Source organism: Thalassophryne amazonica, chromosome 1 (assembly GCF_902500255.1).
Source record: "Thalassophryne amazonica chromosome 1, fThaAma1.1, whole genome shotgun sequence".
NCBI classification, from domain to species: Eukaryota; Metazoa; Chordata; class Actinopteri; order Batrachoidiformes; family Batrachoididae; genus Thalassophryne; species Thalassophryne amazonica.
In genome coordinates, this window is record NC_047103.1 from 19,506,701 (window position 1) to 19,570,615 (window position 63,915).

Below are 63,915 nucleotides of genomic sequence, written 5' to 3' on the forward strand. Positions count from 1 at the left end.
CAAGTACCATTACTGCTAAAGGAGGCAGAGGAATAACTAAACATTTCACACCCAGAGCAGAAAAGTGCGGGAGAGACAGGAGAAGCCGCCATGCTAAACCGGCTAAGAGCTAGTAGCTGCGCTAAGCTAGCGGATTCCTAAAAACACGCAAAGTGAATAATGTGTAAATAATTTAGAAGTGATTCAGCAGAGGGAGTGCTTTAGTTAAGGCACGTGAAGATTACACTGTGAAACAAATCGTTATCTAGTTAACTAGATCAATCTAACTGCGCAGATTAAACAGCTAACAGATACAGCAAAACACCACTGTGCTCCGGAACAGGAAGTGATACAATACCGCAGTGAGAGCCAACCACCAGTAGAGGTAAAGGCCCAAAGAGACCAAAAGACCTAAAGACCAAACAACCAAACATTCTTTATTTACTTTGTAAATATACAATAAACAAGCTTTGATTCATATTTAAGTGATGATATAAACAAGCATATCACGTGTTAGCTTGAAGAATTTTTTTTTTTTTTTGTGCAACAAAATCAAAAACACAATAATTCCATTTCTTTTTGTTCATAAACAGCTCCGGATGTTGTTTTGTTACTGGATATGATTGTGGTTGATTTAATTTCAGTACAATGTACAAATTAATGTCTGATTAATTCACTTCAATTAGTTAGTTTGTATTTGTACACGTTCATTCAAACCAGTATACGTGAATGTATAGTAGTGCTCAGAATAATAGTAGTGCTATGTGACTAAAAAGATTAATCCAAGTTTTGAGTATATTTGTTATTGTTACATGGGAAGGTACCAGTAGATTCAGTAGATTCTCACAAATCCAGCAAGACCAAGCATTCATGATATGCACACTCTTAAGGCTGTGAAATTGGGCTATTAGTAAAAAAAAAGTAGAAAAGGGGGTGTTCACAATAATAGTAGTGTGGCATTCAGTCAGTGAGTTCATCAATTTTGTGGAACAAACAGGTGTGAATCAGGTGTCCCCTATTTAAGGATGAAGCCAGCACCTGTTGAACATGCTTTTCTCTTTGAAAGCCTGAGGAAAATGGGACGTTCAAGACATTGTTCAGAAGAACAGCGTAGTTTGATTAAAAAGTTGATTGGAGAGGGGAAAACTTATACGCAGTTGCAAGTGCAAAACGTTATAGGCTGTTCATCTACAATGATCTCCAATGCTTTAAAATGGACAAAAAAACCAAAGACGCGTGGAAGAAAATGGAAAACAACCATCAAAATGGATAGAAGAATAACCAGAATGGCAAAGGCTCACCCATTGATCAGCTCCAGGATGATCAAAGACAGTCTGGAGTTATTGTAAGTGCTGTGACAGTTAGAAGATGCCTGTGTGAAGCTAATTTATTTGCAAGAATCCCCCGCAGTGCCTCTGTTAAATAAAGGATGTGCAGAAGAGGTTACAATTTGCCAAAGAACACATCAACTGGCCTAAAGAGAAATGGAGGAATATTTTGTGGACTGATGAGAGCAAAATTGTTCTTTTTGGGTCCAAGGGCCGCAGACAGTTTGTGAGACGACACCCAGACTCTGAATTCAAGCCACAGTTCACAGTGAAGACAGTGAAGCATTGTGGTGCAAGCATCATGATATGGGCATGTTTCTCCTACTATGGTGTTGGGCCTATATATCACATACCAGGTATCATGGATCAGTTTGGATATGTCAAATCTTGAAGAGGTCATGTTGCCTTATGCTGAAGAGGCATGCCCTTGAAATGGGTGTTTCAACAAGACAATGACCCCAAGCACACTAGTAAACAAGCAAAATCTTGGTTCCAAACCAACAAAATTAATGCCTCGCAGATGTGAAGAAATCATGAAAAACTGTGGTTATACAACTAAATACTAGTTTAGTGATTCACAGGATTGCTAAAAAAGCAGTTTGAACATAATAGTTTTGAGTTTGTAGTGTCAACGGCAGATGCTACTATTATTGTGAACACCCCCTTTTCTACTTTTTTTTACTAATAGCCCGATTTCATAGCCTTAACAGTGTGCATATCATGAATGCTTGGTGTTGTTGGATTTGTGAGAATCTACTGAATCTTCTGTTACCTTGTTTCCCATGTAACAATAACAAATATACTCAAAACCTGGATTAATCTTTTTTGTCACATAGCATTACTATTATTCTGAACACTACTGTATAACTGTGATGACGTCTTTAAGGGCCCCTTCACACATAGTGCGAATACGTACAACTCAGCGCGACTCACGGCGAAACAGCTCGCGTGAGCAAACCATGAAACATCGCGACGGTTGTGCATGCGACGGTGTTTTTCGAGCAGGAACACAGTGGGAGCTGCTGCAGCTACTCCCACTGTGTTCCACGGGATGAGGCGCACCTCACCGTGCCGCTGATGTGAAGGAAGATAAAACAAAAAACAGCTGTATAATTAGTGAATATCACTGGGTATAAATAAATAATAAATAAATAATAATTGTATTAATGTATAAATAATACATCAAAGGGGACACAATACAGAACCCATGGTTAAATGACCCTGGTTAAATAAAAAAAATGCCAATTACATGATCTGAACCCACACACTCTGACTACCAGACAGTAATGTTTCTGTGTAGGCTCTCAGTTGTCCAGGTGGTTTCCATAGTAGAGAAGCTTGAATCTTCGACTCGACTGGGTTGCTTGATGTGAGGACGTTTTGCTTCAAATCACAGAAGCTTCCTCAGCTAAAATTCTTGCTCTGGTAGTCTGACTTCTGTCTTGACTCTTGTAGAGAAGAATAAACCAGAAGCCAACAAAAGCTGGAGTTTTTAACCTAACCAGACCCCTCCTACCGGCCGACTGCTATAGGCTAGTGACTAAACAATAGCTCTAATTAGCACCTATTGTTCTCTAGTTAGCACTCTCCTAATGATGGGATGGAAGCCTCCCCCGATGGCTCCCTTGACAACTCTCCTGATGACGTGAATGACTCATTACCATGAACAAAAGACTGAAACTGCTTTGACCTGAGTACCCCATTGTAAACAGGGGACAAAGCGTGTCTGAGACCCGCCCCCCCGGTTAAGGCTGGGTCTCAAACCATTTCTTTTCTCTGGCTAAGATTTTAACTTCCTTGTCCTCAAACGTGTGGTTATTGTCTTTCAGCTGGAGATGAACTGCAGACTGAGGTCCACTGGTAACCTCTCTGCGGTGCTGGTATAGCCTCTTGTTTAAAGGTTGCTTAGTCTCACCTATGTAGTGTTCATTACAGTTTTCCTGACATCTGATATAATACACTACATTGCTCTGTTTGTAACTAGGGATCCTGTCCTTAGGGTGAACTAATTTCTGTCTCAAGGTGTTAACCGGTTTAAAGTAAACTGGGATTTTGTGCTGTCTGAAGATCCTCTGTAGTTTTTCCCATACTCCTGCTAAATAAGGGAGAGACACTCCTCTTGTCTCCGTCTCCTGTCTATCTGGTCTCTTTGATTTCTGGGACTTCTGCACTTTGTCCAAGGACCATCGTGGGTACCCACATACTGTGAGGGCTTTCTGTACAAGTTGTTGTTCTTTAGCCCTTCCCTCTGCAGTTGTGGGCACCTGTAGGGCTCTGTGTTGAAGAGTCCTGATCACCCCGAGCTTGTGTTCAAGGGGGTGGTTTCTCTCCAATCATAACATCACAGTCCAAGAAGGCTAAATGGTTGTTTCTGGCATCCTCACGTGTGAACTTGATATTGGAATCCACCGAATTGATGTGTTCTGTAAAGTCCTCAACCTCCTGTAGCTTGATTTTAACCCATGTGTCATCGACATATCTGAACCAGTGAATGGGAGAGATGCCCGTGAACGACATCAAGGCTGTCTTCTCCACTCGCTCCATGTACAGATTGGCCACAATGGGGGATACTGGAGACCCCATCGCACAACCATGGATCTGCCTGTAGTAATTCCCCCTAAACAGGAAATAAGTGGTGTTAAGACAGATCTCCAAGAGTTGGCAGATGTGGTCTGGTGTGAGTTTGGTCCTTTCAGGTAGAGACACATCCTCCAGCAGTCTCTGCCTCACAGCTGAGATGGCCTCAGCAGTGGGGATCCAGGTGAACAACAAAGTCACATCAAATGACACCATAGTTTCATCTGCCTCCAGCTGCAGGTCCTTGATCTTGTTCACAAAATCTTGTGTGTTCTCCACATGGTGGTCTGAGTTACCCACTAGAGGAGCCAAAATCCACTTGAGGTGCTTGGACAAATTGTATGTGATGGAATCTGTGCTACATACAATAGGCCTGAGTGGCACGTCCTGTTTGTGGATTTTGGGCAGTCCATAGATGCATGGAGTGATGTCCCCCGGGTACAGTCTGTAGTATGTCTGCCTGTCGATGAGTCCCTCTTTCTCCAGGTTTTGGAGGTAGCTAATGATTTTCTTCTTATAGCCACTTGTGGGGTCTCTCTTCAGACGTTCGTATGTACTGGAGTCACTGAGCAAGTTGTTGATCTTGGCCTCGTAGTCCGATGTGTTCAGGACCACTGTGCATCTGCCTTTATCTGCTGGCAGGATAAGGATGGTTTGGTCCTTCTGCAGTGCTGCCAAAGCTGTCTGTTCTTCTCCTGTGATGTTGGACGGAGGAGGCTTAGCACTGTTAAGCACTGCTGTGACTCTTAGTCGGAGGTCCCCAGCTTCTGACTATATGATCTTCCCCCACTAAGGTTTCTAACCTTTTGTAAAGACTATCAAGATTATTTTGGAGGTCTAATATTTTAAAATGAAGCCTTCTAATTCTAAGACCCAAAATCCTCCTAAGGTAACTGTGCTGGATCTTTTCTACTGTGTGGCCTTTTGCTTCATGCATTTGGGAATAACATTGTTTTGTTTGCATCTTAGGTTAAATCTTAAGTGGTTTCTAAAGTTAGCTATCTTTTTAGCAGTCCTTTCCAGCTTACGTACCAGTGCCAGGGCATCATGCCCACAGTTGGTCGCAATGTTTTTGTGTAGGCTCTCAGTTGTCCAGGTGGTTTCCATAGTAGAGAAGCTTGAATCTTTGACTGGACTGGGTTGCTTGACGTGAGGACATTTCGCTTCAAATCACAGAAGCTTCCTCTGCTAAAATTCTTGCTGTGGTAGTCTGTCTTCTGTCTTGACTCTTGTAGAGAAGAATAAAGCAGAAGCCAACAAAAGCTGGAGTTTTTAACCTAACCAGACCCCTCCTACCGAGAGGCCGACTGCTCTAGGCTAGTGAGAGGTGAGAGAGGTGTCAAGGAAGCATTCTTTGTAAAACAGTTGAAACCCAGCCTTAACCGGGGGCGGGTCTCAGACACGCTTTGTCCCCTGTTTACAATGGGGTACTCAGGTCAAAGCAGTTTCAGTCTTTTGTTCATGGTAATGAGTCATTCACGTCATCAGGAGAGTCATCAAGGGAGCCATCAGGGGAGGCTTCTATCCCATCATTAGGAGAGTGCTAACTAGAGCACAATAGGTGCTAATTAGAGCTATTGTTTAGTCACCTGCCTATAGCAGTCGGCCTCTCGGTAGGAGGGGTCTGGTTAGGTTAAAAACTCTAGCTTTTGTTGGCTTCTGGTTTATTCTTCTCTACAAGAGTCAAGACAGAAGTCAGACTACCAGAGCAAGAATTTTAGCTGAGGAACTTTTGTGATTGAAGATTGGTGGTTGGCTCTCACTGCGGTATTGTATCACTTCTTGTTCCGGAGCACAGCGGTGTTTTTCTGTATCTGTTAGCTGTTTAATCTGCGCAGTTAGATTGATCTAGTTATCTAGATTACGATTTGTTTCCCAGTGTAATCTTTACGTGCCTTAACTAAAGCACTCCTTCTGCTGAATCACCTCTAAATTATTTACACATTATTCACTTTGCGTGTTTTTAGGAATCCGCTAGCTTAGCGTAGCTACTAGCTCTTAGCCGATTTAGCATGGCGGCTTCTCCTGTCTCTCCCGCACTTTTCTGCTCTGGGTGTGAAATGTTTAGTTATTCCTCGGCCTCCTTTAGCAGTAATGGTACTTGTAATAAGTGTAGCTTATTCGTAGCTTTGGAGGCCAGGCTGGGCGAATTGGAGACTCGGCTCCGCACCGTGGAAAATTCTACAGCTAGCCAGGCCCCTGTAGTCGGTGCGGACCAAGGTAGCTTAGCCGCCGTTAGTTACCCCCTGGCAGATCCCGAGCAGCCGGGAAAGCAGGCTGACTGGGTGACTGTGAGGAGGAAGCGTAGCCCTAAACAGAAGCCCCGTGTACACCGCCAACCCGTTCACATCTCTAACCGTTTTTTCCCACTCGACGACACACCCGCCGAGGATCAAACTCTGGTTATTGGCGACTCTGTTTGAGAAATGTGAAGTTAGCGACACCAGCAACCATAGTCAATTGTCTTCCGGGGGCCAGAGCAGGCGACATTGAAGGAAATTTGAAACTGCTGGCTAAGGCTAAGCGTAAATTTGGTAAGATTGTAATTCACGTCGGCAGTAATGACACCCGGTTACGCCAATCGGAGGTCACTAAAATTAACATTAAATCGGTGTGTAACTTTGCAAAAACAATGTCGGACTCTGTAGTTTTCTCTGGGCCCCTCCCCAATCAGACCGGGAGTGACATGTTTAGCCGCATGTTCTCCTTGAATTGCTGGCTGTCTGAGTGGTGTCCAAAAAATGAGGTGGGCTTCATAGATAATTGGCAAAGCTTCTGGGGAAAACCTGGTCTTGTTAGGAGAGACGGCATCCATCCCACTTTGGATGGAGCAGCTCTCATTTCTAGAAATCTGGCCAATTTTCTTAAATCCTCCAAACCGTGACTATCCAGGGTTGGGACCAGGAAGCAGAGTTGTAGTCTTACACACCTCTCTGCAGCTTCTCTCCCCCTGCCATCCCCTCATTACCCCATCCCCGTAGAGACGGTGCCTGCTCCCAGACCACCAATAACCAGCAAAAATCTATTTAAGCATAAAAATTCAAAAAGAAAAAATAATATAGCACCTTCAACTGCACCACAGACTAAAACAGTTAAATGTGGTCTATTAAACATTAGGTCTCTCTCTTCTAAGTCCCTGTTGGTAAATGATATAATAATTGATCAACATATTGATTTATTCTGCCTAACAGAAACCTGGTTACAGCAGGATGAATATGTTAGTTTAAATGAGTCAACACCCCCGAGTCACACTAACTGTCAGAATGCTCGTAGCACGGGCCGGGGCGGAGGATTAGCAGCAATCTTCCATTCCACCTTATTAATTAATCCAAAACCCAGACAGAGCTTTAATTCATTTGAAAGCTTGTCTCTTAGTCTTGTCCATCCAAATTGGAAGTCCCAAAAACCAGTTTTATTTGTTATTATCTATCGTCCACCTGGTCGTTACTGTGAGTTTCTCTGTGAATTTTCAGACCTTTTGTCTGATTTAGTGCTTAGCTCAGATAAGATAATTATAGTGGGCGATTTTAACATCCACACAGATGCTGAGAATGACAGCCTCAACACTGCATTTAATCTATTATTAGACTCTATTGGCTTTGCTCAAAAAGTAAATGAGTCCACCCACCACTTTAATCATACCTTAGATCTTGTTCTGACTTATGGTATGGAAATAGAAGACTTAACAGTATTCCCTGAAAACTCCCTTCTGTCTGATCATTTCTTAATAACATTTACATTTACTCTGATGGACTACCCAGCAGTGGGGAATAAGTTTCATTACACTAGAAGTCTTTCAGAAAGCGCTGTAACTAGGTTTAAGGATATGATTCCTTCTTTATGTTCTCTAATGCCATATACCAACACAGTGCAGAGTAGCTACCTAAACTCTGTAAGGGAGATAGAGTATCTCGTCAATAGTTTTACATCCTCATTGAAGACAACTTTGGATGCTGTAGCTCCTCTGAAAAAGAGAGCTTTAAATCAGAAGTGTCTGACTCCGTGGTATAACTCACAAACTCGTAGCTTAAAGCAGATAACCCGTAAGTTGGAGAGGAAATGGCGTCTCACTAATTTAGAAGATCTTCACTTAGCCTGGAAAAAGAGTCTGTTGCTCTATAAAAAAGCCCTCCATAAAGCTAGGTCATCTTTCTACTCATCACTAATTGAAGAAAATAAGAACAACCCCAGGTTTCTTTTCAGCACTGTAGCCAGGCTGACAAAGAGTCAGAGCTCTATTGAGCTGAGTATTCCATTAACTTTAACTAGTAATGACTTCATGACTTTCTTTGCTAACAAAATTTTAACTATTAGAGAAAAAATTACTCATAACCATCCCAAAGACGTATCGTTATCTTTGGCTGCTTTCAGTGATGCCGGTATTTGGTTAGACTCTTTCTCTCCGATTGTTCTGTCTGAGTTATTCTCATTAGTTACTTCATCCAAACCATCAACATGTTTATTAGACCCCATTCCTACCAGGCTGCTCAAGGAAGCCCTACCATTATTTAATGCTTCGATCTTAAATATGATCAATCTATCTTTGTTAGTTGGCTATGTACCACAGGCTTTTAAGGTGGCAGTAATTAAACCATTACTTAAAAAGCCATCACTTGACCCAGCTATCTTAGCTAATTATAGGCCAATCTCCAACCTTCCTTTTCTCTCAAAAATTCTTGAAAGGGTAGTTGTAAAACAGCTAACTGATCATCTGCAGAGGAATGGTCTATTTGAAGAGTTTCAGTCAGGTTTTAGAATTCATCATAGTACAGAAACAGCATTAGTGAAGGTTACAAATGATCTTCTTATGGCCTCGGACAGTGGACTCATCTCTGTGCTTGTTCTGTTAGACCTCAGTGCTGCTTTTGATACTGTTGACCATAAAATTTTATTACAGAGATTAGAGCATGCCATAGGTATTAAAGGCACTGCACTGCGGTGGTTTGAATCATATTTGTCTAATAGATTACAATTTGTTCATGTAAATGGGGAATCTTCTTCACAGACTAAAGTTAATTATGGAGTTCCACAAGGTTCTGTGCTAGGACCAATTTTATTTACTTATACATGCTTCCCTTAGGCAGTATTATTAGACGGTATTGCTTAAATTTTCATTGTTACGCAGATGATACCCAGCTTTATCTATCCATGAAGCCAGAGGACACACACCAATTAGCTAAACTGCAGGATTGTCTTACAGACATAAAGACATGGATGACCTCTAATTTCCTGCTTTTAAACTCAGATAAAACTGAAGTTATTGTACTTGGCCCCACAAATCTTAGAAACATGGTGTCTAACCAGATCCTTACTCTGGATGGCATTACCCTGACCTCTAGTAATACTGTGAGAAATCTTGGAGTCATTTTTGATCAGGATATGTCATTCAAAGCGCATATTAAACAAATATGTAGGACTGCTTTTTTGCATTTACGCAATATCTCTAAAATCAGAAAGGTCTTGTCTCAGAGTGATGCTGAAAAACTAATTCATGCATTTATTTCCTCTAGGCTGGACTATTGTAATTCATTATTATCAGGTTGTCCTAAAAGTTCCCTAAAAAGCCTTCAGTTAATTCAAAATGCTGCAGCTAGAGTACTGACGGGGACTAGAAGGAGAGAGCATATCTCACCCATATTGGCCTCTCTTCATTGGCTTCCTGTTAATTCTAGAATAGAATTTAAAATTCTTCTTCTTACTTATAAGGTTTTGAATAATCAGGTCCCATCTTATCTTAGGGACCTCGTAGTACCATATCACCCCAATAGAGCGCTTCGCTCTCAGACTGCAGGCTTACTTGTGGTTCCTGGGGTTTGTAAGAGTAGAATGGGAGGCAGAGCCTTCAGCTTTCAGGCTCCTCTCCTGTGGAACCAGCTCCCAATTCAGATCAGGGAGACAGACACCCTCTCTACTTTTAAGATTAGGCTTAAAACTTTCCTTTTTGCTAAAGCTTATAGTTAGGGCTGGATCAGGTGACCCTGAACCATCCCTTAGTTATGCTGCTATAGACGTAGACTGCTGGGGGGTTCCCATGATGCACTGTTTCTTTCTCTTTTTGCTCTGTATGCACCACTCTGCATTTAATCATTAGTGATCGATCTCTGCTCCCCTCCACAGCATGTCTTTTTCTTGGTTCTCTCCCTCAGCCCCAACCAGTCCCAGCAGAAGACTGCCCCTCCCTGAGCCTGGTTCTGCTGGAGGTTTCTTCCTGTTAAAAGGGAGTTTTTCCTTCCCACTGTAGCCAAGTGCTTGCTCACAGGGGGTCGTTTTGACCGTTGGGGTTTTACATAATTATTGTATGGCCTTGCCTTACAATATAAAGCGCCTTGGGGCAACTGTTTGTTGTGATTTGGCGCTATATAAAAAAATTAATTGATTGATTGATTGATTTGAAGCGAAACGTCCTCACGTCAAGCAACCCAGTCCAGCTGAAGATTCAAGCTTCTCTACTACCAGACAGTAACTTTACCACTGCACTACAATCACTTTGTTGTAACAGAAGCGCAAAATGACAAAAATCAACAAGCAGATAAATGTATTTTCTAAAAAAGAAAAAAAGCACTGTGATAACTGACCAAACTGCATTTTGTATGGCGTATTTCTGCTAATACGTGACTGAAAGTGGTGTATTTGTCACACTGTTGGCTTGTCCTGGTCCTGCGGTGCGCTGCTCACAGCCCTCACAGTCGGACACTTGTGTCCTGTCAGACGAGACATTCAGATTGCCTGCTGCGTGTCCACATGAACTGATGGATCCGTTTTTATGTATTCCCACGCGAGCACACACACGCACATGTCCGTCAAAACACGGGACTATCAGATCTGGATAGCAGGAATGGCTGGACACAAATGCAGGACTCAGACAACAAGCTCTGTAAGTAAAAGCAGTTTACTGAAACAGTAAATGGTGTCCGGTACACAGTAAAGCAGTCCAACAAGAATAACAAAACCAAAAACTTCAGGCTAAGGCGTGGTCAACGATACAGGCAGGTAGTCGGAAAACACAAGAGACAAGCAGGTCAAGAATACAAACAGAGCTGGAGAGAAGGCACTAGGCGCATCAATCTGGCAAATTACAAGAGGATTAGAGGGGCTTAAATACACGCCTGTGATGAGGTGCTGCTGAGGAACAGGTGTGCGTGGAACGAACCAGAAGGAGGGCGTGGCCAGAGAGAGGGAGAAACGTCCACCACCAAGAGTCAGCAGAGACAGATAAGAGAATAAGGGACAGACAGACCCAACACAAAAACCCCAACAAGAGACTAAACATCGCAGAACCAACAAACCAAGACAAGAAGCACAGCAAACAAAGCCCAATCCTGACAGGGACATGTGCTGCAAATGTGATGTCCAGGACCGAAGACAAAGATGGGGACTATTTTAATGTCAAACGTTCTTACCTCTGGATAAACCAGCACTGTTCCAGGACTAAACAGAATTTGTCATCTGCAGTCAAACTTTAGTTCCTGAAGCTTCAATAGAAAGTTTCACTGACAGTAAACTATTAGTTTTCTTTTCCAAACTCAGTTTTTCCTCAATAATGTGCTTGGGATTCAGACAGTTTGTCTGAATTACTCCTTGGTGAAAGCTAAAACATGTGTACAACTTTGTTTTGTTTGTCTCAGCATGATTTAAATAATGCTGTAAATCACATATATTCTCATCAGATCTGCAAATAAGTAATTAAATAATAAATAAAATAAATCAATGTTTATCTTGTAATCAAAGTGACAGGAAGCACATTGGTTTCAAAAAGCAAAGCCATAAAAATATAAAAACAGTTTTCTGTGTGATGACTGAGGAAAGTGGTTCCATCTGTTCTGTGCTCTGAAATCAGATGGTTTCAGCACCACGGACAGCTCCGCTTCATGGTCATGGTTTCCGTTTGAAACAGTTGATCTCTGCTGGTTCTCAAAACGTCGTCTGCAGAGATTTTTTTTTTTTAATGACTTTTTTAAATCGGTGTTGCATAATTCAGGCAGAGGAGATGTGTTTAAATTTCGTGTCTGGATCTCAATAGTTTTTTTTTTCCTCTTTATTTCCTTGTTGACATGATGACAATGGTAAAATGTATTTTATCAGGATCAGTGTTTACCGTCTCCATTTCAGTCAACAATCTTAAAGTCACTGGTGGAAGTTCATTTCATATCAGTTGTTGGTGATAACTGCAGAGCTGCTCAAAGGTCACTGAAGCAGTCACGCATGATCCCATCTACATGTGGGAAATGCCACAAACCTGGCTGAGGTCTTCAGCTTGAAACCACACTGGTCACTAACACCAAGGAACTTTGCTACAAATAGATGACAAGTCCTTACTTCCAGTCCAATAACAGTTTGTAAAAAAAATGGAAGCCAAGATTACTTGCAATGTCAAGACAACATAACTTCTATCAGTCTGTAGGAGTTCAGCCCTGATATCAGATTGCTGTGGAATTACTCGCCCTCACTTTTGCCAACAATGGACTGGATGATCAGCTGCTAAAATCCTGTCAGATGTTCACCAGCCTTGTAAGAAAATCATACAGTATGAGGCCACATGTTTTGCTCCGTCATAATAATAATCCACAATAGCTGTGCAAGCTATAGGTTTAACATGACCAGCTTCATCAATTATGGAACATCGAGACACTATTCCAAAATCACAGTTCATAATGTTGTTACATTTTTTCATTAAAAATTACATTTATAATTCTTTCATGGTTGCAAGGCAGATAGTTTACCGTGCAGTGCACATATTAATCACAGACATTCAATATTAAGAAAAACATTCCCATTTTAAGGCACCATTGATTTTAAGAATAATCCAAAAGCTGTTAAAAATGTCAATTTGATTACAATTCAATCTGGATTTTAAAAATGTACTTTACAAAAAGACTGAAGAAGTCCCAGATTATTTCACAGGAACTTTTCTGATAAGTTCGGAGAGCGTATCGCGACACTTTCACCAGCAGGCGCCACAGGGTTTTTCTACATCAGCGCTGCACTCCTCAAGTTCAACGCTGCAGCAGGATTCAGAAAAAAAAAAAGGAAAATGTTAAAACAATCCATGTTAACGACAAATTCTGATGCATGAGGATTAAAAAAAAACGAGAAAATGTACAAACAAACCATGTTAACGACAAATTCTGATGCATGAGGATTAAAAAAAACGAGAAAATGTACAAACAAACCATGTTAACAACAAATTCTGATGCATCAGGATTAAAAAAAAGAGAAAATGTTAAAACAGTGTTAACGACGAATTCTGATTCTTGCGTCCTTTCACATACTTACTGAGTCACTTCATTGCAGTTATATTTTATTTCTTTATCCAGCACTTTCTGTAAGTCTTCAAAAGATGAACTGGTGCAGTTTGCTCTGAAAAGGGACCAAAATATATGATATAGAAGCATTTGAGCTGAAGTTATATTTCAAGTGTGCAAGACAAGTTAAAAACCCTAATGTGCCAAAAAATTATTATTATCCTGATTATCTTTTTTGACACAATAACTGACCAAGCCACAGCATCAACATATATCACAGTTCAAAGATGATGATGAAAAGAATTTCAGGAAACAAATCGCAGAAAGAGCAGTGGCGGGCACAGTTCAGCTAATAAGCTAACAGTTAATAAGCGACAGTACCCTTTTCGGGAACTTTCCACTAGTCCACTAGTCCTAGTATTAAGGAGAGCATGATGAAGTTATGTTTACATTTATGGTCGGCTATATGTTGCACTAAAATAGGTAAAATAATGTTACAAAAGTGTGATAATTAAAAAAAGCCATTTAATTATGGTGACTTACCATCATTTGTTGATGTTCAATTCAACAGATTTATACACAACAGTAAAATTAAAGGTGATTAGTGGTGTATGTCAACAGAATCATGTCTTATTTTTTTGTAAATTGAACAACACTGGATGTGGTTTGTTGTTACATTTATTGAATTTTAAAGTCAGTTTGGGGTTATAATATACACCATCAAATAATATAAAGAAGTTAGGACCAGTGGACCCCCCGCCTTTTTTTTTTTCATCTGTAGATTAGCTTTTCAGCTAACCTCGAAAACCATTAATGGACCACTAAACGTAATTCTGCAAATTTTCATTTTTAAAGTTTACATGGTCAAAAATGTTTGCAAACCATAAAATCAAGCATATTGGTTCTTATAGACCCCTTTCCATTTTGGGCATGGTTACCCATGATGCATCACACAACACCATTTACTCAGACAACCCGCTGCGCATAAAAACCAAAGCAGGAACGTTCAATACATCTTCCAAATGCTGGAAACGCCTCCGTTTTGATGCCCTGCAGATGCTATAGCAATTTTTTTGGACAAAGCAACATTTGTTCACTACAAGGAGAAGATAAAGTTAAAAGCAATGACGATGTAAGAGCTCATCTGGAGTTTGGACATTTTTTTTGTCATGACAAAAAAATTAAACATTTTGAAAAAGATGATTTTTGCAGAGACTGTTTAATTTTTTATTCTCTGGAAACATCACAAATAACCGAAATGACATCAACATTGAAAAGAGTAAAGCACACAAGCAACGCGCGCACAGTAAAGCACACAAGCAAAGGTCTATCCAGAGTAAATACATCGAGAGTTAAAATTATTTTAATGTGTAATGTTATTTGTTAATATTGATTATTTGTTTAATTCAGTCTCTAATGTGAATAAACTGTGTTGAATGTGAACTAATTTCATTGGTTAATTTAATTATTTATGTACAACTTCATGATCATCATCATCTGACCCTTTCTTATGGGAACCTCCATGTTTATGCATCAACATATTCAAATTTCAGCTCTTTAAGTGTTTTTTTCATGGTTTAGAGCCAAAATTTTAATTTTAGTGATTTTTTTCAACTTGGCGTCATCATAGTTAGTGGATAAGCAATTAACAAAGCTAACTTTTAGGTTAGCTGTGCCCATCAGTGAAGAGTGAAAACTTACACTTCTGTCCTGTCTGAGACCAGAACAACCTCCAGGCTCTTCACTCTGGTGGCGTTAAATCTTACCACCTCGATGCTCCCGAAAATACTGCAGTAAGAATAAAAACACAACTTACATTACAGCAATAAGAGCTTTGATACAACAACAACAACATACAGCACAGGGCCCTATCTTCTACACAGCACTAAAAAGTTGTCAGTGCGAGGTTCCAACTGACACCGTTGACATTTTTACGATGAGAGTCTGCGTCATTTACAGAAAATTACCGCTTGCACCACGTTGGTATACAACTGCGTTTTTGGTTCACATTGAGGTTTTTTTAGACTTCGAGAATAAAGTTGCAATATTACAAGAATTAAGTCATAATTTCATGAGAAAAAAAAACTTGTAACATTACGAGAATAAAGTCATAATATTATGAGAATAAAAGTTGTATTTATATGAGAAACAACAACTCTCAGTGTCGTACCAAAGTAGTTATCTCCACAACAACCCTACGACACCAGTTACAGCCATCTCCTCCATGAAAGAGGTGATTTCGAGAGCTACTAATCGCTGGAACTACAGGTGAAGTCTGTGTGGTTCCTCCTCCAGAATAGACACATTTTCTTTGACTTCATTCTCATAAAATTCCGACTTTATTCTTGTAAAATTGAGACTTAATTTCAATTTAATTAGCTTATAATGTGCCAAATCACAGCAAAGCTATCTCAAGGCGCCTTACATGAAATAATTCAACATAAAATTTAAATAAATAAAAATGAATTAAAAAAATTGAAATACATGATTAAAAACAGAAGTAAAAGAATAATAATAAAAAAAACTATTCATAAGAAAGAGAATAAAAATACGTTTTCAGTCTTGACTTAAAAATGTCCACAGACTCTGACTGCCACACGGTTGCAGGTTAACAGTCTCACGGCCCCAATTTTGCATATATCATCACAAATTTTCAGTTGATTTAACTACCCATAGAATAAAAATGATTAGATTTTCAAGGTCAAAAGTCATGATGATTCCTTCGCTGACTCTTAATCAGAATACCAATATTCAGTGGTGGGTACAGTTCCACTAATCTGCTAACCGCCAATTTGTGAAGCTAATGTTTTTGTTAGCAGATTAGCTTTTCAGCTAAGTTTCAAAACCATCAGCAGACCAGTTAGCTTCCGCTAAATTTAGTTCTGCTAACTTTCAGTCCGCTGACATTTTTTGACTGGTAAAGTGAGTAAATTTAATGGTCAAAAACATTTGTAAGCCCTAAAATCATACATGTTAGTTCCTGTTTATGAACGCAGAGAGCTAGCTAACACTTCCGGTCCACAGGTCAAACAAAGCACACAAGCATTGGTAAGAAGACAAGAAGTTACACTGGACAAAATGTACAGTATGTAAGCAGCTAAAAAGTCCGTATTTTTATTTATTTTTTGTGCATTTGTTTTGTGTTTGTGAATGCACTATGGGTGAGCCGTAGCTCTGTTAATGGTTTATAAATGTATAATATAAACTGTGACTTCGAATATTGCAATTTACTGCTAATACTGCAAATTAATGCTTTAAAAATGATGACAGTGTTTGGGGTTTCATGTTTTATTTATTTTTTGTGCGTTTGTTACCCAGAAGGCCCTGCAGCACTTAAACTTAAAGGAAGGATTCAGTTTTCATAGTTGTCCAGACTTTAAACATGGTTTGAAACAAATGTAGATGTGTGATAAAACATCTTTAACATGTGTAACACAATAATTGTGCTTACTGTATTTAAAATACAATTTGATGGTTGAATTATCAGTTCAGTAAATTGAAACATTTTGAGAAATATCACTGGCCTTAAAATGTCTCAGGTTTTATTGGGCGTAAAATATACATCATAAGGACGGACTTACTCAAAAGAAGAGGGACGTGGGGACGTGCTCACCTTGAGGGACTGAACGGTGTCCTTATGGATCCATTTAGCATCGCTGTGACATCACCACAGGCAACATCTGCAAACTAACAAAGAGATGAAGTCTCAGAGTAACACGAAGAAACTTCACAGCAATACAGGAAATGCTGTTATAATAATACTAACACAACTACAACTAATAATAATAATAATAATAATAACACCTTGAGTCTTACAAGTCTCACAATTATAACTATAAATTCCACACACAGAGCAAAGTGATCCAAGTCTCAACCAAGCTTTTAATTTGTTGCAGGTAAAAAATAAAAGCAGAAAAAAATTAATATGGTTTAAATAACAGCAGCTGTTATGTGTCGGACGCAGCTCGGAGAACCGACCAGCGTTTGAAGGACCCAGTATGAAATAAGCAGAGCACGGTACAAAGGATAACTGAATTTAATACATAACAGTGATAATATAACAAAGATAATATAACAAAAAGGTGCGGCCTGGCGTGGTGCGCTCCCAGCAGCGCTAACGGTCCGGAGCCAGAAGCTGTTTCGGACCCAAGGACCCCGCCGACACCCCCCAGGTGGCCGCAACAACCGAGTCTGTGAAAGAAGGAACCATTATGTGAGTCCACACTCTACACACAGAACACTTAAAGGTGTACAAACAGCAAACACTTCCTGGCTTGATTACTGATCAGCTTCCCAACCTGCAGGCATGGAACATCCCGTTCACAAAACTCCACCGCAGTGGAAGCTGATACATGACTAACAAACAGCTCAATACAATAAGGTGTGAGGGACACCACATTTACTGACTGTATAACTGTTAGTCACAAAATCTAACGTACCTCAGGAAGTGTGCTGACGAGCGTGAGACCTCACCCCCTCCTCTTTCACAGACTGTGCATCAAACCTGGACGTTCTCAGCATCCGCTGTTGATGAGATGGCTCCCAAGACGACGATCTCACCCGTCTGGTCACAAGGTCGAGTCTCTGGCAAATACACACTGTGCACTCCAGTCTTAAATGCCAACATGTTCCAATCCATCCAGATGCACTACAGCTGTGAGTCCTGACGAGTCGCAGGTGATCAGGGTGAGGTCCTGACAGCCTCAGCAACACAGCCACTCAGTCCCAAACGCACGCCACCTGGGAGGAAACCAAAAGACAAACCGGCAGCCAGGCCCCCCCAGCCATATAACAGCAGCAGCAGTGTTGAACTCTGTCGTCCACTAGTTATCATCATGGTTTTAACAAATCATTTTTCTGAGGAACCCGTGCTTTACCAGTTTATGAAGAAGTACATTTATTTGGTACAAAGTAAAAAAAAAGATGAATAAAAGATCATTTTTGCCATCACTATATAGAATATACTGGTTAGACTAGACAGTTTTATTTTAAAGGTTTCCATATTGTATGCAGAATTAAATTAATGTGGTAAATAATGTGAATGCATGAAGGGTTATGGCAATGCTGTGTTTTGTACAAAACTAAGACTTGAAATCTAAAACTAAATTGCAGTATAATAAAAAGGCTTGTCTGTAATCTCCTTGTAATATTTTTGTAGACTGTAGACAATTAACATATATATATATATATATATATATATATATATATATATATACACTCAACAAAAATATAAACGCAACACTTTTGGTTTTGCTCCCAAAAAACTTTTTCCACATACACAATATCACCATTTCTGTTGTGTGGGCCGCTGAAGAGGAGGTACTGCTGGCCCACTACCACCAGAGGGCGCCCTGCTTGGAGTGCGGGCTCCAAGCAAGAGAGGGCGCCAGATCCAGAGGAAGTGACAGCTGTCACTCATCACACCAGCTGTCACTCATCTACGCCACTACTTAAGCCGGACTGCAACTCCACCTCCCCGCCGAGAAATCGACTACCGTGAGGTAATTCTCTGCTGACTGACACATTGTGTTATTTGCAGCCCTATTCCTGTGGACGGAGCCTTATCTGGAGTGGCGGAGATTAACGACGACGACTGCGCCTTACTCTCTGGACAGATAAGTGGTTACACAGGCGTTGCACGAGTGTGTGATTCGGAGGTGGAGGTTCCCCCTCCTAACGGTGTACAGACCGAGAACCACTGAGTGTAAAGACTTACACTCATTCATCTTGTTTCTGCTTTTTGCCAGCAGTACCAGGGTCGACAGTCGAAGACAGAGGTCACCTGGGGATTCGGGACTTGGCGGCTCCAGTGTTCTTCAGGCCGTTGGTGGTGGAAGCCGTGTGGGACGCGGCCTCTCTCTCATCGGGGTCTCCTATCTTCGAGCCTGCCCACACGTCACCTGGTGTTAATTGACTTTGCAGATTTTGTGTATTTAGTTGTGTATTGTCACAACATTACATTGTTACCTTTTGGCTTACTCATTGTCCGTTCCTTTGCGCCCCCTGTTGTGGGTCCGTGCTACGACACCTTCCCAACAATTTCCCTCAAATATTGTTCACAAACCAGTGTAAATCTGTGATAGTGAGCACTTCTCCTTTGCTGAGATAATCCATCCCACCTCACAGGTGTGCCATATCAAGATGCTGATTAGACACCATGATTAGTGCACAGGTGTGCCTTAGACTGTCCACAATAAAAGGCCACTATCACAGATTTAGACTGGTTTGTGAACAATATTTGAGGGAAATGGTGATATTGTGTATGTGGAAAAAGTTTTAGATCTTTGAGTTCATCTCATACAAAATGGGAGCAAAACCAAAAGTGTTGCATTTATATTTTTGTTGTGTTTATATATATATATATATATATATATATATATATATATATATATATATATATATATATATATATATATATATATATATATATATATATATATATATATATATATATATATATATATATATATCGACAGGCTGGAATGACCAGATCATTTCCAAACTGAACGCTGTGTTGATCCAGGACATCGTGTGACTACCACAGAAATGCCAAGAGAACTGGACATAGCACTTTTGCGGCACATTCCAATGTTACAGGAGATTTTGTAATGAAAGACATGCGGAGGATCCAGAAGAATACAATGTCCCACTTTAAATGTCCCACTCTGTCAATATATATATATATATATATATATATTGACAGAATGTGCATGCAAAGTGCTTTGGAAAATTAAGCTTTAAACAGCTGTATTGTCCACAATGAAAACTGAAAGTTCCATTCATTTATTTTCTGTGCCTGCTTACTCCAATTAAACGTTACAGGGGAACTGCAGTCCATCCCATGTGAAACTGAAATGATGAATATTGCTTTTTTTAGTAAGTAAATGTTCTGTTTTGTAACTAAAGGGTGCTGATGTCCACCTCTTCCACAATTTCTCGGATAGTCACACAATGGTCCCACATCACCACAGCGTTCACTTTGGAAATGATCTGGTCATTTCAGCGTGTTGATGGCCACCCAGAGCGCGGCTCGCTCTCCTGTCTTTAAACCGGTTGTACCGCTCCTTAATCTGTGTGATGCCCATAGCATCGTCACCGAAAGCCGTCTGAATCATCCGAATGGTTTCCACCTGGCTGTCACCCAATTTCTGGCAAAATTTGATGCAGTCGTGTTGCTGCAGTCGTTCCGCCATTTCCTTGCAAAGAAAAAACAACGAGAGACTACATCCATCCTCACACAAAGGCTGCTTACAAGCAAATGACGCAATCGACAGGCGTGAAAAAACTCACGCATACGCACAAAGGTTCAAGCTTGGCTGATGCAATCACACGTAATTCAAATCCATCAGGTTTTTGAAAAAAATAAAAAGGTCGGATACTTTTCTAACAGACCTCGTATGTATGTATATACGAGGTCTGTCCAAAAAGTAACAGACCTTTTTATTTTTTTCAAAACCTATATGGATTTGAATCACGTGTGATTGCATCAGCCAAGCTTGAACCTTCGTGCGCATGCGTGAGTTTTTTCATGCCTGTCGGTTGCGTCATTCGCCTGTGGGCAGGCGTTGAGTGAGCACTGGTCCAGCCCCCTTGTCGGATTTTCATTGTCAGTGAAATGGCAGAGCGACTGCCGCTTTGCTCCATGAAATTTTTTTCAGAAACTGTTAGAGACAGCCAGTTGGAAACCATTCGAAAGATTCAGATGGCTTTTGGTGAAGATTCTGTCACCGTCACACGGATTAAGGAGTGTTAAAACCTTTTTAAAGACGGCCCACAGTGACGGAGGGCGTGCGGCGCACCGAGCGGCCATCGACAGGCTGGAACAACCAGATCATTTCTAAACTGAACGCTGTGTTGATCCAGGACATCGTGTGACTACCACAGAAATGGCAAGACAGCTGGACATAGCACTTTTGCGGCACATTCCACTGTTACAGGAGATTTTGTAATGAAAGACGTGTGGAGGATTTCGCGCGTCGGCACGGAGCCGCTCATGGCGCGCAACAAAAAAAAAAAAACACCTCCGTGTTGGAAGTCTCACAGGACATGTTGTGGCATGTCCAGCTGTTACACAATTTCTCGGATACTCACTCAACTGAAAAGCCATCGAAAGCCATCTGAATCTTCCGAATGGTTTCCAACACGGAGGTGTTTTTTTTGTTGCGCGCCATGAGCGGATCCGTGCCGACGCGCGAAATCCTCCGCACGTCTTACAAAATCTCCTGTAACAGTGGAATGTGCCGCAAAAGTGCTATGTCCAGCTCTCTTGCCATTTCTGTGGTAGTCACACGATGTCCTGGATCAACACAGCGTTCAGTTTGGAAATGATCTGGTCGTTCCAGCCTGTTGATGGCTGCTCAGTGCGCCGCGCCCTCTGCCGCTGTGGGCCGTCTTTAAAAAGGTTTTTAACACTCCTTAATCCATGTGACACTGTTACGTATATTGGTTTTGCCTTGCCTCCACGTCTCAGATCCGTCCAGCTGATCAGCAGCACCTGCCAGCTGATGCCCACCTGGGAGTATAAAAGTCCAGCGTGCCACATGCCTCGGAGCGTCTGGGTTTCTTTTGCTGCAACCTGTTTTTAATCTTTTGTCGTGTTTTCTTTTGTTATATTTCATTCATAGTAAAGTGTTATACCTTTTTTGGAGCATCTTCCACTCACGCCTTCTTTTCTTTTTTTTTTGTGTCTGTCAGCTGCGTTGCCAGTGCCCTAGACTGTGGAACGTAACAGATTTGGGGGCTCATCCGACATTGCCGTCAGGTTGGATCAGATCAGGGGCTGGTCTGTACGGCATTTTTCTGTGTGTGTGTGTGTGTGTGTGTGTGCGCTCCGGTGTGGGTGTTTTTGTGCTTTTGTGGCTTTGTTTTTTTTGTGAATCCCAGTTTAGATTAGGGGGGTGTCCAGCTTGGGGGATTTTTGTTCACCATTCCATCAGGCGCCCGTTTTTTGTTTTAGTTTGTTATTTTCGGGGCGAATCCTGGGCGGTGTGTATTCACTGGCGGGGGCTTCACAGTGGCCTCAAGCCCGGCAAGCTCCAGAAGATAGACTAGGTTTTTTTTCTTCTCCTTTTTTCTGCGATTCTTTTATAATTGTGTGGGCTGCTGAGTGGTTATAGTGTGCTGTTTTTGTTTTTTGTGGCCCTGTGTGAGTGGAGCGCGGGTGCGCGTAATTGGCATGATTGGAGGACTTCGTGGCTTTGCGCGCATCGTTTTGTGAGTAGGCTGTGTGCGTAATCGGCTGTGAGTGGGATTAGCTGTGTGGTGATTAGCTGTGGCTTGTTTGGAGACGGTTCGGTGAGTGATGGCTACGTTTAACTTGGAGGAGTTTGTGGCACAACCGTCAATTTCTGTGTTTAACTCCTGTAGAAAGTGTGATTTACTTAAAATCGCCCAGCATTATGATGTTCCCGTCTACTCTGGTTTGCGTGTGAGTGAGGTGAGGGAAGCTGTGCTGCCTGTGTTGGTGAGCAGAGGCGTTTTTGTTTTGTCAGAGGGTGATGAACCCGTGGGTGTTGAAGTGACTGAGAGGGGAGCAGTGGCGTCCTCGGTGCATCTCGGTCAAGAGAGCGCACCGCTGCCGTAGGTGAGCTCAGGTGCGGGTGTGTCTGAGGTGAAGGACAAGTTTAGCCCTTCTCCTGGGGTAGTTGGTGCGGACACTTCTGCTCATGATGTGCGGGTGGACGTGCACATGGCGCGTCTTAAAAATGAAAGAGAGGAAAAAGAACGAGAGTTTCAGCTCAGATGTGAACTGGAGTTAAAGTGCATTGAGGTAGAGGCTGCCACCACTAGAGAAGTGGAGTTGGGAAAGTTGGAAGCAGAGTTGGTTTTTAAAATGCGGCAGCTGGAGCTGCGGGTTCGGGGTTTGGTTATGGAACCTCCCATGGTCAGTCCGCATGATGCGTTTGATGTCACTAAAAACATTCCGCTTGTTCCAGTTTTCCGTGACGGTGAAGTGGAGTCGTATTTTGGGGCTTTTGAGCGCATTGCGGTCGCATTACACTGGCCGCGGGATGTGTGGGCTATTTTACTGCAATGTAAACTGAGCGGTAAAGCGGTAGAGGCATGTGCGTCATTGTCTCAGATAGCCTAAATTATGATAAACTGAAGGGCGCTATTCTTCGCGCATACGAGTTGGTCCCAGAGGTGTACCGACAGTGTTTTAAGGGGCTAAGGAAATCTTCTACCCAAAGTTTTTTGTGGATTTTGCCCGTGAAAAGAGCTTGTTATTTGACAGGTGGTGTTCCGCCAGTAAGGTGTCCACTTGCATCGGTCTATTTGCACGCCAGTTGTTACTCCTGATGAGTGTTTTAAGCCTTTTATTTTTGAGGCGTTTTGTTTTGGTACCAGGAGAGGCAAAGCGCCCTGTTAAGGTCTTGCGGGACACGGGTGGGTCTCAGTCTTTTATCCTTTCTGGGGTGTTGCCTCTCGGCTCAAATACTGACTGTCACTCAAGCATTGTTGTTAAGGGCATTGGTTTAACTTACGTCCCGGCTCCACTGCATAATGTCCGTCTTGAGTCTAAGTTGGTTAGTGGCGTATTTTCGGTGGCTGTTCATGACCAATTTCCCATGGGAAATGACATTGCAGGTGGAAAAGTCTACCCGGTTCCTGAAGTTGTCAGCCAGCCTATTCCAGGATCTGAAAACGATGAGTTGGCCACAAATCACCCTGGTGTGTTTCCAGCATGTGTCTTGACACGAGCCCAGGCAAAGAGAACACCGGAAGGTGATGTTGGTTTAGGTGACTCTGTGCTCACCCCTGTTTTGTATGGGGATGGTGCGCCATCTTCTGGCCGAGATGAGAAGGACACGAAGAGTAATGTGGACATTGGGGAGTTCTGGACAGGCTCGCTTATGTCTCCTCCACTAACACGGGAAGCTCTTATTGAAGCTCAAAAAGCTGATTCTACTTTAATGAAATGTTTTTCTGTTTTAGAGAGCCCAACGGATAACAACCACTACTTCCTGGACCAGGAAGTGTTGATGCGCAAGTGGGTTCCTTGGTTAGAGACCAGTGATGATTCCAATGGTTGGTGTGTGGTGTTCCAGATTGTGGTCCCTAAATGTTATCGACCTCATGTGCTATCTCTAGCCCATGAACACTGGTGGTCTGGTCATCTTGGTGTGACTAAAACTTATAATCGTGTTCTACAGCATTTCTTTTGGCCCAGTCTAAAAACTGATGTGGCTCATTTTTGTAAATCCTGTAGCACCTGCCAGATTGTGGGAAAACCAAACCAGGTGGTACCGCCAGCACCACTTCGTCCTGTGCCTGCTGTTGGTGAGCCTTTTGAGCATGTGATTGTGGATTGTGTTGGCCCCTTACCAAAAACCAAATCTGGTAACCAATTTCTGTTGACCATGATGTGTGTTACCACCCGTTTTCCTGAAGCTGTTCCTCTACGAAGAATCACTGCTTCCTCTATCATAAAAGCACTTATTACATTTTTTTACTACATTTGGCCTCTCAAAGATTGTTCAGACTGACCAAGGAACAAACTTTTTGTCTCGAGCATTTGGGGAGACATTACAGTCATTTGGTGTAACTCACTCCATGTCCAGTGCTTATCATCCTGTTGTGTGGGCCGCCAGAAGAGGAGGTACTGCTGGCCCACCACCAGAGGGCGCCCTGCCTGAAGTGCGGGCTTCAGGCACGAGAGGGCGCTGCCGCCACGGACACATCCGGGGGTGACAGCTGTCACTCATTATCTCTTGACAGCTGTCACCCATCTACTCTACAGCATCTCACTCCATAAAGACCAGACGTCATCTCCACCTCGTTGCCGAGATATCGTACTTCTATGGAGGTAACTGTCTCTGCCTGTATTATTTGATTCTAAGAGCTATTGTTTTTGCAGCTGTCAACCAGAGGACCGGCGTGGGTCGCGACTGTTTCGTCCTACGTCCGTCAGATAAGTGGTTAAACAGACGCTGCACGGGTGTGTTAGAGGTGGAGGTGGCATTCCCACCGTTGTTGTTACGGGGTGTACACACACCCACAGTTGACTGTCTTTGTTCTTCGCCAGCAGTACCAGATCCGACAGTCGGGGACGGTGATCACCTGGGAATTCGGGACTTGGCGGCTCCAGTATTCACCAGGTTCGGTGGCGGCGGAAATCATGTGGTTCCGGCTCTTCTCAGGACAGACGTCTTCTATCCTCGAGTCTGCCCACACGTCACCTTTGTGGATTGACTGTTATCAGATTCTGAGATTGTCTGTGTATTCGTTGTGCACCTTTCACAACATTAAATTGTTACTTTTTGGCTCATCTATTGACCGTTCATTTGCGCCCCCTGTTGTGGGTCCGTGTCACTACACTTTCACAACAGGATATCTCAGCCAGCGTCATGGATCCCGAGGGGCGTCATCCATCTGTTGGACAGCCAATGGAAGAGCAGGGTGCACAGGCTTCTGCAGGAGGTGTGCTCGGTGAGTTGCAGCAAATCCTCACCGCCTTACCGCTCGGCTGGATTTGATGTCCGAGCAAAACGTCATCCTTAATCGCAGGATGGAGGCTCTCACCGCACAGGTGGAAGCGCGCGATCAGAGCGCTGCTGCGGCTCCTCCTCCTGCCGACCCGGTGCCGGGTATTAACATTCCACTGGTCGTTCAACAAACCCCCCCACCATCCCCTGAAGCATACATAAGTCCCCCTGAGCCGTACGGGGGTTGTGTGGAGACGTGCGCGGACTTTTTGATGCAGTGTTCGCACGTCTTTGCACAACGACCCGTGATGTACGCGTCTGATGCCAGCAAGGTGGCTTATGTTATTAATTTGCTTCGGGGTAAGGCACGCACCTGGGCTACGGCGCTCTGGGAACAGAACTCACGGTTGTTATCAGCATACACTGGGTTTGTGGGGGAGTTCAGAACAGTGTTTGATCACCCTAACAGAGGAGAGACCGCTTCAACAATGCTGCTGTCAATGCGACAGGGGCGCCGGTGCGCAGCCGAATATGCAGTCGACTTCCGCATCACGGCTGCGAGGTCCGGCTGGAATAACGTTGCGCTCCGCGCCGCCTTCATAAACGGACTGTCATCGGTCCTGAAGGAGCATCTGGTAGCTAAGGAGGAACCGCGGGATTTAGATGGGCTTATCGATCTCGTTATACGGTTAGACAATCGGTTGGAGGAACGCCGTCGGGAGCGAGGCGAAGGACGTGGCCGGATACGCGCCGTCCCTCTCCCTTCCGGGTTCGAAAAGGGGCAGCCCTCCCCACGCTCCACAGCCGCAGCGCTCCGTGGGGCAACAGCTCCCCCTGCTGACGTTGTTAGGGAGACGCACAGGGCCAAAATGAGGAGGCTGGTCCGCGGGGAGTGTTTTCTCTGCAGCTCAAAGGAGCACATACAGAAAAACTGCCCCAAACGGCCACAACAACAACCGCCCTTAGAGACTGGGCTAAGGGGGGGTCAAAACATTCACGTGGGACACACACAGATTGCCACACGACTCCCAGTTACAATCCTGAGCGGGGATTTAACCTTTCAAGCCCCAGCACTGGTGGACACGGGGTCAGAAGGGAATTTGCTAGACAGCAGATGGGCAAGGGAGGTAGGGCTCCCTCTGGTGGCGCTTCCTTCGCCATTGCAGTTGCGGGCACTAGATGGCACCCTCCTCCCTTTAATCACACACAAGACACAACCAGTAACTCTGGTGGTGTCTGGAAACCATCGGGAGGAGATTGAGTTTTTTGTAACTCCTTCTACCTCCCGCGTGATTTTGGGCTTCCCATGGATGTTGAAGCAAATCCCCGGATTGATTGGCCGTCTGGGGTGGTGGTTCAGTGGAGCGAAACCTGCCATCGGGTGTGTTTAGGATCCTCGGTTCCTCCCGGTTTACATGCTAAGGAGGAGGTCAAAGTCCCTCCCAATCTGACGGCAGTGCCGGTTGAGTACCACGATCTTGCTGACATCTTCAGCAAGGATCTGGCACTCACCCTTCCCACGCACCGTCCGTACGATTGTGCCATTGATTTGGTTCCAGGCGCTGAGTTCCCGTCCAGCAGGCTGTACAACCTCTCACGACCTGAGCGCGAATCAATGGAGACCTACATCCGGGACTCATTAGCTGCCGGGCTGATCCGGAACTCCACCTCCCCGATGGGGGCAGGTTTCTTTTTTGTGGGCAAGAAAGATGGCGGACTCCGTCCATGCATTGATTACAGGGGGCTGAATGAGATTACGGTTCGCAACCGATACCCGTTGCCATTGTTGGATTCCGTGTTCACCCCCCTGCATGGAGCCAAAATCTTTACTAAGCTGGATCTTAGAAATGCGTATCACCTGGTTCGGATCCGGAAGGGAGACGAATGGAAGACGGCATTTAACACCCCGTTAGGTCACTTTGAGTACCTGGTCATGCCGTTCGGCCTCACCAACGCCCCCGCGACGTTCCAAGCCTTGGTTAATGATGTCTTGCGGGACTTCCTGCACCGATTCGTCTTCGTATATCTGGACGATATTCTCATCTTTTCTCCGGATCCTGAGACCCATGTCCAGCATGTACGTCAGGTCCTGCAGCAGTTGTTAGAGAACCGACTGTTTGTGAAGGGCGAGAAGTGCGAGTTTCACCGCACGTCTTTGTCCTTCCTGGGGTTTATCATCTCCTCTAACTCCGTCGCCCCTGATCCGGCCAAGGTTGCGACGGTGAGAGATTGGCCCCAACCAACAAGCCGTAGGAAGCTGCAACAGTTCCTCGGCTTCGCTAATTTCTATAGGAGGTTCATTAAGGGCTACAGTCAGGTAGTTAGCCCCCTGACAGCCCTGACCTCTCCAAAAGTCCCCTTCACCTGGTCGGATCGGTGCGACAGTTTTGGTGCAGCCCGACCCTAGCCGCCAGTTCATGGTTGAAGTGGACGCCTCTGACTCAGGGATAGGAGCCGTGCTATCCCAGAGCGGAGAGACTGATAAGGTTCTTCACCCGTGTGCCTACTTTTCACGCAGGTTGACCCCGGCTGAACGGAACTATGACGTCGGCAATCGAGAACTCCTTGCGGTGAAAGAGGCTCTTGAGGAGTGGAGACACCTGTTGGAGGGAGCGTCTGTGCCGTTCACGGTTTTCACTGACCATTGGAACCTGGAGTATATCAGGACCGCCAAGCGGCTGAACCCCAGGCAAGCCCGCTGGTCACTGTTCTTCGGGCGTTTTGACTTCCGGATCACCTATCGCCCCGGGACCAAGAACCAGAGGTCGGATGCCTTGTCCCGGGTACACGAAGAGGAGGTCAAAACTGCACTGTCGGATCCACCGGAGCCCATCCTGCCTGAGTCCACTATCGTGGCCACCCTCACCTGGGACGTGGAGAAGATCGTCCGGGAGGCCCTGGCACGGAGCCCGGACCCCGGAACTGGTCCGAAGAACCGTTTGTACATCCCACCAGAGGCCAGAGCTGCAGTCTTGGACTTCTGTCACGGTTCCAAGCTCTCCTGTCATCCAGGGGTGCGAAGGACCGTGGCAGTTGTCCGGCAGCGCTTCTGGTGGGCGTCTATGGAGGCCGACGTCCGGGAGTACATCCAGGCCTGCACCACCTGTGCCAGGTGCAAGGCAGACCATAAAAGGTCCCAAGGACTTCTCCAGCCGCTACCTGTGCCTCATCGCCCCTGGTCCCACATCGGCCTGGATTTCATCACAGGCCTCCCGCTGTCCCAGGGCAACACCACCATCTTCACGATAGTGGACCGATTCTCCAAGGCGGCCCACTTCGTGGCCCTCCCGAAGCTCCCAACAGCCCAGGAGACAGCAGACCTCCTGGTCCACCACGTCGTCCGTCTGCATGGGATACCCACCGACATCGTCTCTGATCGTGGTCCCCAGTTCTCCTCACACGTCTGGAGGAGCTTCTGCCGGGAACTGGGGGCTACTGTGAGCCTCTCGTCCGGGTATCACCCGCAGACCAATGGACAGGCAGAACGGGCCAATCAGGAATTGGAGCAAGCCCTGCGCTGTGTGACGTCCGCACACCCGACGGCCTGGAGTAAACATCTGGCCTGGATCAAGTATGCGCATAAATGCCAGTTGTCCTCTGCCACCGGCCTCTCCCCATTTGAGGTGTGTTTGGGGTATCAGCCCCCGTTGTTTCCCGTGGTGTGCCCTCGGTCCAGGTCCACCTGCGGAAGTGCCGTCGGGTGTGGCCCTCCGCCCGTTCTGCCTTGTTGAAGGCCCAAATGAGGGCAAAGACCCATGCAGACCGCCGGCGATCCCCGGCCCCTGCTTACCAGCCCGGGCAGGAGGTGTGGCTATCCACGAAGGACATCCCCCTCCAGGTGGACTCCCCGAAACTCAAGGACAGATATATTGGACCATACAAGATCCTCAAAGTCCTCAGTCCTGCCGCAGTGAAGCTCCAACTCCCGGCTTCACTGTGGATCCACCCGGTTTTTCATGTTTCAAGGATCAAACCTCACCACACCTCACCCTTCTGTGCTCCCGGACTGGCTCGGATCATCGACGGGGAGCCGGCTTGGACAGTGCGCCGGCTCCTGGACGTCCGTCGGATGGGCCGGGGGTTCCAGTATTTGGTGGACTGGGAGGGGTATGGACCCGAAGAACGCTCCTGGGTGAAGAGGAGCTTCATCCTGGATCCGGCCCTCCTGGCCGACTTCTACCACCGTCACCCGAACAAGCCTGGTCGGGCGCCAGGAGGCGCCCATTGAGGGGGGGTCCTGTTGTGTGGGCCGCCAGAAGAGGAGGTACTGCTGGCCCACCACCAGAGGGTGCCCTGCCTGAAGTGCGGGCTTCAGGCACGAGAGGGCGCTGCCGCCACGGACACATCCGGGGGTGACAGCTGTCACTCATTATCTCTTGACAGCTGTCACCCATCTACTCTACAGCATCTCACTCCATAAAGACCAGACGTCATCTCCACCTCGTTGCCGAGATATCGTACTTCTATGGAGGTAACTGTCTCTGCCTGTATTATTTGATTCTAAGAGCTATTGTTTTTGCAGCTGTCAACCAGAGGACCGGCGTGGGTCGCGACTGTTTCGTCCTACGTCCGTCAGATAAGTGGTTAAACAGACGCTGCACGAGTGTGTGTTAGAGGTGGAGGTGGCATTCCCACCGTTGTTGTTACGGGGTGTACACACACCCACACTTGACTGTCTTTGTTCTTCGCCAGCAGTACCAGATCCGACAGTCGGGGACGGTGATCACCTGGGAATTCGGGACTTGGCAGCTCCAGTATTCACCAGGTTCGGTGGCGGCGGAAATCATGTGGTTCCGGCTCTTCTCAGGACAGACGTCTTCTATCCTCGAGCCTGCCCACACGTCACCTTTGTGGATTGACTGTTATCAGATTCTGAGATTGTCTGTGTATTCGTTGTGCACCTTCACAACATTAAATTGTTACTTTTTGGCTCATCTATTGACCGTTCATTTGCGCCCCCTGTTGTGGGTCCGTGTCACTACACTTTCACAACACATCCAGAGTCACAAGGTGCATTAGAAAGATGGCACCAAACTCTCAAGTCTATGTTTTGTTTGTTTTGTCAAGTTTTGTTTTGAGACTGGCAAAGATTGGGATGATGGCCTTCCCTTTATGTTGTTCGCTATTAGGGATGCCACTCAAGAATCCACTGGTTTTAGTCCAGCTGAGCTTGTGTTCGGTCATAACCTTCGTGGCCCCTTGAAAACGCTCAAGGAAAAATTTTTGTCTGGGAAAATACCAAAGGGGGACGTGTCAGAATATGTCTTTAGGACTAAGGAATGGTTACAGTGGGCTGCTAAACTAGCTAAAGAAGCTCTTTCTTCTTCCCAAGCCGACATGAAGGAGCGTTTTGATAAAAAGGCTGTGGTTCAACATTTCCAGCCCGGTGATAAAGTGTTGATGCTGCTTCCTACGTCTGGTCCTGCTCTCTCAGTTCGTTTTGCAGGACCTTATGTCATTGACAGAAGGGTATCAGATACAAATTATTCCTGAGAGGAGGAGGAAAACCCGTCTATGTCATGTAAATATGTTAAAGCCTTTTTATGTGTGGGATGAGAAACCAGCACAGTCCTTACTGGCTGTGTCTTGTCTTTCTCCTATGTTCTCAGATGTGCCGCTCGAGGGAGACTTGGAAGAGCCTAGTGTGGCTCAGCAATGTGGTCAGCTGTCCAACTCTGAGTTTATGTCCAGTATAGGTGTCAATCTGTCATATCTCAGTGAGGATCAGTTTTGTGATATCTTGGCTCTGCTACAGTCTTACCCTTCTTTATTTGGTGACATTCCTTCTCGCACTACTGTACTTGAGCATGACATAGATGTTGGTTCCACTGCTCCTATCAAACAGCATGCATATCGTTGCCCTCTAATGAAACATGAGGCCATAAAGAAGGAGGTCCAATTTCTTTTGGACAATGGCCTTGCAAAGCCCAGTCGTAGCCCTTGGAGTTCCCCTTGCCTCCTTGCTCCAAAGTCTGATGGGACCCCACGCTTTTGTATGGATTTTCGGAAAGTTAATGCAGTCACGGTACCAGATTCTTTCCCCTACCCCGTATGGAGGACTGTATAGACAGTATTGGTCCGGCAGTACACATCACGAAGTTAGATCTGTTAAAGGGCTACTGGCAAGTTCCACTCACAGCTACAGTTTTGGAGATTTCTGCCTTTGTGACGCATGATCATTTCTTGCGGTATACAGTGATGGCGTTTGGCATGAGAAATGCACCAGCTACTTTCCAGCGGCTTATGCACTTAGTGTTAAGTAATGTAGCTCATTGTAATGTGTATTTGGACGATATTGTTGTCTATTCGGATACTTGGACCGAGCACATTCGTACCCTATATGAGGTTTTTGAGCGTTTGTCTCAAGCTAACTTGATGCTAAACCTGGCCTAATGTGATTTTGGCAGGGCTACCGTGTCTTATCTTGGGAAAATAGTTGGTCATGGACAGGTACAGCCTGTAAATGCGAAAGTTGAGGCTATACTTTCCTACACAACTCCTACTACTCGTCGAGAGCTGCGCCGATTTTTGGGCCTTGTCGGTTACTACCGGTGTTTTTGCAAAAATTTCTCTGTGCTAGTTGCCCCTCTCACTGCTCTTTGTAGCCTGTCCGTACCATTCGCTTGGACCGCAGAATGTGAAAAGGCTTTCCTGGCAGCTAAGTCACTTCTGTGTAGTGTCCCGATTCTTTTAGCCCCAGACTGCTCTAAACCTTTCAGTTTAGAAGTTGATGCTAGTGCCATTGATGCTGGTGCCGTGTTTGTACAGGAGGATGAGGCTGGAGTTGCCTATCCAGTCTCATACTTGTCTACCAAATTTAAAAAGCATCAACTCCATTATTCAACAATTGAAAAGGAGACACTGACTATGCTCCTAGCCCTTCAGCATTTTAATGTGTATGTTGGTTCTACTAATGTTCCGGTTTCTGTGTCAACAGACCACAACCCTCTTGTTTTTTTAGCCCAGATGTACAATCAGAACCAATGGCTGATGCGGTGGGCCCTCCTGGCTCAGAGCTACAACCTGCGCATCGTACACAAGAAGGGGAAGGATAACATCGTAGCTGATGCTCTATCGCAAGACTGAAGACCACCATCACCACTTTGTTGTGAGTGGTGGTGGGCATCTATATCCTTTTGGCATGGTTGAGGCCTTAAGACCGGGTGTTATGGTAACTTTTACTTTGGAGAGTGTAAGCTCAGCTTTTATGGGGGGGAGGCTGAGACCCTGATCCATGCATTCATCTCTTTTAGATTGGACTACTGCAATGTTCTATTTTCTGGTTTACCGCAGTCTAGCATTAGGGGTCTCCAATTGGTTCAGAATGCTGCAGCCAGACTTTTGACACGAAGCAGAAAGTTTGACCACATTACACCCACTTTGGCGTCTCTTCACTGGCTTCCTGTCCCAGTGAGATCAGATTTTAAGGTTCTGCTACTAACCTATAAAATTATTCATGGACTGGCACCTCCCTACCTAGCTGACCTAATTAAACCTTACGTACCGGCCCGGGCTTTAAGTTCTCAGGGTGCAGGACTACTTTGTGTCCCTAAGGTGAATAAGAAGTCTGCGGGTCACAGAGCTTTCTCTTATCGTGCCCCTGTTCTGTGGAATGATCTCCCTGCATCAATAAAACAATCAGATTCTGTGGAGACTTTCAAGTCCAGACTTAAGACGCAATTATTTTCCCTTTCATATGTCTAGCATACTGGTGCAGTTTTGTTTTACACTTTTACTCTTTTAATTCATGTTATTAGTAATTGAAGTGGGTCACGGCCTCAACTTCACCTAAATTCTGGGTCTTTTAGTGAAGCTTAGGGCAAGCTGGCGGTGATCACCTTAGTATTTCTTCTGTTTTTCTTGTTGATTAATGCTGGCAAATTATACAGTATTTTTTGTCTTTCTGATGCCTGATTCTGTTTATTCTCTGTTTAAGGTGCAGCTCCATCCAGAGATGGGAGTTGTGTTTGTGTTGGCGATCCTCCTGTCCTGTGCAGCAACAGCAATTCTTGTATATTCGTCCGTGAATTGTTCTGTGAATTATTTCTGTAATTTATGTTTGTAGCATGGCCCAAGCAGAGGGTCACCCCTTTGAGTCTGGTCTGCTTGAGGTTTCTTCCTCAGAGGGAGTTTTTCCTTACCACTGTTGCTCTGGGGGTTGGTAAGGTTAGACCTTACCTGTATGAAGCGCCTTGAGGCAACTCTGTTGTGATTTGGCGTTATATAAAGGAAATAAATTGAAATTGAATTGAAATTGGAGGTGTTACATATGTTGGTTTTGCCTTGCCTCCATGTCTCAGATCCGCCCAGATGATCAGCAGCACCTGCCAGCTGATGCCCACCTGGGAGTATAAACGTCCAGCGTGCCACATGCCTCAGAGCGTCTGGGTTTCTTTTGCTGCAGCCTGTTTTTAATCTTTTGTCGTGTTTTCTTTTCTTTTGTTATATTTCATTCATAATAAAGTGTTATACCTTTTTTGGAGCACCTTCAACTCGCGCCTTCTTTTCTTTTTTTTTGTGTCTGTCAGCTGCGTTGCCAGTGCCCTAGACTGTGGCACATAACAGACGCCGACAGAATCTTCACCGAAAGCCATCTGAATCTTTCGAATGGTTTCCAACTGGCTGTCTCTAACAGTTTCTGAAAAAAAATTCATGGAGCAAAGCGGCAGTCGCTCTGCCATTTCCCTGACAATGAAAATCCAACGAGGGTGCTGGACCAGTGCTCACTCAAAGTCTGCCCACAGGCAACCGACAGGCGTGAAAAAACTCACGCATGTGCACGAAGGTTCAAGCTTGGCTGATGCAATCACACGTGATTCAAATCCATATAGTCTTTGGAGAAAATATAAAGGTCTGTTACTTTTCTAACAGACCTCGTATATACATACATACGAGGTCTGTTAGAAAAGTATCCAACCTTTTTATTTTTTTCAAAAACCTGATGGATTTGAATCACGTATGCTTGTGTGAGCCAACCTTGAACCTTCGTGCGTATGCGTGAGTTTTTTCATGCCTGTTGATTGCATCATTTGCTTGTAAGCAGCCTTTGTGTGAGGATGGGTGGAGTCTCTCGTCGTTTTTTCTTTGCAAGGAAATGGCGGAACGACTGGAGCAGCGCGACTGCATCAAATTTTGCCAGAAACTGGGCGACAGCCAGGTGGAAACCATTTGGATGATTCATACGGCTTTCGGTGACGATGCTATGGGCATCACACAGATTAAGGAGCGGTACAACCAGTTTAAAGACGTCTACACAACAGTGGAGAGCGAGCCGCGCTCCGGTCGGCCATCAACATGCTGAAATGACCAGATCATTTCCAAAGTGAACGCTGTGATGATGTGGGACCGTCGTGTGACTATCCAAGAAATTGTGGAAGAGGTGGACATCAGCACTTTTTCAGCACATTCCACTGTGACAGAAGATTTGGCCATGAAAAGAGTTGCAGCAAAATTCATGCCGATGGCTTCGGCACGAAGCTGATGGCGCAGCAAAAGCGCCACCATGTTGAAGTCTCACAGGACATGTTGTGACATGCTCACCTCTTCCACTATTCGGAAGATTCAGACGGCTTTCGGTGACTTTTCAGTCGTGTGACTATCCGAGAAATTGTGGACGAGCTGGGCATGTCACAACATGTCCTGTGAGGCTTCATCACGGTGGCGCTTCTGCTCCACCATCAGCTTCGTGCCGACGAATTTCGCTGCAACTCTTTTCATGGCCAAATCTTCTGTCACAGTGGAATGTGCCGAAAAAGTGCTGATGTCCACCTCTTCCACAATTTCTCAGATAGTCACACGACAGTCCCACATCACCACAGCGTTCACTTTGGAAATGATCTGGTCATTTCAGCATGTTGATGGCCACCCGGAGCGTGGCTCGCTCGCCACCGCTGTGTAGATGTCTTTAAACCGGTTGTACCCCTCCTTAATCTGCGTGATGCTCATAGCATCGTCACCGAAAGCCATCTGAATAATCCGAATGGTTTCCACATGGCTGTCGCCCAGTTTCTGGCTAAATTTGATGCAGTCGCGTTGCTCCAGTCGTTCCGCCATTTCCTTGCAAAGAAAAAACGACAAGAGACTCCACCCATCCTCACACAAAGGCTGCTTACAAGCAAATGACGCAATCGACAGGCATGAAAAAACTCACGCATGCGCACGAAGGTTCAAGCTTGGCTGATGCAATCACACGTGATTCAAATCCATATAGTCTTTGGAAAAAATATAAAGGTCTGTTACTTTTCTAACAGACCTCGTATATACATACATACGAGGTCTGTTAGAAAAGTATCCGACCTTTTTATTTTTTTCAAAAACCTGATGGATTTGAATCACGTATGCTTGTGTGAGCCAACCTTGAACCTTCGTGCGTATGCGTGAGTTTTTTCACGCCTGTTGATTGCATCATTTGCTTGTAAGCAGCCTTTGTGTGAGGATGGGTGGAGTCTCTCGTCGTTTTTTCTTTGCAAGGAAATGGCGGAACGACTGGAGCAGCGCGACTGCATCAAATTTTGCCAGAAACTGGGCGACAGCCAGGTGGAAACCATTTGGATGATTCAGACGGCTTTCGGTGACGATGCTATGGGCATCACACAGATTAAGGAGCGGTACAACCAGTTTAAAGACGTCTACACAACAGTGGAGAGCGAGCCGCGCTCCGGTCGGCCATCAACATGCTGAAATGACCAGATCATTTCCAAAGTGAACGCTGTGGTGATGTGGGACCGTCGTGTGACTATCCAAGAAATTGTGGAAGAGGTGGACATCAGCACTTTTTCAGCACATTCCACTGTGACAGAAGATTTGGCTGGCTTGCAGCTTGCAGGACCCCAGAGGTAGAAGGTGTTTGTTGAAAAATGGCGTCTGGTACCTTCAAAAATTGTTGTTTTGAACCAGATTAAAAATCTTTGTGAATTTAGAAGAAATATAAACTTTAAGAGCTTTGGAACTTACTCAACAAAAAATATAAACGCAACACTTTTGGTTTTGCTCCCATTTTGTATGAGATGAATTCAAAGATCGAAAACTTTTTCCACATACACAATATCACCATTTCCCTCAAATATTGTTCACAAACCAGTCTAAATCTGTGATAGTGAGCACTTCTCCTTTGCTGATATAATCCATCCCACCTCACAGGTGTGCCAAATCAAGATGCTGATTAGACACCATGATTAGTGCACAGGTGTGCCTTAGACTGCCCACAATAAAAGGCCACTCTGAAAGGTGCAGTTTTATCACACAGCACAATGCCACAGATGTCGCAAGATTTGAGGGAGCATGCAATTGGCATGCTGACAGCAGGAATGTCAACCAGAGCTGTTGCTCGTGTTTTGAATGTTCATTTCTCTACCATAAGCCGTCTCCAAAGGCGTTTCAGAGAATTTGGCAGTACATCCAACCAACCTCACAACCACAGACCACGTGTAACCACACCAGCCCAGGACCTCCACATCCAGCATGTTCACCTCCAAGATCGTCTGAGACCAGCCACTCGGACAGCTGCTGAAACAATTGGTTTGCATAACCAAAGAATTTCTGCACAAACTGTCAGAAACCGTCTCAGGGAAGCTCATCTGCATGCTCGTCGTCCTCATCGGGGTCTCGACCTGACTCCAGTTCGTCGTCATAACCGACTTGAGTGGGCAAATGCTCACATTCGCTGGCGTTTGGCACGTTGGAGAGGTGTTCTCTTCATGGATGAATCCCAGTTCACACTGTCCAGGGCAGATGGCAGACAGCGTGTGTGGCGCCGTGTGGGTGAGCGGTTTTCTGATGTCAATGTTGTGGATCGAGTGGCCCATGGTGGCGGTGGGGTTATGGTATGGGCAGGCGTCTGTTATGGACGAAGAACACAGGTGCATTTTATTGATGGCATTTTGAATGCACAGAGATACCGTGACGAGATCCTGAGGCCCATTGTTGTGCCATACATCCAAGAACATCACCTCATGTTGCAGCAGGATAATGCACGGCCCCATGTTGCAAGGATCTGTACACAATTCTTGGAAGATGAAAATGTCCCAGTTCTTGCATGGCCGGCATACTCACCGGACATGTCACCCATTGAGCATGTTTGGGATGCTCCGGACCGGCGTATACGACAGCGTGTACCAGTTCCTGCCAATATCCAGCAACTTCGCACAGCCATTGAAAAGGAGTGGACCAACATTCCACAGGCCACAATTGATCAACTCTATGCGAAGGAGATGTGTTGCACTGCATGAGGCAAATGGTGGTCACACCAGATACTGACTGGTATCCCCCCCCCCCCCCCAATAAAACAAAACTGCACCTTTCAGAGTGGGCTTTTATTGTGGACAGTCTAAGGCACACCTGTGCACTAATCATGGTGTCTAATCAGCATCTTGATATGGCACACCTGTGAGGTGGGATGGATTATCTCAGCAAAGGAGAAGTGCTCACTATCACAGATTTAGACTGGTTTGTGAACAATATTTGAGGGAAATGGTGATATTGTGTATGTGGAAAAAGTTTTAGATCTTTGAGTTCATCTCATACAAAATGGGAGCAAAACCAAAAGTTGAGTGTGTGTATATATACATATATATATATACACTCAACAAAAATATAAACGCAACACTTTTGGTTTTGCTCCCATTTTGTATAAGATGAACTCAAAGATCTAAAACTTTTTCCACATACACAATATCACCATTTCCCTCAAATATTGTTCACAAACCAGTCTAAATCTGTGATAGTGAGCACTTCTCCTTTGCTGAGATAATCCATCCCACCTCACAGGTGTGCCATATCAAGATGCTGATTAGACACCATGATTAGTGCACTGGTGTGCCTTAGACTGTCCACAATAAAAGGCCACTCTGAAAGGTGCAGTTTTATCACACAGCACAAAGACACAGATGTCGCAAGATTTGAGGGAGCGTGCAACTGGCATGCTGACAGCAGGAATGTCAACCAGAGCTGTTGCTCGTGTATTGAATGTTCATTTCTCTACCATAAGCTGTCTCCAAAGGCCTTTCAGAGAATTTGGCAGTACATCCAACCAGCCTCACAACCGCAAACCACGTGTAACCACACCAGCCCAGGACCTTCACATCCAGCATGTTCACCTCCAAGATCGTCTGAGACCAGCCACTCGGGCAGCTGTTGAAACAATCGGTTTGCATAACCAAAGAATTTCTGCACAAACTGTCAGAAACCGTCTCAGGGAAGCTCATCTGCATGCTCGTCATCCTCATCGGGGTCTCGACCTGACTCCAGTTCGTCGTCGTAACCGACTTGAGTAGGCAAATGCTCACATTCGCTGGCGTTTGGCACATTGGAGAGGTGTTCTCTTCACGGATGAATCCTGGTTCACACTGTCCAGGGCAGATGGCGTGTGTGGCGTCGTGTGGGTGAGCGTTTTTCTGATGTCAATGTTGTGGATCGAGTGGCCCATGGTGGCGGTGGGGTTATGGTATGGGCAGGCGTCTGTTATGGACGAAGAACACAGGTGCATTTTATTGATGGCATTTTGAATGCACAGAGATACCGTGACGAGATCCTGAGGCCCATTGTTGTGCCATACATCCAAGAACATCACCTCATGTTGCAGCAGGATAATGCACGGCCCCATGTTGCAAGGATCTGTACACAATTCTTGGAAGCTGAAAATGTCCCAGTTCTTGCATGGCCGGCATACTCACCGGTCACCCATTGAGCATGTTTGGGATGCTCTGGACCGGCGTATACGACAGCGTGTACCAGTTCCTGCCAATATCCAGCAACTTCGCACAGCCATTGAAGAGGAGTGGACCAACATTCCACAGGCCACAACTGACAACCTGATCAACTCTATGCGAAGGAGATGTGTTGCGCTGCATGAGGCAAATGGTGGTCACACCAGATCCTGACTGGTATCCCCCCCAATAAAACAAAACTGCACCTTTCAGAGTGGCCTTTTATTGTGGACAGTCTAAGGCACACCTGTGCACTAATCATGGTGTCTAATCAGCATCTTGATATGGCACACCTGTGAGGTGGGATGGATTATATCAGCAAAGGAGAAGTGCTCACTATCACAGATTTAGACTGGTTTGTGAACAATATTTGAGGGAAATGGTGATATTGTGTATGTGGAAAAAGTTTTAGATCTTTGAGTTCATCTCATACAAAATGGGAGCAAAACCAAAAGTTGAGTGTGTGTATATATACATATATATATATATATATATATATAAAGCACCATCCTGACAGAATGTGCGTGCAAAGTGCTTTGGAAAATTAAGCTTTAAACAGCTGTATTGTCCACAATGAAAACTGAAAGTTCCATTCATTTATTTTCTGTGCCTGCTTACTCCAATTAAACGTTACAGGGGAACTGCAGTCCATCCCATGTGAAACTGAAATGATGAATATTGCTTTTTTAGTGAGTAAATGTTCTAGGGGTGGTGGCCAAGTGGTTAATGCGCTTGGTTTCAGTTCAGAAGGTTCCGGGTTCAAATCCCACCCCTGCCACATTTCTCCATGTAATGTGGAGTTGCGTCAGGAAGGGAATCCGGCGTAAAACTTGTGCCAATTCAACATGCAGATCCACCTTGGATTTGCTGTGGCGACCCCAAGTGCAAAACAAGGGAGCAGCTGAAGGGACTTACTACTTACTTAGTGAGTAAATGTTCTGTTTTGTAACTAAATGTTTACAGTTCTGTTTTGACCAGCTGTAACCTTTCTGTTAGATAAATGTCAAGACATGCTTTGACCTGATAACCAGCCTTGTTGTGGTACATCTGATAAAACCCATCCCTTGAGGCTGCCTTGCTTATCACACAGGTGGCCCCTCAGAGACACTACAGAACTGATCAATGGCTTACAGTGGGACATCGTATCAAGACCTCCAAGTGACCCCTGACTCTTCTGGATGAAAGAGACGCTTTGATCATCACAGGCCTGTCATTATTGTAGATAGAATGACAATCATTCAGTCCAGACTTTATTTTGACATCCTGTTCCATATTCCTTAGTAATTAACTCTGAACAGTGTTATGCTTGAACAGATGCATTTTAACACTGTATGTGTAACTGTGCCCTGCCCTGATGTGGATAAAAGTTGGGCTCAGAAAGCCACACTTGACACTGTTCCAATCAGGACATCCTGGTTTGCACAGCGTCTGAAGTACTTTAGCCGCTGTTATTTGACAAACGGTCAATGTCTTGACTCTTTTCTTTCACAGACAAACCTGAAAATCCTTCGGCCTCCACACCCAGCAGCCAAAGGGCGAGAGGCAGGGTACACCCGGGACAAAATGCCTGTGTGTCACACGGCCACACTAACACAACCACACCTAGTGTCAATTTTAAAGTTCCCAAATCACCTAATCTGGCATGTCTTTGGACCCAGAGGGACCCGACATACAAACTCCACACAGACAGGACCATGTGGGAAGCGATCCCACAACATTCTTGCTGTTAAGCAACAGTTCTAACCACTAAGCCACTGAAAGACTGCCGTTGGTGCCGAATAAAAAAAAATAATTAAAAAAAAGATGAAAGATGAAAAGATTAAATATCTTTCTGAGGTGGTCTCCAATAATGTTAATAATCCACGTGTTCTTTTTAAAACTATTGAGACAGTGCTTAACCCCCCTCAGCCCACAGGGTTAGAATCAACACCTGACACTTGTAATGCATTTTTGCACTTTTTACTGAGAAAGTGGAAAGAATTAGAGCCAATATTCAGACTTTTTCATGTAACCCTTTTCCAGACATGCCATGCTCATCTGTCATTTGTCATTTTGAGCCACTGTCTCTTGCATGTCTGTCTAAAGTTGTCTGTGAACTTAAGCCTGTTCCTCCTCGACTGTTCAAAGAAGTCTGGACAACTATTGGCCCTAATGTCCTTGACATTATAAATAGCAGTCTGCTGCCTGGTGTTGTTCCTCTGTTTTGTAAGGAGGCAGTTATTGAGCCCCTTCTGAAAAAACCTAGCCTTGATTCTGCAAATGTCTGCAATTTTAGGCCAATTTCTAAACTGCCTTTTTTGGCTAAAATTTTAGAGAAATGTGTTCTTATGCAGCTGCAGTTTTTCTTAGAGGCACATGGCATTTTTGATATTTTTCAGCCGGGTTATAAAGCCCTTCATAGTACAGAGTCGGCACTTTTAAAGGTTTTTAATGATTTGTTTTTAGTGACTGATTCTGGTGATTCTTCCATTTTAGTCCTTTTAGACTTGTCAGCTGCATTTGACACAGCTGACCACACAACTCTTTTAAATCGCTTAGAAAACTGTGTGGGGGTTAGGGGGACTGCCCTGGAGAGGTTCAGGTCTTATCTCAGTGGGAGGAGCTGCTCTGTCAAATTGGGGGATTTCACCTCTTCCTCTGCGTCTCTAAATTATGGAGTACCGCAGGGGTCAATTCTAATGCCTGTTCTTTTTGCCCTCTACCTCCTCCCACTGAGTAAAATCTTTAAAAATCATGGCTTACAATATCATTTTTACGCAGATGACTGCCAGATTTACCTGCCACTCAAAAAACTTGCTTCTGCCCCTTTGGCACCTCTTTTGAATTGTTTGAGTGACATCAAGGCTTGGTTGGCCAACAACGTTTTAAGTCTAAATGAGGATAAAACAGAGGTCATTTTATTTGGAAAGATTGACCCCCTCTTGGACCTGGGCCCTCTTAAACAGTACGTGAAACAGTCTGTCACCAACCTTGGCATCATTATTGACAAAGATTTTAAATTTGACAAGCAGGAAAACGCCGTTGTCAAATCTGGATTTTATCATTTGCGTCTTTTATCCAAAGTTAAACCTTTTTTTATCTTTCAATGCCTTTGAACAAGTCATGCACGCTTTTGTGTCCTCTCGTTTAGACTACTGTAATGCACTTTTTATCGGCATCAGCCAAAATGCACTTTCTCGCTTACAGTTGGTCCAGAATTCTGCTGCGCGTCTCTTAACTGGGAGCAGAAGGCGAGAGCACATTACTCCAGTTCTGGTGTCTTTGCACTGGCTTCCAGTTCGTTTTAGAGTTGATTTTAAGATTTTATTGTTTGTTTTTAAAGCTTTGAATGGACTGGCCCCAACGTACATTTTGGACCTCATCCGAATTTATCAGCCTCCCCGTGTTTTGTGGTCTGAGGGCCAGTTCCAGCTTGTGGTGCCTGTGACGAGACTTAAAACCAGGGGAGACAGGGCTTTTTCTGTGGTGGGCCCTCAGTTGTGGAATGGTTTGTCCCTTAATATCCGAACAGCCCCCACTGTAGAGTGTTTTAAGTCTCGTCTGAAGACCCATTTTTATGCTTTGGCTTTTAGCACGGCGTGAGTGTGTGGTCCTCTGTGTGTGTTTTTTTTTGTGTGTGTGTGTGTGTGTACAGCACTTTGGAAACTGTGTTTGTGAAATGTGCTATATAAATAAAGGGTATGGTATGGTATGGAATACCTCTTTGGCCGCAAACATCATGCTGGGCAACGTGATGGGTGAAATCAAAAAGGGAGTACGGACCAAAAGTGGCCCATGGGACCCAAATTGGGCAGCCCTGATCTACATCTGTTATGTTACATAGTTTAAGGTATTTCTTCCTTTGAATTACTGTCCTTGGTTAACAGAAAACATCCAAATGTCACTTAATATTGTTAAAAGGTGTAGTTATTACTTTCACCTGCCTGTCTGTGTTTTTAGGGAGAGCTTGTAGTTAGTCGGAGAAGCTGAGAACACACTTCAACCTGAAAACATTGAGTGAGAAACACACACTGCAATGTTTGTTACAAATAAAGACTTAAATTAATCATTCATAGCTGAAATATTTTTAGTCATAACCCAGTCTCAGGGCAGTTTGTGAAAAAAAAAAAAAAAATCAATTAATCTATGAGTTTGTGCCCCATTTTTGTGACAGGGGCATGAATTAATTTCATGACGACGGGGGCACCAAGTACAAAGTGATGGGGGGGGCATGGTTAAGGTTAGGATTATTGATAGTAAAATAAAAAAAAGTATTAAAAAGTGCCCCATTTTTGCAGTGCCACTAAAACTTCTATCCATGAATAAAAAGTACATATTTAAAACTGTTTCAGGTAGTTTTCACAGTATTTATTTCTGATTTCCAGTTGGGGTGGGGGCTGGCTGAATCTCCTACCCCCGTGCCACCCCATTTAAAAAAATAAAATAACTAAATCCTAGACCCGCCCCTGCATCATAACCACTTTGTGCTCAGCATCGTCACGTTGCGTCTGGCATTCTGTTCTCTGGGTGTCATAGCGAGATCTTGACTGCAGGTGGCTCTTAATTCAGTCACATAAAAGCTCATGACTTTTCATGATCAAGCTCTTACTGCAGCAGAGACTCTGGTCCAGAAGGAGCGGACGGGGTTGTTCACACACTCGTCCCAACCGGGGCAGCCAGTCGTGAAAGTTTCTATGACAACACACAGACACACAAAAACCTCCATGTCATTCTCTGAACAACACTGTCTTTTCTTTGCAGTTGTTTTGGCAGGAATCAAAAAGAAATGAAAGCCAGGTGTGTTTCGTTGTCACATACACACACAAAACATTATGGACTTTGACTCACTTGTTCATACGAAAAAAAGGAGTTGTTCAACATGAGCGGGCAAAATGAAGTCTTATCTAATCTTAGATATCCAGGAATGATTACAGTAGGTTTGCAGTTACATGTCCACAGACACTGTGTTGTGTGGCAAATGTGAATCTGCTGCAAATCCTGAATTATCCACAAACCATTAATGAAAATTAACCCAAACCGTGAATATCTGCAAACCGTTAATAATTTTGCAGCAAACCCTGAATAAAATATCCCACAAAACATGAATGCAGGTCTCACAAAATGTGAATGTCAGAAAACAGCTTGGGCAGCACGGTGACTTAGTGGTTAGCACTGTCGCCTCACCGCAAGAAAGTCATGGGATCGATTCCCACCTGTGGCCTTTCTGTGTGGAGTTTGCACGTTCTCTCCAAGTTTGCATGGGTTTCCTCTGTGTGCTTGGGCTTCCTCCCACATTTAAAGGCATGCAGGTTAAGTGAATTGGAAACTTCCCAACTGTCCAGGTCTCCCTTGATAAAGAGATCTCAATCTCAATGGGACTAACATGGTTATATAAAAGGTTAAATTAAAATTAAGTAGTTCACGGATTTCAGTGCAGATCAATTACTTTAGGAAAACGTGATCACAAACCCGATCTCCGTAAAAATATTTTTTCTTTGGGGGGATCACTACACCCGTTGAGGCAGGGAGGCGAGCCCCAATCGGGCTCTTGCTTCTGGTGTCAAGCGCTTGGTCCTGCTGGCTGTGACCTGCTGTGGGGACAGTGGCACGTGGGGAATTTGTCTGGGGTCGTACACTTGTCAAACAGTAACAGAGGTGTCCTAAGGCAAACTCAGGGAGGACAAAAACCTCCTGTGGAGCAGAATGGCAAAAGCTTGCTTGATCTTGATTTTCAGTATGAATACAGACCGTGAATGCGGGGCCTCACGATCCTTCTGACTTTTTGGACTTTAAGTTGTAGGTGTTAGAAAAGTTACCACAGGTGTAACTGGCTTGTGGCTGCCAAGCGTTCATTGCGACGTCACTTTTTGATCCTTTGATGTCGACTCTTCCTATCATCATGAAGCAGAATTCACCAAGTGTTGGATTGTTCAACCACTAATAGGGAACATGAAAGAGTCTGACGCACTGAGGAAGACCTAGTCGAAACGTGTCTGTGCTCCTGATCCTTTTGCCTTGCGTGAGTCATTAAAACCTTTATTAAGAAGGACACTTGAGTGTTGCTGGCTTTATTTTTATATTAACATGAAAGAGTCTAACACGCACGCGCAAAGCCCCATGGTGTAATGAAAGTGAGAGCTGCACAGTCATAATCCCACAGATCGTAACTTTGCACGTTTGGCTCCTCAGCCAAGCACATACACCAAATCCTGAAGGAATTCATGTTTTGCAAGCTGTACGTTCATATTTCGGGGGATATTTTTTCAGCATTCACGTTTTGCAATACACGGTTTGTGGATAATTCACAATTTGCAACTGATTCACATTTTGGGGCTTAACAGGCCTCCAGCTTGAAATATAGTAGTCTTCTCGACACAAGTTGACCAGTACACGTCAGGAGTCTCTAATGAGCTGTTAAATTAGGCTCGAAGTAAAAAAGCTTTTGGTGATGCAATTGGCTGGAAGGCTCGACATCTTAAGGCTGTGTTAGGTTCTTTTATCACAGTGAGTGATCTTCAAAGAATTGGACAGTGGTAGGCACACTTCCAATAATTATCAAAGATAAAGTTTCTATTATCAGATTATCTTTTCAGATAACTTTGAAAACAATTATCAGACTAATTATCTTGCAATGAATTTTTGTCTGATAATTTTTAGACTGTTAATGTGATAAACAAAAGTGAACACGTGCAGTTCTACCCTCTACAGACAGAGGACAGGTGTTTCTATAAGAAACCACTCTATCCTCTGTAGGCAAAGGAGAACTGGTCACCAGAAAAAAAAAAAAAAAAAAGAAACATTTCTTTTAACACCATACTGATATGCGGCCAATATCACCCAAGTCATCCAGAGGCATACATTTTTAACTTATGGTTCAAATTTTAACCAAGCTTATTTCAGACAAGTTATTTAAATTAACGTCACTTCTGAAGTTTTATAAAGTGAAAATATCAGATATATGTTTTAGTTTAAAAAAAATGCGTTAATTTTTTAAGGTTTTAGTGTGGGCATGCTGTGCCCAGCAGTGTATTATGGGTGATAGCGTAATCTCAGTACGTTCACGACAGGAGAAATGCATTTGAGACACTCTGATCAGGACAACAGCATTAAACTCTGGTGCCTAAAACTCTTGTGAATATATTCTCTGGGTTTATAGACGTTGTTTTTGTGTTTGCTTTTATTACATTCCATGTATCTTAAACATAGTAAGTAGCAACACAGATTATCTGGAATTTTGTTTTGGCAAGTTTTCAAGGTCTCTCCTGCCATCTACTGGCCAGTAGTGTTCATGGCAGTGCTCAGACTGAAGCTGGGCAGACACTGTACCAGAGAACTGCACGGTGTAAAAGTTCAGAGCGCCCGATTTGTTCTCACACACATTGTACGTTCAAAAACCACACGCTGGACTCGTGTTTCCAGAAGCAAAATGTAATCAGAAAGTTTTTTTTCAAACTTAATTTACAAAAACTCTCGATGGGAGACATCAAAGTTTAAAAACAAAAAACAAAACAAAAACAAAACAAACAAAAAAAACATTACAAGACAGGTCTGCGGTGTTTGCACAGGCAGAAGAATATCAAACAGGTTTGATTTTCATCTGACCATACAATCGGCGATCAGGAGGTGGTTGAGAGATGTTGAACGCAGCTCGTTACTCCATGTATACTAAACGATGCAGGACGCGCGATTAACCTGAAACTCTGTGCGATCCAAAAAATTCTCACACCAATGAAAAATCAGCTGGAAAAGGGCCAAAACTTGCACTAGCACCAGTAGTTGGCAGTGTCCTATTTATTTTGACACCGGTTATATCAGATGGTTATCTAATTACAACTTGGCTTTTCTTTTTTTTTTTTTGAAAATGCCTTTTTTTTTTTTTTACAAATAAAAATTGGCATATTTTACAAAAGCACATTTATCTGTAAACACCAATACATGACACACCTCACATTAACGTGTTGGTTTACATAGAATTAATCAACCAATCAGTGTAGTGGAGGCACATTTTACCCAGAATGCCATCTGTCTGTGTTTGTTACAAAACTTCAGAATTAGTGCATTATTCAACATTAAAAAGATATATGTTATATCTTAACTTTGCACAAATGACAGAATTGACATTAATTGAGTTATTCTATCAGCATTCATTTTATTTATACACCAAACCATAACTCAGGATGGCTTTATTTTCCAAGACCTTGGCCTGATGGCAGCACTGTGATTGGTTAGAGTTGAGCTTTCTGGCTTTTTTCTCTTGCATCTGTGCTGGAAGCTATGTATTAAACTGGTGCTTCCAACAGGGGGCAGGATGCTGAAAGACAGAAGCGCTGACTCGTTTGGGTCTGTTGTCGCTTTTGATGCTTCCAGAAGCGATTGTGGTGTTAAAGCTCAAAATCAGCTTGTTAGTAGTTGCAGCTATACCAGAGACAATGCTGGAATTTATTGGTTATCTGTAACTTCCGATACATTTTTGGGTGCTGGGATCTTGGCCAGGTCACATGCAACCTCGACTTTCTTTGTTCTCTAACTTTTATTCCTGTGCCTAAGCCACTCCCATGTGGGTGGTCTTTAGCCTGTCTTGAATCAGTGTCTATGTGGGTTGGCTGCAAAGTGAGGTGAAGTAGGTGGGCGTCTGTTCGCGTTGCATTCAAGGTTATTATGTAAAAATCTTATACTGTGTGTATGTCTGTAACATAGTGTAGTGTCACGCAATAAAAACAGAGTGTTCCATCATGCTGATTCTTTTTCCAAATAGACATGAATACTTTAGTTTTATCAATTAAACATATATAAAAAGATCAGATGTTTTTTATCAATTAGACAGCTGTAAAAGGACATTTTGGATGTGCATCAGCCGTTTTGTGTTATGCATCATGGAACACTGTGAATCTGTGTGTTTTTAACTCTTATATCCTTGGAATTAATTTCTGCTCATTTAAATTAACATTTTGTTTTGATTTTGGGTGTGTAGATGTCGGGGGGGTATTTTCTACCACCATCTTGTTCAATAATTCACCAGCTGTGCAGTGGCATGAAAAACCTGAGCTAATGTTCATCTGCCATGTTTGTGTTGCATTTATTTGTGTGCAGACATCAGTAGCTAATGACACACAACTGTGTGAAACGTGGTGAACTTGTTCATCACTATCTCCAGGTGTCATCAGCAGTCAGAGGTGATTAGTGTCTCTTCTGTGTCAGTGTTTGACCACATTACATGTGCACAAACCAAAGCAAAAATCAATAAATGGATCACAAGCATGAAAAACCTGCTGAACTTGCCTGCCAATATTTTCATGTAACATCAGCAGATTGGGCTGCAAATGACCAGCCCCAAAATTAACCAAGAAAGTTCACAAAACCTGTCACGTTTGTGTCGTGTCGCTCACCACGACTGCCCTCCTTTCCACACCAGGTCAGTCCATCCAGGACAGATCCCAGCAAAGTGTCCTCCAGTGTGACAAAACAATCTTTCTTCTCAGTGAAGTCGTGGACCACATCTTTAGTTCTGCTCCAGAACATCATCTAACAGACGACCAACACAACCCAGAATGTTAAAACACACTTATTCAAAATGATCCACCTCCAGAAACTCCGTTCTTACAAGACAGTTACTCTGTTGCAAGCAGGTTCAAAGGGGGCAGAGGCAACCAGAGGGTCGTAGGCGTCCATTGAAACACGACAAGGATCCTGCTCGATGTAGGCTTGCGCAAAAGCACTATACACTTTTTGACAGTCATTTCTGCAAAACAAGTAAAAATAAATAAATATATATGTATGTACAGTCAAATTTTTGAAACTGACGTCTATCATCCGCTCCTTTGAATGTTGCAGAATGCTCTGAAAATGGGCATTTTGGTGATAGAGAAGAACTGTGTATTACAGCAGTTACAGTTTGTGCACCCTCAAGCTTTTACACTGAAATTTTTATGATGACCACCCCCCCGAAAAAAATCTGGCTTTTTAGATTAAAATTTCAAAAATAATTTCCTTTAAACTCTGCGAAAACTGCACCTTTTAGCATAACATCTGTATACATCACTTTCACGGCCATGTTTTCTTGAGAAAAGTCAGGGGATGGATACACGAACATTTCCAAGACACTGATTATATCTTGGACTTTGTTTACCTCAGTTATTAAGATATACAAACAATCTAGCACTGCATGGTAAATCTGTCCCGAGGAGGCAGTGAGTGAGGTGACAAGTGAGGAAAGCCACCAAAACAACAAGAAAACCCTGCAGATGTTGCAGGCTTCTCTGCCTGTGATGTGAGAAATCATGCAAGCTTTGCATTTTGCATCACCGCTCACAGCTTGATAGAGGAGTTGAAGCAGAGAAGGATTTGAATAGAACAAAATAGATCAAATCTAGGTTTGCATCTCATGTGCCTTCTGGAAAAGTACAGATGAACTTTAACTTGTTCTTATTAAGAAAATCCTTCTCTATACTATTTCATGATTAAGCAAAATGCAAAGTTTTCACTGTGCACAATTTCTCCAGTCGCAGCCACAGACGTTTTTGGGGACTGCCACCTCCAGACAGATTTACCACAGAGCACCATACTGTTTGTGTTTCTTCATCATTGGTGTAAATAAAGTCCAATCAGTGTCTTGGAAATGTTCATGTGTCCATCCCCTGACTTGTCTGAAGAAAACTGTATGTAAAAGTGATGATTTACATGATTCACACCATCATTTTGACTTCTAGATGTTTATTTCTTTTAATTCATGCTACTCCTTTAAGCAATCTTCAGGGATGACGTGTTTAAAAGGCAGCATTTGAGAAATTTTAACAGAAAAGCAATGATTTTTTTTTTTATAAATGTAAAAAAAAAAATCAAACATAAAAGCTCAAGGGTACACAAACCTTTTTCACGTTACTGTCCATGTAGCTTTGAACTGATCAGCCAACATCAAACTGAGGCAGATTGTTGAATTCTCAACACAGAATGCAAGTGATGTCAACTCTGACACACAAGATGCGAATATAACCAAATATCACATTTTGACATTTAATGTGAAATAGTTTTATTTGAATTTGAACTTTTTTGTTAAATACTATAAAAGTAAAAACAGACACACATACGTATATATACACACACATATACAGTGGGGAAGTAAGATCCACTGTCAGTTTTGCAGGTTTTTCCACTTACAAAGAATGGAGAGGTCTGTAATTTTTATTGTAGGTACACTTCAACTGTGAGAGACAGAATCTATAAAAAAAAAAAATAATAATAAAAAATCTAGAAAATCACATTGTATGATTTTTAAATAATTTGCTTTTTTATTGCATGAAATAAGTATTTGATCCACTAGAAAAACAGACCATAACAATTGGTACAGAAACACATGGAAATATAGACTGGAATGGACGTACGCGCCTCAATCTATTAGCGTCGCTCAGGACAGGAAGACACCATTACTTAGGGTAGAGATGTGCAGATCAACAATAATAAACTGACCGCTTTTTTTGCACTAGCGTCACTATTTCTTAATGGATTTTAATAAATGTAGGCTTGTTTTAAAGCCCTTTGAAAGCTCTTTCCAATGAACCTATGCATGTGTGAGTGAAAAAAAAACTTTTATGTAAAATGCAGAAATTTGGGGAAATTATGACAAACTATGCTGCTTTTCTCGCTCTATTGTCGCTATTTGTTAACAGATTTTAATACAAGTAGGCTTGTTTTAAAGCCCTTTAATTGCACTTTCTAATGAACCCATACATGCCTGGGTAGAAAAAACTGTTTTATGTAAAGTGTGGAAATTTGGGGAATGTACTTTGGGGTTTTTTCCCTGTCATCATAATTCTCGATGGATTTTTATAAATGAAGCCTTGTAAGTTGTATTCAAGCTGATTAAAAGCTCTAATGAACCCATACATACCTGGATAAAAAAAAATCCTTATGTATTAAAATATAAATCTGAAGTATGCCTTGCCACTGTGGTCATTTATCTTGCTGCTTTTTCCACTGTAATATTACTGCTAGTCTTTTAATGACAACAACATATATATGATTTTTACTAGCATTTTATTACAAGTAGATATAAAGCCATTCACCATCCCTGGTTTTCAAGACCAGGAACATAAGTGGCTCTACTCTACTCTTTTTTACTCTCCTATTTTACTCTTCCTTTTTAGATATTTAGATATATGTACCTTTATATACTAGCATAGTTCCACCTTACAATTGGAATATAATATATAAGACATACCTTACTGAATTTTCATATTATATTAAACAACAACTGCAAGTGTATATATATATATATATATATATACACACACATACTGCAGCAGTGATTTTGGTCCACTCCTCCATACAGATCTTCTCCAGATCATTTCAGATTTGGAGTTTCAGCTCCCTCCAAAGATTTTCTATTGAGTTCAGGTCTGGAGACTGGCCAGGCCACTCCAGGACCTTGAAATGCTTCTTACGGAACCCCTCCTTAGTTGCCCTGGCTGTGTGTTTGGGGTCATTGTCATGCTGGAAGACCCAGCCATGATCCATCTTCAATGCTCTTACTGAGGGAAGGAGGTTGTTTGCCAAAATCTCACAATACATGACCCCATCCATCCTCCCTTCAATACGGTGCAGTCGTCCTGTCCCCTTTGCAGAAGAGCACCCCCAGAGTATGATGTTTCCACCCCCATGCTTCATGGTTGGGATGGTTTTCTTGGGGTTGTTCTCATCCTCTAAACATGGTACGTGGAGTTGATTCCAAAAAGCTCTATTCTGGTCTCATCTGACCACATGACCTTCTCCCATGCCTCCTCTGGATCATCCAGATGGTCACTGATGAACTTCAAACGGGCCTGGACTTGTGCAGGCTTGAGCAGGGGGACCTTGCTGCCCTGCAGGATTTTAAACCATGACAGCATCATGTGTTACTAATGTAATCTTTGACTGTGGTCCCAGCTCTCTTCAGGTCATTGACCAGGACTTCCTGTGTAGTTCTGAGCTTTCTCAGAATCATCCTTACCCCACAAAGTTGTTGTGTGGGCCGCTGAAGAGGAGGTACTGCTGGCCCACCACCACCAGAGGGCGCCGCCGCCCCACAGGAGCAGCCTCGGTAACAGCTGTCACCCATCACCTGAGACAGCTGACGGCAATTATCACTGGGGTATATCAGCAGGACGGCATCTCCACCTCATCGCCGAGATATCGTTCTACCTGGAAGGTAATAATCTCAGCTGACTGCTTGACAGTAACCTTTGTGATTTTTGTGAGTGATTGCAGACTTTTTTCTCCAACGAGAGGTGGAGGTAGCTTCCCTGCCGTACAGGTTGCTGGGTGCAAACGCGCCCACGTTAATTGTGTTCTTGTTCCTCGCCAGCAGTACCAGGTCCAACACGCGGAGGCAGTGGCCACCTGGGAGTTCGGAACTTGGCGGCTCCAGTATTCCCGGGGTCCTGTGGCGGAGGAAACCGTGTGGTTCCGGTTCTACTTTGGAGAGGCATCTCCTATCTTCGAGCCTGCCCACACGACACCTTTGTGAATTGAACTTTGTCCATTGTTGTAATTTGTTGTGTTTGTTGTGCACGTTCGCAACAGTAAAGTGTTGTTATTTGACCTATTCCATTGTCCGTTCATTTGCGCCCCCTGTTGTGGGTCCGTGTTCCTACACTTTCCCAACAGGATATCTCGGCCAGCGTCATGGATCCCGAGGGGCGTCAACCGGCTGTTGAACGGCCAATGGAAGAACAAGGCGCACAGGCGTCCGCAGGAGGGGTAATCGGTGAGTTGCAGCGGATCCTCACCGCTTTCACGACTCGGTTAGACTTGATGGCCGAGCAGAACGCCCTCCTGAACCGCAGGGTGGAGGCTCTCGCCGCGCAGGTGGAAGCGCGCCCTCCGGGCGCCGCTGCGGCTCTCCCTCCCGTAGACCCTGTGCGTGACAGCGACGTTCCACTGGTTGTCCAACGACCCCCCCCCACCATCCCCTGAAGCATACATAAGCCCCCCAGAGCCGTACGGAGGCTGTGTGGAGACGTGCGCGGATTTCCTTATGCAGTGTTCGCTCGTCTTCGCACAGCGTCCCGTCATGTACGCGACCGACGCTAGCAAAGTAGCTTATGTGATAAATCTGCTTCGTGGTGAGGCACGCGCTTGGGCTACAGCGCTCTGGGAGCAAAGTTCACGGCTCCTTCTGACATATGATGGGTTTGTGAGGGAGCTCAGAACAGTGTTCGATCACCCTAATAGAGGAGAGACCGCTTCAGCCGTGCTGCTGTCAATGAGACAGGGGCGACGGAGCGCAGCTGCCTATGCAGTCGACTTCCGCATTGCGGCTGCGAGGTCCGGCTGGAATAGCACTGCCCTCCGCGCCGCCTTCGTAAACGGACTGTCATTGGTCCTCAAGGAGCACCTGGTGGCTAAGGACGAACCGCGGGATTTGGATGGGCTTATCGATCTTGTCATACGATTAGACAATCGGTTAAATGAGCGCCGTCGGGAACGAGACGAAGGGCGTGGCCAGGCACGCGTCGTTCCTCTCCCTTCCGGTTCCGACCGCGTTCCGCCCTCCCCACGCTCCACGGCCCCTGCGCTCTGTGCGATCACAGCTCCCCCTGCTGACGAAGCTATGGACACGAGTAGGGCACCGGTCACACAAAGGAGGCTGGCCCGCGGAGCGTGTTTTGTTTGTGCCTCGATTGAGCATCAGGTACGAGACTGCCCCGAACGGTTAAACACCAACGCCCGCCCCTAGACACTGGGCTAGGGGGGGGCCGAGACGTTCACGTGGGACACACCCACATCGCCACACGACTCCCAGTTACAATCCTTTATGAGGATTTAACCCTGAAGGCCCCAGCACTGGTGGACACGGGCTCAGAAGGGAATTTGCTTGATAGCAAATGGGCCAGGAAGATAGGGTTCCCTCTGGTGGCGCTTACCTCGCCTGTGCAGGTACGGGCACTAGATGGCTCCCTACTCCCTCCAATCACCCACAAGACACCACCAGTAACTCTGGTGGTGTCGGGGAATCACCGGGAGGAGATCGAGTTTTTTGTAACTCCGGCCACCTCCCGTGTGATTTTAGGTTTTCCCTGGATGTTGAAGCACAATCCCCGGATCGATTGGCCGTCCGGGGTAGTGGTCCAGTGGAGCGAGACCTGCCATCGGGTATGTTTAGGTTCCTCGGTTCCTCCCGGTTCCCAGGCCAGGGAGGAGGTCAGAGCCCCGCCCAATCTAGGGACGGTGCCGGTGCAGTACCATGACCTTGCGGAGGTGTTCAGCAAGGATCTGGCACTCACCCTTCCCCCGCACCGCCCGTATGATTGTGCCATTGATTTGGTTCCAGGCGTTGAGTTCCCGTCCAGCAGGCTGTACAACCTCTCACGACCTGAACGCGAATCAATGGAGACCTACATCCGGGACTCTTTGGCTGCCGGGTTGATCCGGAATTCCACCTCCCCGATGGGTGCGGGTTTCTTTTTTGTGGGGAAAAAGGATGGCGGATTACGTCCATGCATTGATTACAGGGGGCTGAACGAAATCACGGTTCGTAACCGATACCCCTTACCCTTGTTGGATTCGGTGTTCACGCCCCTGCATGGAGCCAAGATATTCACCAAGCTTGATCTTAGGAATGCGTATCACCTGGTTCGGATCCGGAAGGGAGACGAGTGGAAGACGGCATTTAACACCCCGTTAGGTCATTTTGAGTACCTGGTCATGCCGTTCGGTCTTACAAATGCTCCCGCGACGTTCCAAGCATTGGTTAATGATGTCATGCGGGACTTCCTGCACCGATTCGTCTTCGTATATTTAGACGACATACTCATCTTTTCTCCGGATCCTGAGACCCATGTCCGACATGTACGTCAGGTCCTGCAGCGGTTATTGGAGAACTGGCTGTTTGTTAAGGGCGAGAAGTGTGAGTTTCACCGCACTTCTTTGTCCTTCCTGGGGTTCATCATCTCCCCCAACTCCGTCGCTCCTGATCCGGCCAAGGTTGCAGCGGTGAGAGACTGGCCCCAACCCACAAGCCGTAGGAAGCTGCAACAGTTCCTCGGCTTTGCGAATTTCTACAGGAGGTTCATTAAGGGCTACAGCCAGGTTGCTAGCCCCCTGACAGCCCTGACCTCACCAAAAGTCCCCTTCACCTGGTCGGATCGTCGCGATGCCGCGTTCAAGGAGTTGAAACGGCGCTTCTCGTCTGCACCCGTTCTGGTGCAGCCCGATCCTAGTCGCCAGTTAGTGGTTGAAGTGGATGCCTCGGACTCAGGGATAGGAGCTGTGCTGTCCCAGAGTGGGAAGACCGATAAGGTCCTTCATCCGTGTGCCTATTTTTCCCGCAGGTTGACCCCGGCTGAACGGAACTATGACGTCGGCAACCGAGAACTCCTTGCGGTGAAAGAGGCTCTTGAAGAGTGGAGACACCTGTTGGAGGGAACGTCCGTGCCATTCACGGTTTTCACTGACCACCGGAAGCTGGAATATATCAGGACCGCCAAGCGGCTGAATCCCAGGCAAGCCCGCTGGTCACTGTTCTTCGGCCGTTTTGACTTCCGCATCACCTACCGGCCCGGGACCAAGAACCAGAAGTCGGATGCCTTGTCCCGGGTACACGAAGACGAGGTCAAAGCGGAGTTGTCGGATCCACCGGAACCCATCATCCCGGAGTCCACTATCGTGGCCACCCTCACCTGGGACGTAGAGAGAACCGTCCGGGAGGCCCTGGCACGAAGCCCGGACCCCGGGACTGGACCAAAGAACAGACTTTACGTCCCACCAGAGGCAAGGGCTGCAGTCCTGGACTTCTGTCACGGCTCTAAGCTCTCCTGTCACCCAGGGGTGTGAAGAACCGTGGCAGTTGTCCGGCAGCGCTTCTGGTGGGCGTCCCTGGAGGCCGACGTCCGGGACTATATCCAGGCCTGTACCACCTGTGCCAGGGGCAAGGCCGACCATCGCAAGGCTCCGGGACTGCTACAGCCGCTGCCCGTGCCTCATCGCCCCTGGTCCCACATCGGCCTGGATTTTGTCACGGGCCTCCCGCCGTCCCAGGGAAACACCGTGATCCTCACGATAGTGGACCGATTCTCCAAGGCGGCCCACTTCGTGGCCCTCCCGAAGCTCCCTACGGCCCAGGAGATGGCGGACCTCCTGGTCCACCACGTCGTCCGCCTGCATGGGATACCATCAGACATCGTCTCCGATCGCGGTCCCCAGTTCTCCTCGCATGTCTGGAGGAGCTTTTGCCGGGAACTGGGGGCCACGGTCAGTCTCTCGTCCGGGTATCACCCCCAGACCAACGGGCAAGCAGAGCGGGCCAATCAAGAAATGGAGCAAACACTGCGTTGTGTGACAGCCGCGCACCCGGCGGCCTGGAGTACTCATCTGGCCTGGATCGAGTACGCCCACAACAGTCAAGTGTCATCAGCCACCGGCCTCTCCCCCTTTGAGGTGTGTTTGGGGTATCAGCCCCCGTTGTTCCCGGTGGTTGAGGGGGAGGTCGGTGTGCCCTCGGTCCAGGCCCACCTGCGGAAGTGCCGTCGGGTGTGGCGCGCCGCCCGTTCTGCTTTGTTGAAGGCCCGGATGAGGGCGAAGACCCATGCAGACCGGCGGCGGACCCCGGCCCCTACGTATCGCCCCGGGCAGGAAGTGTGGTTGTCCACAAAGGACATCCCACTACAAGTGGCCTCCCCTAAACTACAGGACAGGTACATAGGACCGTTTAAAATCCTCAAGGTCATCAATCCCGCCGCAGTGAGGCTTCAGCTTCCAGCCTCACTGCGGATCCATCCTGTGTTTCATGTGTCGAAGCTCAAGCCCCATCACACCTCGCCCCTCTGTACACCCGGTCCGGCACCACCTCCTGCCCGGATCATCGATGGCGAGCCGGCTTGGACAGTGCGCCGGTTGTTGGACGTCCGTCGGATGGGCCGGGGCTTTCAATATCTGGTGGACTGGGAGGGGTATGGTCCCGAAGAACGCTCCTGGGTGAAGAAGAGCTTCATCCTGGACCCGGCCCTCCTGGCCGACTTCTACCGTCGCCACCCGGACAAGCCCGGTCGGGCGCCAGGAGGCGCCCGTTGAGGGGGGGGTCCTGTTGTGTGGGCCGCTGAAGAGGAGGTACTGCTGGCCCACCACCACCAGAGGGCGCCGCCGCCCCACAGGAGCAGCCTCGGTAACAGCTGTCACCCATCACCTGAGACAGCTGACGGCAATTATCACTGGGGTATATCAGCAGGACGGCATCTCCACCTCATCGCCGAGATATCGTTCTACCTGGAAGGTAATAATCTCAGCTGACTGCTTGACAGTAACCTTTGTGATTTTTGTGAGTGATTGCAGACTTACAAGTAGATATAAAGCCATTCACCATCCCTGGTTTTCAAGACCAGGAACATAAGTGGCTCTACTCTACTCTTTTTTACTCTCCTATTTTACTCTTCCTTTTTAGATATTTAGATATATGTACCTTTATATACTAGCATAGTTCCACCTTACAATTGGAATATAATATATAAGACATACCTTACTGAATTTTCATATTATATTAAACAACAACTGCAAGTGTATATATATATATATATATATATATATATATATATATATATATATATATATATATATATACACACACATACTGCAGCAGTGATTTTGGTCCACTCCTCCATACAGATCTTCTCCAGATCATTTCAGATTTGGAGTTTCAGCTCCCTCCAAGATTTTCTATTGAGTTCAGGTCTGGAGACTGGCCAGGCCACTCCAGGACCTTGAAATGCTTCTTACGGAACCCCTCCTTAGTTGCCCTGGCTGTGTGTTTGGGGTCATTGTCATGCTGGAAGACCCAGCCATGATCCATCTTCAATGCTCTTACTGAGGGAAGGAGGTTGTTTGCCAAAATCTCACAATACATGACCCCATCCATCCTCCCTTCAATACGGTGCAGTCGTCCTGTCCCCTTTGCAGAAGAGCACCCCCAGAGTATGATGTTTCCACCCCCATGCTTCATGGTTGGGATGGTTTTCTTGGGGTTGTTCTCATCCTCTAAACATGGTACGTGGAGTTGATTCCAAAAAGCTCTATTCTGGTCTCATCTGACCACATGACCTTCTCCCATGCCTCCTCTGGATCATCCAGATGGTCACTGATGAACTTCAAACGGGCCTGGACTTGTGCAGGCTTGAGCAGGGGGACCTTGCTGCCCTGCAGGATTTTAAACCATGACAGCATCATGTGTTACTAATGTAATCTTTGACTGTGGTCCCAGCTCTCTTCAGGTCATTGACCAGGACTTCCTGTGTAGTTCTGAGCTTTCTCAGAATCATCCTTACCCCACAAAGTTGTTGTGTGGGCCGCTGAAGAGGAGGTACTGCTGGCCCACCACCACCAGAGGGCGCCGCCGCCCCACAGGAGCAGCCTCGGTAACAGCTGTCACCCATCACCTGAGACAGCTGACGGCAATTATCACTGGGGTATATCAGCAGGACGGCATCTCCACCTCATCGCCGAGATATCGTTCTACCTGGAAGGTAATAATCTCAGCTGACTGCTTGACAGTAACCTTTGTGATTTTTGTGAGTGATTGCAGACTTTTTTCTCCAACGAGAGGTGGAGGTAGCTTCCCTGCCGTACAGGTTGCTGGGTGCAAACGCGCCCACGTTAATTGTGTTCTTGTTCCTCGCCAGCAGTACCAGGTCCGACACGCGGAGGCAGTGGCCACCTGGGAGTTCGGAACTTGGCGGCTCCAGTATTCCCGGGGTCCTGTGGCGGAGGAAACCGTGTGGTTCCGGTTCTACTTTGGAGAGGCGTCTCCTATCTTCGAGCCTGCCCACACGACACCTTTGTGAATTGAACTTTGTCCATTGTTGTAATTTGTTGTGTTTGTTGTGCACGTTCGCAACAGTAAAGTGTTGTTATTTGACCTATTCCATTGTCCGTTCATTTGCGCCCCCTGTTGTGGGTCCGTGTTCCTACACTTTCCCAACAAAAGTGAGATCTTGCATGGAATCCCAGACCGAGGGAGATTGACAGTCATCTTGTGTTTCTTCCACTTTCTAATAAATAATCATAACAGTTGTTGTCTTCTACCAAGCTGCTTGCCTGTTGTCCTGTAGTCCATCCCAGCCTTGTGCAGGTCTACAGTTTTGTCCCTGGTGTCCTTAGACAGCTCTTTGGTCTTGGCTATGGTGGACAGGTTGGAGTGTGATTGATTGAGTGTGTGAACAGGTGTCTTTTATACAGGTAACAAGTTCAAACAGGTGCAATTAATACAGGTAAAGAGTGCAGAATAAGAGGGCTTCTTAAAGGAAAATTAACAGGTCTGTGTGAGCCAGAATTCTTGTTGGTTGGTAGGTGTTCAAATAGTTATTTTATGCAATAAAATGCAAATTACTTATTTAAAAATCATACAATGTGATTTCCTGGATTTTTTTTCTCTCACAGTTGAAGTGTACCTATAAATTACAGACCTCTCCATTCTTTGTAGTTGGGAAAACCTGCAAAACATGGATCAAATACTTACTTCACCCATACACACACACATCTATCTATCTATCTATCTATCTATCTATCTATCTATCTATCTATCTATCTATCTATCTATCTATCTATCTATCTATCGATAGATAGATAGATAGATAGATACATGAGAGCCTACACAGAAACGTCACGTACGGATTGAATGAACTTTCAAGCTCTTACCTTTTCTTTGTGTGCTTGTTACAGCGGTCGATAAAAAGGGACTTGAACGTGTGTGTTTTGGGGCGCAGGGCCAGTGCCACAGCCACGATCACAACGACGACAAGCGCCAGAAACACCGCGGCCAGAATGAGGCAGCGCTTCCTGCGCGCCTTGTCCGCGCTCCGCTGTTCCAGCTCCAGTTCCGACATCGCTGGGCGTTAAAGCGCGCGTCCGCACCTGCTCATGTAGGCGCGACTCGTGTCGTGCGCGCCCGCCCGCCCCTATTTATGGAGGCGCCAACACGTGCACGCCGGTAAACGTCTATTTACGGAGGCGTGCAACACGAGCGCTTTGCGCGCACAGAATCCAATCAGGAATTTATCTGGCAACATCCCAACCTGAGCTCATGCACAGATCCCCACAGGGTTCCAAGAAAACTCAGGGTTTAAAGGATGAGGTCACGTTTTTTTTTTTTTACATCTTAAAGCTACAGTGTGCAGAATTTAGTGTCATCTAGTGGTGAGACTGCAGATTACATTATGTCATCATAGGTCATAACTTCACATTTTTGCTTCCTTAGTGACAGGGATTCATGCTTCCCAACATTTTCCCGTTATAACATCTATATCCTCTATGTCACAAAAAATGAACGCTCTAAAAAAAAGAAGCTAATTTTGAGTGATGACAAGTTTTCACAACATTTTTCTTGTTGCTTCTGCGTCTTACTTGTGACCGTGTCACCGGCAGACACTGGTGGACTTCAATTTGAGAGTTTGCAGTACAAGAATTGCGCACAAGGTGGAAAAGATCTGGTAACATCTGGCACTAAACAGGGGAGTTATTTATAATTTTTTTTTTTTTTTTTTTTTGGTGATGAAACCAGACATTTTGTTGAAATATATGGAGATATGGCGTTCCAATGAATGCAATTGTGGCCATACTTGTGCATCTGCCCACCCTCAAAATTTCAGAGAACGCAGAATGCCAGGGCGTTCAGACATGCAAGTACGGTAACCTGTGATCTACTGGCATCCCATTCAGGGGAGTCCCTCTGTACACACAGCTGCGCCGTGAGAGCTCCTCTCCCCCACCGAGTCTTGGCAATTAAATTACACCATCAGCCACAAAAAAATAAAATAAAATAATGTTAAAATGAGTCCATTTTGTTTTTGTGTTGAGCGGATGACTCACTGTAACGTCCAAAGTGAACCTGAACTACACTACCCACAATGCTCTCTGCGTCGACAGGCCAATCACGTTTTGTGCTTGATGATGACATCATCAGCATGCGACAGGCAGCCAGTCTGCTACAAACACACAACAGACAGACTAAAATGTTTGATTTTAGGGTTTACAAATTTTTTGCCAGCAAAAAAAAAAAAAAAAAAAAAGTTATCGGACTGAAAGTTATTGGAACTAAATTTATCAGAAGATAATTGGTCCGATGATGGTTTTGAAACTGATCTGAAAAGCTAATCCGCTAGCAAAAACATTAGCCTCGATAATTATCTGTTATCGGATTTGCTGAACTGTGCCCACCACTGTAATTGTGAAATAATATAATACGCCTGAATGCATTTTTTATGCGAGTGTGGTTTTGGCACTGATCTGACGCCATAGCCCTGGTGCATGCGTACTGTTACACTTGCATCACTACTGTGTACATGTCCAGCATCCATGAGGGCTAAAATTACAAGCAATGCACACATGCAGCGCCTAGATAGTGCACTGTAACAACATGCCCTGTGTGTCCCGGTTTATCCTATCATCAGAATCAGCCTGGTGGACCTCAGGGTCAGTAAAGAGTGGTCCTCCCGTTTATGGGTAGACTGGAACAATAAAGATCAAGTGTCTTGTCCAAGAGTCCATGCAGGCACCCTGACTCAAAATTGAACACAGATCTACTTATACTTGTCCTGTTGATCTACGGGGTTACATCAAACTTTTCTAGAGGTAGTTTTTCTTTAAACCTCGCAGTATTCCTGTGCCTTTGCTGGCATGAACTTTTGCTGAGATATATCTTACTCACTCTGTTTCTTAATCAATTTTCTGTAATAAATTCCCGTGTGAGAGGTCTATCTCCTGGGTCACTTTGAATCATAATTTGGACTTTTGTAACCTTCTCTGCATCAACGGAGGCGTGGGGACCAGAAGAGAGGACAGGGTCCTCTAATGAGGTCACAGGTTACCTGGTTTCCAAAACACTTAAACAATAGTTTGCATTCAACATCGTAGAGAGTATTCAAGAAATAATTAGTCAAGAGTAAAATTTAAATTTTTTAATTAATGCATTTACTCTGGCTTGATCTCCTGCCTCTCCATCTCAACGTGATGCTTGTTGCCTTCATGCAATGTGTCAGTTTCACATATTGGATAAGTGTGTTGTGGTCAGTGCCCCAATGTTAAATGTCAGTGTGTTCCGTCGGTGTCATTTTGTTAGTGTTTGTGTGTTGTGATCCCTGTCTGTGTCTGTTGTCCTGGTGGTATGTCCCGTCTGGGTCCCCTTGTTCCACTCCTGTGTCCTCCCATTACATGTTTGCGTTCCACATTGGTTTTCCTGCATTTGTTTTTTGCCCCTTATTTTTGGTCATTGTTCAGTTCTTGTTGATAGTGTTTGATTTCTCATGGTGTTCTGTCTTCACGTTTGCTTTCTGCCGTTTTACGTTGTACACCGAGTCCCACATTTTGTTGTTGCATCTTACAATATAGTTTTGTAAGTTTGTTGTCCCTCTGGGTTATTGTGATGTTTTATTTTTTTCCACTTACCTGCTGAAGTCTGTTTAGTTAAGTCACCTTTTTTCTGCTGATTACCACATGTGGATGGTTGGTTCCTGCCTCCTTATTTTTGTGCACCGTGTCTTTAGTGGTTGAGTATTTTCTTCTGTGTAATTTCCCTCCCTGTGTTTTGTTTCCTTGTTTGTGTGTTGCCTCCCTCTGCCCTCATCCTGGTTGGTGTTTATCTTGTTTGGGCTCAAGGTAGTTTTTCACTGTTGGATTGGACTGTTTTCACGTGTGTTTTTTGGGAAAGAATAAATCACCTACCTGTGTTTGTTCACTACTCCATGTCTGGTTACTGCCTGCATGCGTTCATGGGTTCGTGTCAAAACTGTCATCCCAACAAAGTACAGTCACTTGCCCAGTTCCGGATCATTGCCAGTTCTGGATCACTGCTGTAGTATTTGCGCCGCCGTTTCTCGCACTCAGCGCGAATAAGCTAATACTTGGTACCAATGGAAAGATTGATGTTTTGTCTACAAACGACCACAAGCTCGACTGGATCCAGCCATCCTTGTGATCAGCAGAGGAATCAAAGTCAGTCATGTGGACTTTGGGGGTCATCTCAAAATCATGAATGGGCATGAATGTGGGGGCTTTTACTTTTTAATTCTGGAGAAATCTCACCTCCTCTCCATTTTTTGCTCATAAAAACGTATAACGGCTCTTTTCGAAACTAAGTAAATTCTCATTTAATAAGTATAATTTATATCATTTTGTATTCAAAATACATTCTCGGGCACAGTGTGTATCATTCTGCATTAGAAGGGCTCCAGCCAGATGCCAGGAATGAACCCAAAGTGAGGCAGAGTGTCGTGATCCATTTCTGGCAAATGTTTGCGCCACACATAATGTGGCTTCACACTTTAAGTAGAAGCGCAACTCCACCCAGACTTTTTCAGCTAAATAACATCCAAATGTCCAATACAACAATACACAATAAAGGACATTCAGTTGCATTATGGCTCCGTATAGCGGGACTTTAAAAAAGGTGATCCGGAACTGGGCAAGCGTCTGTATATAAGCTCCAACTGGAACAAACATGGATGATTTGGGGGTTTGTAATTTTTTTTTTTGCCCAATAACATTTATCCAAAACAAAGAAAAGTTAGCTGACTTAAAGCTAGCAAAACTACATTTAGTGGATGTGAATTGAAAACAATTAGTGGACCAAAGCTAGCTGAAAAGCTTATCCGCTAATGAGAAGATCTGCTTTGCTAATTAGCCATTTAGCTGAACTATGCCCACCACTGGGGCACATAACTGCAAATAT

General features: G+C 44.9%; 1 protein-coding gene across 1 annotated transcript; it reads right to left on the reverse strand.

The window, feature by feature from the left end:
* Positions 1-11,786: 11,786 nt before the first annotated feature.
* On the reverse strand, positions 11,787-60,106 carry LOC117507028 (ADP-ribosyl cyclase/cyclic ADP-ribose hydrolase 1-like). Its single transcript, XM_034166716.1, has 8 exons — positions 59,889-60,106; positions 48,846-48,972; positions 48,620-48,755; positions 43,843-43,925; positions 16,740-16,813; positions 14,828-14,914; positions 13,158-13,241; positions 11,787-12,883 (listed from the first exon to the last, which is right to left on the reverse strand). The coding sequence occupies exons 1-8, from the start codon at positions 60,074-60,076 to the stop codon at positions 12,826-12,828; spliced, it is 837 nt and encodes a 278-aa protein (XP_034022607.1). The 5' UTR covers positions 60,077-60,106; the 3' UTR covers positions 11,787-12,825.
* Positions 60,107-63,915: the final 3,809 nt, after the last annotated feature.

Coding starts and splice junctions, on each gene's coding strand:
- LOC117507028 (XM_034166716.1), bottom strand. CDS start 60,076: ATGTCGGAACTGGAGCTGGAACAGCGGAGCGCGGACAAGGCGCGCAGG. Junction 48,756..48,845: donor TTGAACCTGCTTGCAACAGA/GTAACTGTCTTG, acceptor GTCGTCTGTTAG/ATGATGTTCTGGAGCAGAAC. Junction 12,884..13,157: donor AACTGCAATGAAGTGACTCA/GTAAGTATGTGA, acceptor ATCCTGCTGCAG/CGTTGAACTTGAGGAGTGCA.